Source organism: Hoplias malabaricus, chromosome 1, assembly GCF_029633855.1.
Source record: "Hoplias malabaricus isolate fHopMal1 chromosome 1, fHopMal1.hap1, whole genome shotgun sequence".
In the NCBI taxonomy this organism is placed as follows: Eukaryota; Metazoa; Chordata; class Actinopteri; order Characiformes; family Erythrinidae; genus Hoplias; species Hoplias malabaricus.
Genome location: NC_089800.1, coordinates 88,036,802 through 88,108,182, shown reverse-complemented (window position 1 = coordinate 88,108,182; position 71,381 = coordinate 88,036,802). Strand labels below are relative to the sequence as shown.

The 71,381-nt window shown below is 45.0% G+C and overlaps 3 protein-coding genes across 7 annotated transcripts; all 3 read right to left on the bottom strand.

Moving 5' to 3' along the window:
- Positions 1-29,613: 29,613 nt before the first annotated feature.
- pnn (pinin, desmosome associated protein) lies at positions 29,614-40,944 on the bottom strand. Its single transcript, XM_066675954.1, has 9 exons — positions 40,808-40,944; positions 38,693-38,767; positions 37,094-37,162; positions 36,035-36,110; positions 34,283-34,377; positions 33,826-33,901; positions 32,879-33,034; positions 32,635-32,773; positions 29,614-31,459 (listed from the first exon to the last, which is right to left on the bottom strand). The coding sequence occupies exons 1-9, from the start codon at positions 40,918-40,920 to the stop codon at positions 30,225-30,227; spliced, it is 2,034 nt and encodes a 677-aa protein (XP_066532051.1). The 5' UTR covers positions 40,921-40,944; the 3' UTR covers positions 29,614-30,224.
- A 3,150-nt stretch (positions 40,945-44,094) lies between these two features.
- gemin2 (gem (nuclear organelle) associated protein 2) lies at positions 44,095-52,426 on the bottom strand. Of its 2 annotated transcripts, none has more exons than XR_010804610.1 (10): positions 52,201-52,426; positions 51,108-51,192; positions 50,503-50,592; positions 48,010-48,069; positions 47,812-47,925; positions 46,359-46,403; positions 44,975-45,043; positions 44,636-44,741; positions 44,467-44,525; positions 44,095-44,373 (listed from the first exon to the last, which is right to left on the bottom strand). XR_010804610.1 is itself a non-coding variant. In XM_066685796.1 (10 exons), exons 1-10 carry the CDS (start codon positions 52,326-52,328, stop codon positions 44,337-44,339), a joined length of 798 nt encoding a protein of 265 aa, XP_066541893.1. In that variant the 5' UTR covers positions 52,329-52,424; the 3' UTR covers positions 44,095-44,336. The 2 variants fall into 2 exon arrangements, 1 of the variants encoding a protein (XP_066541893.1); XM_066685796.1 differs by having other exon boundaries at positions 44,636-44,746; positions 52,201-52,424.
- Positions 52,427-54,267: 1,841 nt separating this feature from the next.
- ptp4a2a (protein tyrosine phosphatase 4A2a) lies at positions 54,268-66,424 on the bottom strand. Of its 4 annotated transcripts, none has more exons than XM_066675949.1 (7): positions 66,288-66,424; positions 64,678-64,753; positions 61,713-62,271; positions 60,504-60,596; positions 59,082-59,212; positions 57,471-57,545; positions 54,268-56,103 (listed from the first exon to the last, which is right to left on the bottom strand). In XM_066675949.1, the coding sequence occupies exons 3-7, from the start codon at positions 61,806-61,808 to the stop codon at positions 55,992-55,994; spliced, it is 507 nt and encodes a 168-aa protein (XP_066532046.1). In that variant the 5' UTR covers positions 61,809-62,271; positions 64,678-64,753; positions 66,288-66,424; the 3' UTR covers positions 54,268-55,991. The 4 variants fall into 4 exon arrangements, with proteins under 4 accessions (XP_066532046.1, XP_066532049.1, XP_066532048.1 ...); XM_066675952.1 differs by lacking the exon at positions 66,288-66,424 and adding an exon at positions 66,235-66,253; XM_066675951.1 differs by lacking the exon at positions 66,288-66,424 and adding an exon at positions 65,572-65,673.
- Between the last annotated feature and the right edge of the window lie 4,957 nt (positions 66,425-71,381).

Below are 71,381 nucleotides of genomic sequence, written 5' to 3'. Positions count from 1 at the left end.
CTTCCTTCATTATTCTCACTCTTTTATTCTCACTCTTTTATTCTCTTTCCTTCTGGATGACCATCTCTTTCTCTCAGCCAGGTTCAGAGAGACAGGGAAGGGCTCAAAATCAGAGAGAGCAGGAGAAAGAAATAAGAAAGAAAAACTAGTAAAAAAGAGAAACAGACAAAGGAAGAGAGGGTACTTATTTCTCAGAACAACGAAGAGACAACACTGTTTTGAGAGTGAAATTTCACTGAGAAATTATGGAGACTATCTCTCATTACAGACACATCAGGACAGGCGACAGGAGTGAAGCTTAATCATGCGTCTTAATTAACGAGTCCAACGTGTGTTTTTGGAGCATGGGAGGAAACCCACGGAGACACAGAGAGAGCACACCACACTCCTCACAGACAGTCACCCGGAGGAAACCCACGGAGACATAGAGAGAGCACACCACACTCCTCACAGACAGTCACCCGGAGGAAACCCACGGAGACATAGAGAGAGCACACCACACTCCTCACAGACAGTCACCCGGAGGAAACCCGCGGAGACACAGAGAGAGCACACCACACTCCGCACAGTCACCCGGAGGAAACCCACGCAGACACAGAGAGAACACACCACACTCCTCACAGACAGTCACTCAGGGCGGGACTCTTCATTTGGGAGATTTAATTCGAGTTTCAGGGAGAGAGTTAAAATCAATCACAAAGTAGCTTAGACACAAACTTCAATCAAGAAAACTGCAGCATGCAGCTCACAGCTCAGACACTAACACTCCTCCGTATTCAGCTCCAACAGCTTTAGAAGAGAAGTGTTCTAAAATGGATTAAGACAGGCATGAGGAGGGGGGGGGGACATGCCAAAATCTTTAGAAAGAAAGAAGAAGGTCTGAAAGTCCAGCCTACAGCCAGAAGTCTTTATATTCTGTTACAGTTCCATTACTTAAGGTGGAACTGACTCTAAATCCGGGAGAGCGCTAACTGCATGAAAGTAAACACAGACTGATAGTGCTATAAAACTAAACAGTCCTTAAATACCACGTCCACAATAGAACTAGGAAAGGATGTCCGTGATCTCTTCTCTACTCTGCGGTCACGGAGCCGAGACCTGTACGATCTGTCAGTCTGAGTTAGCGTGACACATGGGTACATTTACACTCTTCTCCTCCATACCAGCGAGAGAAGTGGGAGGACTCTATTTCCTCCATCCATCTCTGAAAATATCAGCCAGTCTCTGGTGTTCCCACCACTCTATTTTCTCCCTGTCCTCACAGCCATCCCTCACTCCTCCACCCGGAGCTGTATACAAGCCCAGGATTACCTTTACTCTGACATTTACAGTCAGAACTCAGCGGAGTTCCCAGCTAAAGCTCGACAGCCGCATCAGCAGCTGCTTCTATTGTTTCTGGAGCCGTGGCCTTCTGGACGCTGGAGAAGTGAAGGTCAGGACACAAAGGGAATTAGTTTTTTGGAACTAGAAGAGACAAGCTTTGGAATAAAACAGGACAATAATTTGTACGTCGTTGCTGTTGGCCTCTTGTCGCCAAAAAGTAACAACGAGAAATAGCTTTCCGAAACTTCCCTAACTTTCAGTGAATATTTCAGTGTATATTCCCGATCATTTCAGGTCGTGTTTTCTGAGCCCTGCATCGTGAAGTTTTCACAGTGTAAAAGGCAGGGGGTTGTTTTAAATGATGTCAAAATAAAAATAACAAAACTGAGATACAAGTTTCACTTATGCTTCACGTTAAATAGAATAAAGGACATGCACTCAGCCTTCTGTCTGTACTCTGCATTCATTTGGTTTTCTTAAAGTTTACAAATACAAACAAAACACAGCAGTACCACTGGGAACCATGGAGGGGCAGTGTAGAGGCACATTACTGTCACTAAACGTACAGAGAGTGTAGTGTATCTTTAAAGGTACAGCAGTGGTGTTAAAGTCCAGTTGTGTTCCCTAAGGATTCATTACATTCTCTTCTCCAGAAGGAGAGGGGGATCTCTGTAATCTTTCATTATACAACTGTGGAGAATAAAAGAACACAATAAAAGTCCTGGAGATGAAACGGAGTAAATGAATTCAACACAGCTTTAAAATCTAGAGCTAATATAGAATACAGTACCTAATCTAAGGTATGAATGTGTTCCCTTTAGGGTACCACCACATAGACAATGTATTCTGTGCTGCTTTGCACAAACACACACACACACACACACACACACACACACACAAAGCACACAAAACTATCCAAGCCTTTTTAGTTCTTCATTCATTTAGCATGCTAACTTGATTATTTAATTATAATCATACACAGGAAAAGAGGTAAAATATCCTCTGCCAATCCATTAGAGCTTCGCATAGGGCCCACCACACTCTTCCTACCGGCAGCCACACAATTTTTGCTGTGGCCGTTTATGATCCCACCCACTGTATAACTAGCTCTTCACAGCGGTCATCAGGAAGGCACCTCCTCTCCTTGGCGTTTCGCTGAATTAAGCCCAGGACACCTCCAGAACGCTCAACAGTGAAGTCTGGCGTCCCAGACCCACCCCCCTCCAAGTTTTACAGTCCTACCTCACCCTTAACCATCAACAACCGTAAATCCACACTGGCCTCCCTGGTAAATAGTGCTGTACCTAGCCCCACTGGCACCGTTAATGCATGCTCAGAGCCACCAGTTCCATGTGAACTACATTACCACAACCAGTTTTATTGAAGCACGATTTAAGGTGGAACGGATCAACAGACTAAGAACCTGGGGAATAAGGAGCTTATTCAGATTCGTTAACGGTTTGCTGCAACTTTGTCCTGATGAAGCGGACTCCATCGCCAGCAGAGTGCTGGGAAACTGTGGAATGTGTGGCTGTGGAACTACGCTCTGACAGAGTTTATAGCTCTTTTACTGCAATAGCTGCTAAATGTTGTCTAAAAGAGCTCACTGTAAAGGACTTTGCCACTAAAGTCAATGTTTTACACTGAATATTGTGTATAAGGTGTTCAGTGACAGTTCTTATTGTCAACACTGAGGAAGCTCCTTAGCCTTCGTTGCTAGGCTGTCAGTTGTTAGACCACGCCCCTCTCCGCTCATGTCCCGCCTCCCGGGTGAGAAAAGGGTCAGAAGTCTGAAAAAATGATTTGAAACTGAAAAAAAAAGGATCTGAATGTGAAAAAAAGGTCTGTGACAGAAAAAAAATATATGAAACTAAAAAAATTAAGATTTGAATCTGAAAACATAAAATTTGCAATTGAAAAATATAAACTTCAAATATAAAAATATTTAGGAAAGAGAAAATTGAAACTAAATTATTTATTTAAAAAATAAAATAATTGAATCAAAATTCTACTTAAACTGAAAAATCATCCTCCTCTCATTTTATTTTGAAAACATTGTTGTATTTTTCAAAGTTCATTCTCAAGATTTGAACTTTCAGTTTCAGAATTTTTTTTTCCAAATGAACAAAACCTTTGACCCTAATATAGCTCCAAAACCCTCCACATTAAGAAGACTTAAAGGCCAAAACTGTTCTATACTCACAGCATCTTCCTCTTTAGGGATAAGAATATGCCTTTAGAGATAAGAAATGCCTTTCTTCCAAACTATGACCATCAACCTCCACAAAAACCTCAAGACCTCAGGTGCATACGTGTACACCAAATTACAAGAACCACCAAATTACGAGAAAACATGCACTTCCTGCTCCTGATTTAGCAATGAAAAAAGTAACTGTAACCAGGCCAATGTGGCTACAACAGAATGGAACAGCCTTAAAAGCGACGTTTGCATTTTTAAATCAAAAAGCAGATTTCATTAAGAAGCGACTGTATCTTTTAAGGTGGAGCAGTGTGTGTGAGTAAGAAGTGACTGTATCTTTTAAGGTGGAGTGGTGTGTGTGAGTAAGAAGCGACTGTATCTTTTAAGGTGGAGCGGTGTGTGTGAGTAAGAAGTGACTGTATCTTTTAAGGTGGAGCGGTGTGTGTGAGTAAGAAGCGACTGTATCTTTTAATGTGGAGCGGTGTGTGTGAGTAAGAAGCGACTGTATCTTTTAAGATGGAGCGGTGTGTGTGAGTAAGAAGCGACTGTATCTTTTAAGATGGAGCGGTGTGTGTGAGTAAGAAGCGACTGTATCTTTTAAGATGGAGCGGTGTGTGTGAGTAAGAAGTGACTGTATCTTTTAAGGTGGAGCGGTGTGTGTGAGTAAGAAGCGACTGTATCTTTTAAGGTGGAGCGGTGTGTGTGAGTAAGAAGCGACTGTATCTTTTAAGGTGGAGCGGTGTGTTTGAGTAAGAAGCGACTGTATCTTTTAAGGTGGAGCGGTGTGTGTGAGTAAGAAGCGACTGTATTTTTTAGGGTGGAGCGGTGTGTGTGAGTAAGAAGCGACTGTATTTTTTAGGGTGGAGCGGTGTGTGTGAGTAAGAAGCGACTGTATCTTTTAAGGTGGAGCGGTGTGTTTGAGTAAGAAGCGACTGTATCTTTTAAGGTGGAGCGGTGTGTGTGAGTAAGAAGCGACTGTATCTTTTAAGGTGGAGCGGTGTGTTTGAGTAAGAAGCGACTGTATCTTTTAAGGTGGAGCGGTGTGTGTGAGTAAGAAGCGACTGTATTTTTTAGGGTGGAGCGGTGTGTGTGAGTAAGAAGCGACTGTATCTTTTAATGTGGAGCGGTGTGTTTGAGTAAGAAGCGACTGTATCTTTTAATGTGGAGCGGTGTGTTTGAGTAAGAAGCGACTGTATCTTTTAAGGTGGAGCGGTGTGTGTGAGTAAGAAGCGACTGTATCTTTTAAGGTGGAGCGGTGTGTGTGAGTAAGAAGCGACTGTATATTTTAAGGTGGAGCGGTGTGTGTGAGTAAGAAGCGACTGTATCTTGTTGGTGTCTGAAGTGTAAATTGTCTGTAAGTGTTTATTCACTGTTTGAATTCCCACAGAAACTCATGTGTAACTCGAACTGTTTAGTTTTGTAGCACTTTCGCTCTGTGTTTACTTTCATGCAGTTAGCGCTCTCCTGAATTTAGAGTCAGTTCCACCTTAAGTAATGTAAGTTTGGAGTCTCTCCATTATCTAAAGTCCTACAGATGGCGTTCCTCTGCTGTAGGCAGAGAGAGAGAAAGCCTTATAGTGGAACGAGACAATTTGTATTTTTACACATTTTTTTAATTAAAAACTTGAACTTCGCCTTAAGGAGGCACTAAAGAAAGATGTCAAAGAGGTTTTTGGTAGGATTCGTAGCTGTTCTCTGGCTGATTGTTCTACATGCCCATGGACAACTTCTGAAACGGAGCTGGAGACATAAGAGGTGAACTGTGCGGAGGCTGATGCGGAGCTCTGGGTGGCTTTGCCGTGGGAGCAGAAGCCAGACCCCCATCACTCACCAGAAGACAGCAGTCATGGCAGAGTGGGAGGTAACGGGCTGTAGATACGAAGTAATTGTCACAGGAAGCTGACAGAAGAATGGCCGGTTTACAGCTCCTGGGATGTGTAGGAGGAGCGGTGTTATTTCATTATTTTACCATTATTTCACATCCTCTCTCCTGTTCACGCAGCTGTTCGCTCTTTCCTTACATCTGTAACCCTCCGCCGCATCAGTGTTAACTGCCTGAAAGTAAAACACTTCTTTTTGGGAGTAAATGGGTCGCTGTGTTCTCAGGGATGACGTTTAATTCTCCACCGTTGTTTTCACAAATTGTCAATAAACTGGTAGCAAGGAAAAGGTCACATGACAGAAATAGACAAATATGTATAAAATAAAGGCACTTTACTGTCTGAGAGTAACAAGTAGAGGCACATTTTTGTCACTAATGGTGCAAACCGTGTAAAAAAACTTTTCAAAAAGTACAGCAGTGGTGTTAAAGTGCAGCTGAAGAAGAGGGAAAATATAAGAAAAGTCCTGGAAATGAAGTGGGGTGTATGAAATTAAAACAAATTTAAAACCTATTATTATTATAGTTCCCTAACTAAAAGGTACTGAACATTCCCTAGAAGGAACCACCACGGTGACAATTTTTCTTTTCTAAGAGTGCGCATATGTAATATACACAAGTCAGAGAGAGAGAGAGATAGGGTCTCAGCCCCTGTATTCCCCCAATCCATATATATATATATATATATATATATACATACACAAAGTGAGAGAGAGAGAGAAGATTGAAACTCATTAATTAAACCAAGAAACTTAGTGTTTGTGTGTGTAGGTGTTTTTCTCACTATATATTTGCAGTTTATTTTGGTCTCTTTCACCCATATGACTTGTTTGTGTGTATATATATATATATATATATATATATATATATATATGTACACACACACACACACACACATATATATATATATACACACATTGTTTGTGTCTTATATAAAATCCCTTAAAGAAGCAATATGTAGTATTTATTTGACCATTCCAGCATCAAAATCATTGTGATAATTCTGTAACAGGGAAAACAGAGCCTCCTTATTACTACTGCAGGCTTGGCACTGCAGAAACTGCACTATGTAATTTTGGGAAGAAGGTAGGAAACCAACCCCCTCCTTCTCCCCATTGATTTCAGTACATTCATTCATTCATTATCTGTAACCTTTATCCAGTTCAGGGCGGCGGTGGGTCCAGAGCCTACATGGAATCATTGGGTGCATGGTGGGAATACACCCTGGAGGGGGCGCCAGTCCTTCAAAGGGCAACACACACATTCACTCACACATTAAGACACTTTTGAGTCGCCAATCCACCTACCAACGTGTGTTTTTGGACTGTGGGAGGAAACCGGAGCACCCGGAGGAAACCCACGCAGACACAGGGAGAACACACCACACTCCTCACAGACAGTCACCCGGAGGAAACCCACACAGACACAGGGAGAACACACCACACTCCTCACAGACAGTCACCCGGAGGAAACCCACGCAGACACAGAGAGAACACACCACACTCCTCACAGACAGTCACCCGGAGGAAACCCACGCAGACACAGAGAGAACACACCACACTCCTCACAGACAGTCACCCGGAGGAAACCCACGCAGACACAGGGAGAACACACCACACTCCTCACAGACAGTCACCCGGAGGAAACCCATGCAGACACAGGGAGAACACACCACACTCCTCACAGACAGTCACCCGGAGCGGGAATCGAACCGACAACCTCCAGGTCCCTGGAATGTCCCAGGAATTGAACCGGTGACCCTCCGACCTCAAGCTCACTTCTTTAACCACAAGGAAACGGCTGCCAAAAAAAAAGGGGCAATGTTTACAAAGTTACAATGCGCAGTTTCTGCAGTGCCAAGCCCAGAGTAGCAACGAGAGAGGCTCTATTCCCCTATCACAGGTCTGTGGAGCATCACTGTGATCTCGAAGCAGTAAATTAAAGGTAAAATACTACATAGTGTTCTTTTGATGAAGGAATCAATCATTTTCTCTAACGATTCCTCTTCAAGTTACAAAACCACCATTACAATGCCACCTTGTGGCTTGGATGTTTCAGGGAAATCATAAACATAGCCGTTCCTCTTGGTGGGACCAATCCTATGGAGTATTACCTGACGACAGATCAGTTTGACTCTTCATCTTGAGCGCAGCAGTTTGCAGAAAAGTTCTACAAGTTTTGTTTTGTTTGTAAAAATGACAGATTGTTCCTTTAATAAACGGTTTCCCTCTCCCGGCTCTGGATGACGGATTTTTTTGAACACGTGTCGAAAATGTCCCAGCTCAGATCTGCAGCAAATGAGGATTTCTTCTGTTCTGAAACCCATCACGATTCCCTCTCCACACTGGGCACACGATCCGATTCCGCATTCTTAATTTGTCCAGATTTGGATGATACGTTGGAAAGCTGAGCGACTGCCTAATTATCAACAGCGTCCATGTTGGAATCAGGATGAAAATGAAGCGCACTGATGCCAACTCGCAATTATATCTCCCTCTCCAGCTTTAATGAGCTTGTTTTCATGCCTCTTTATTTGGACAAGACACAGAACACGATCTGACACTTCTGTATCCACTGTGTACATGTTTTACTTCACACCATTCCAAAGTGGGAGCTGCCCTCAACTCAAACGGAGCATGGCGAGATGGAGCAGGATCTCATTAAAACAACAAACACTTCCTGCACTTCCTGAAGAAAACACAGAACAGTGGCCAGATAAACAGGTTCCCAGGCGTTGCTAAGGCAATTCAGGCTGTTGCTAGGCTGTTTCTACATGGTCACTGTAGTGAAACTTTTGCTAAGCAGTTGCTAAGGTATGTCAGTGGTTGCTATGGTGTTGCTAAGTGGTTGCTATGCAGGTGCTAAAATGTTTATATGTTGTTGCAATGTTATTTCAAGTGGTCGCTAAGGTGTTTCAGGTGGTCATTCTGGTGGTTGTGATGGTATTTCAGGTATTTCCAAAAAGGTGTTTCAGGTGGTTGCTATGGTTTTTCAAGTGGTTGGGGAGTGTCCTGTGGACAGCGTCCTGTGTCCATTGATGAAGGATTAGAGGACGAGCAACACACACATTTAACATGTTGATTTTTTTTAAATGCTAATTATTAATTTTGCCAAATTTAGTCAAAACTTCCTCCTGTAATTCACTCTTTTTATAGAGTGTAGTGACAACGGTTTTATTAGTCGATGTAAACACAGCGTCACTCCTGCTAAAGTCAGAATGTGGATTACATTATGTTTATGCTGATATATGCATTAAATCTCATAACTCTCTCTCTCACACACACACACACACACACACACACATCTTTCTTTTCTCATGTCGTTTTTCTAAAGCTGTTGGAGCTGAATACAGAGGTGTGTTAGTGTCTGAGCTGTGAGCTGCACGCTGCAGTTTTCTCGATTAAAGTTTGTGTCCGAGTTTCATTGTTTGATGTTAATTCTCTCCCTTGAAAGTTTTACTCTGCAAACTAAGAGATTCTATTCTGTGGTGTGTTCTCCCTGTGTCTGCGTGGGTTTCCTCTGGGTGACTGTCTATGAGGAGTGTAGTGTGTTCTCTCTGTGTCTGCGTGGGTTTCCTCCGGGTGACTGTCTGTGAGGAGTGTGGTGTGTTCTCTCTGTGTCTGCGTGGGTTTCCTCCGGGTGACTGTCTGTGAGGAGTGTGGCGTGTTCTCCCTGTGTCTGCGTGGGTTTCCTCCGGGTGACTGTCTGTGAGGAGTGTGGTGTGTGTTCTCTCTGTGTCTGCGTGGGTTTCCTCCCACAGTCCAAAAACACACGTTGGTAGGTGGATTGGTGACTCAAAAGTGTCCGTAGGTGTGTGTGTGTGTGTTGCCCTGTGAAGGACTGGCGCCCCCTCCAGGGTGTATTCCTGCCTTGCGCCCAATGATTCCAGGTAGGCTCTGGACCCACCGCGACCCTGAACAGGATAAGGGTTACAGATAATGAATGAATGAATAAAAACTGTCCTGACATGTTATGATAAATTAAAAAGGATGGTTTCCTCTCTACGGTTTGTCATTTATAGCATTCTACACATTTATTTTATATCCCTTCCAAGGAACAAGGAAAATACTGGCATGTTAACTTGTGAATGACCTTGTGATTAATGCATATACATTTTGTAAATTATTTACAGCATGTATGTATATTTTTCTGGCCCCTGTCCAAACAGCAACCCACAGCTTGGTCGTGTTAGCCACTGTAGATCATGTAGAGCTGTTTTTTCTGAAGAATCTGAACAGGGTTTATCTCCACCCCCCATCAACTGGCATCAGCTCCCTCTTTTCTTAAAAAAAAGACATGTTTCTTTAGGTGTGTTTTTCTCAGCCTGTCTGTCACCACCAATAAAAGGACAGGATTTGTGTTGGAAGTTGTTGAAAACACACTGTGGCTCAGATAAACATCCAGTGGATTGTATCCAGGCCTTAAATCTTCAATCAGCTTCTGGATTTGTGGCTATTCCCTGGAACACCTGTGGTTTTCTGGGGTTTTGAGTTCAATCGATGGCTCAGAGGAGCATTTAAACACCTGTAAAACACTAGAGAGAGGCGGAGGAGATAGAGAGTCAGGGTTATGCCCGGGAGGGTCATCCAGAGGAGGAGATTTATTTATTTATCTCACTCTCTTTATCTGCTGGGCCGGTTCACGTGACCCCAGGACACAGAGAGCACAGGGTAATCAATACTCTCTTGCCTGAGGAGAAATAACATGCCTTTATTCTTCCATTCTCTCTCTTCAGTGTCTGAGCCAGTTTACGCTCCATGGAGTGGGTCTCCTATATGGGGGTGGCCTTGTTAAAAGCAGTCTCTGACATATCCAAGCCACTAGGTGTCAGTATAAAAGCTATTAAGCAAAAACAATCAGTACAGAAAACGACTGCTCTTTGAAATCTTTCCCGTATACGCAACTGTGCCCTGTTTACTATAAAGTGCACCACTTTGGGGTTCTGCCATTTTGCAGTGTGTCTGAAAGCAGGGCACTTAAACAATCCCACAATGCACTGCAATAAGTAGTGTACAACCATAGTACCCTAGTGAATAGTGATTAGGGAGCTGTTTGAACACAGCTGCAGTCTCATCTGTAAATGTTTCTTCGATCAGATGAATCATTAACTGAATCACTGAATGATTCATGACTCGATTCTGATTCATTTGTAACTGACTCACAGGCATAGACTCTGCTCTCTGTGTGATTCTTAGATCAGATTCATTCAACGCCACACAGACACAGATTTGTCTTTAACTGTGTGTGTGTGTGTGTGTGTGTGTTCTCCCGCTGATGCAGAGCTAAGATGTGTCAGTGGGGCCTGTTCGTCCTTTCGACAAACGCAGGTGGGAGGATTAAAGAGCTGCTGTTGTGTCCTAAACACACCTCCCACAGCTGTCTGGAAATTAACGTTTCACTCTGTCACTAACTCTCGCTTTTAAAAGGTAATATTCATGATTTTAATCCATACATAATTAAAACAATTTAAAAAACGTTTCCTCACCCTTTGCTGCTCTCCGCTCTCCGTTCTGTTTGTGCTGGAAAAAGTTCCGGTCTTTATACGTAGCCCTAGCTCGGTAAATGGGAAACAAACTTTTGTGGCTCACTCCAACTGCCTCTCTCTATTTATTTCTTTGCCGCGGCATGAACAGAGATGAGGATGTTGCTCTATTCCTGCTCCATAGAGGGATAACACTGATTTATTTTTGCTTTTACAGTTACATTACTTAAGGTGGAACTGACTCTAAATTCAGGAAAGCGCTAACTGCATGAAAGTGCTACAAAACTAAACAGCTCGAGTTACACATGAGTTTCTGTGGGAATTCAAACAGTGAATAAACACTTACAGACAATTTACACTTCAGACACCAACAAGATACAGTCGCTTCTTACTCACACACACCGCTCCACCTTAAAATATACAGTCGCTTCTTACTCACACACATCGCTCCACCTTAAAAGATAGTCGCTTCTTACCCACACACACCGCTCCACCTTAAAAGATACAGTCGCTTCTTACTCCACATTAAAAGATGCAGAGCTTCTGAACATAAACATAAAGTTGCTTTAACTGATTCTCGACCCAACACATACTTTACTATATTAATAAACTATAATAAAATGAATTATATATAGTGAGTAGGGTAGGGAACAGTGAGAACGGAGCCATTTCAAACACGGCTCAATTCCAGATGAGTGTCGCCATTAAGCTTTGATTAGCCTTTATGCTAATGCCGTGCTAATCACCATGGGCTTAATTACAGAGGAGTATGTCTGTGATTTAATTAATCATAAGCTGATTAAAAAAACTCTTCTCTCTGGTGAGGTTAATTCACTCTTATATGCAAATATATATTATCACCTCCGAGACACTGGATTCATCACTGCAGTAAATCAATTACTCTTTGATCTGTGCGTTTTACTTATTTATTTTATTATTTCCTATCACTATAAGCATAGAAAGCTGCTAGCAACATTTAAACATATATATAATTTTATAAATATTATTATTATTATTATATTTGTATTTGGTCTTCACGTTCCATTCGATAGAGGAGCTTACAGCAGTCACAGGTGGAACCAAGACTCAAAAGGAGAACCTCCCACGGCGCAAGAGGAAAAGAGCCACTCAAAATAAATAATAACCAAACTCAAGAAAAGAACCTCTATCAGAACGCAAGACTCTTACTGTAGAGTAGAACCACCACCAACCAACACAAGAAGCACTGAGAGATGACTAGACGTCCAGGACCCTGTCTCCGCTCACCGCTCGTCCTTCCTCTGAACACTTTGGGTCAGTCCTGAGCACTGCACACCGAGAAAACCCCACAGACCAGAGAGAGAACAGTGAGGAGAACAGAGTGAGAACAGAGAGAACAGTGGAGAAAAGTAGGTGATGCTCCTGGAGTGGCGCTGAAGTCAGCCCCAGAAACACACACAGACGGAGCAGGTTCCTGTTTTATTTCCTTTTATTTATTTCTATAACACTCTGTAAATGATCGTCCAGCTCCACTGCACCATAACGCTTTGTTTCAGGCTCTGAGCTCTTTCTGGAGCTTCTTTATCTCCACTCGTTCATGTACACAGTCACGATTCCTGCCGAAGAACACACTGCGCTTTGGCTCCGGCTGGGGACAAATGGTTCAGGAACCTGTTTATGTCAGTGGAACTGAGCAGAATGGGTCCAAATTAGGTTCACGAACAGGAACCGAACCAAAAGGGTTAACTATCTTTTCACCAGACTACATGCACCAGACTGTAACTGTCACACCATTTAAGGTGGACCAGAGACACCAGGGATTCCATCACTGTCTGCAGTCTGAGCCAGGTTTCCAGGGCCCATATGGCTTTCGACTCAGCGACAGAGACCCACCGTTCAGAACAGAACCTTTTACACACACTGGGAACCAAGCTAAAAATATAAATACACAACAATGAGAAAAAACGTAGTGCTGAATTTATTTCAGTCACTTTTTAATTCTGTAAAACATCTCTAATTCAGGTCTAATAACCTTCACTACACTAACAGAGAAAGTAGAAAAAGGCCACAGAGAGAGAGAGAGAGAGAGAGAGAGAGAGAGAAGGGTGATGGGTTAGATTAATATATATAATATACATAATTACACAAGTTCACACACACACACACACACACCACAGGCCGGTTAGTGTAGTGGACAACTAACCAATGTTTTCAATGTGTGTGAGAGAGAATGTGTGAGAGCAAGAGCAGGAGAGAGAGAGACATTGTCTGTATATGTACATGTTTGTGTGTATGTGTGTGTGTGTGGTGTTAAAGATTAATGCTGTTCTATCTTTAAAGCTGCAGTGACGGACAGCTCCAACTCTTTATTCCTTAACCTACTCCATCATTCGCTCCATATCTCTCTTTCTCTCTCTCTCTCACACACACCCCAGGTCTCTTGAGGAGAAAGAAAGATTGTCTGATTATAGTTTAGATCCGACGTCTTTCCCTCTCTCTACACTCTTTCTATGTCTCACCATCTCTCTCTCTCTTTCTGTATCTCTCTCCCTGCTCTATTTTCCTGTCTCTCCACCTCTCCATGTGTAGTTCTGTCCACATGGCAGACTGGGGTTTAATTCTCAGCTCAGGCAAAAACACAAGTCCTTGGAAAGACTCTTAACATTAGCTCCTAAATGTGGAAGAGGTTTAAAATTCATTCATTCATTATCTGTAACCCTTATCCAGTTCAGGGCGGCGGTGGGTCTAGAGCCTACCTGGAATCACTGGGCGCAAGGCAGGAACACACCCTGGAGGGGGCGCCAATCCTTCACAGGGCAACACACACACACCTACAGACACCTTTAAGTCACCAATCCACCTAACAATGTGTGTTATTGGAGCATGGGAGGAAACAGGAGCACCCGGAGGAAACCCATGCAGACACAGGGAGAACACACCACACTCCTCACAGACAGTCACCCGGAGGAAACCCACGCAGACACAGAGAGAACACACCACACTCCTCACAGACAGTCACCCGGAGGAAACCCACGCAGACACAGAGAGAACACACCACACTCCTCACAGACAGTCACCCGGAGGAAACCCACGCAGACACAGAGAGAACACACCACACTCCTCACAGACAGTCACCCGGAGGAAACCCACACAGACACAGAGAGAACACACCACACTCCTCACAGACAGTCACCCGGAGGAAACCCACGCAGACACAGAGAGAACACACCACACTCCTCACAGACAGTCACCCGGAGGAAACCCACACAAACACAGAGAGAACACACCACACTCCTCACAGACAGTCACCTGGAGGAAACCCACACAGACACAGAGAGAACACACCACACTCCTCACAGACAGTCACCCGGAGGAAACCCACACAAACACAGAGAGAACACACCACACTCCTCACAGACAGTCACCCGGAGGAAACCCACGCAGACACAGAGAGAACACACCACACTCCTCACAGACAGTCACCCGGAGGAAACCCACACAGACACAGAGAGAACAATCCACACTCCTCACAGACAGTCACCCGGAGGAAACCCACGCAGACACAGAGAGAACACACCACACTCCTCACTGAAAGTCACCCGGAGGAAACCCACGCAGACACAGAGAGAACACACCACACTCCTCACAGACAGTCACCCGGAGGAAACCCACACAAACACAGAGAGAACACACCACACTCCTCACAGACAGTCACCTGGAGGAAACCCACACAAACACAGAGAGAACACACCACACTCCTCACAGACAGTCACCCGGAGGAAACCCACGCAGACACAGAGAGAACACACCACACTCCTCACAGACAGTCACCCGGAGGAAACCCACACAAACACAGAGAGAACACACCACACTCCTCACAGACAGTCACCCGGAGGAAACCCACGCAGACACAGAGAGAACACACCACACTCCTCACAGACAGTCACCCGGAGGAAACCCACGCAGACACAGAGAGAACACACCACACTCCTCACAGACAGTCACCCGGAGGAAACCCGCACAGACACAGAGAGAACATACCACACTCCTCACAGACAGTCACCCGGAGGAAACCCACACAAACACAGAGAGAACACACCACACTCCTCACAGACAGTCACCCGGAGGAAACCCACGCAGACACAGAGAGAACACACCACACTCCTCACAGACAGTCACCCGGAGGAAACCCACACAAACACAGAGAGAACACACCACACTCCTCACAGACAGTCACCCGGAGGAAACCCACCCAGACACAGAGAGAACACACCACACTCCTCACAGACAGTCACCCGGAGGAAACCCACACAGACACAGAGAGAACATACCACACTCCTCACAGACAGTCACCCGGAGGAAACCCACACAAACACAGAGAGAACACACCACACTCCTCACAGACAGTCACCCGGAGGAAACCCACGCAGACACAGAGAGAACACACCACACTCCTCACAGACAGTCACCCGGAGGAAACCCACACAAACACAGGGAGAACACACCACACTCCTCACAGACAGTCACCCGGAGGAAACCCACGCAGACACAGAGAGAACACACCACACTCCTCACAGACAGTCACCCGGAGGAAACCCACACAGACACAGAGAGAACATACCACACTCCTCACAGACAGTCACCCGGAGGAAACCCACACAAACACAGAGAGAACACACCACACTCCTCACAGACAGTCACCCGGAGGAAACCCACGCAGACACAGAGAGAACACACCACACTCCTCACAGACAGTCACCCGGAGGAAACCCACACAAACACAGAGAGAACACACCACACTCCTCACAGACAGTCACCCGGAGGAAACCCACGCAGACACAGAGAGAACACACCACACTCCTCACAGACAGTCACCCGGAGGAAACCCACGCAGACACAGAGAGAACACACCACACTCCTCACAGACAGTCACCAGGAGGAAACCCACACAAACACAGAGAGAACACACCACACTCCTCACAGACAGTCACCTGGAGGAAACCCACACAGACACAGAGAGAACACACCACACTCCTCACAGACAGTCACCCGGAGGAAACCCACACAAACACAGAGAGAACACACCACACTCCTCACAGACAGTCACCCGGAGGAAACCCACGCAGACACAGAGAGAACACACCACACTCCTCACAGACAGTCACCCGGAGGAAACCCACACAGACACAGAGAGAACAATCCACACTCCTCACAGACAGTCACCCGGAGGAAACCCACGCAGACACAGAGAGAACACACCACACTCCTCACTGAAAGTCACCCGGAGGAAACCCACGCAGACACAGAGAGAACACACCACACTCCTCACAGACAGTCACCCGGAGGAAACCCACACAAACACAGAGAGAACACACCACACTCCTCACAGACAGTCACCTGGAGGAAACCCACACAAACACAGAGAGAACACACCACACTCCTCACAGACAGTCACCCGGAGGAAACCCACGCAGACACAGAGAGAACACACCACACTCCTCACAGACAGTCACCCGGAGGAAACCCACACAAACACAGAGAGAACACACCACACTCCTCACAGACAGTCACCCGGAGGAAACCCACGCAGACACAGAGAGAACACACCACACTCCTCACAGACAGTCACCCGGAGGAAACCCACGCAGACACAGAGAGAACACACCACACTCCTCACAGACAGTCACCCGGAGGAAACCCGCACAGACACAGAGAGAACATACCACACTCCTCACAGACAGTCACCCGGAGGAAACCCACACAAACACAGAGAGAACACACCACACTCCTCACAGACAGTCACCCGGAGGAAACCCACGCAGACACAGAGAGAACACACCACACTCCTCACAGACAGTCACCCGGAGGAAACCCACACAAACACAGAGAGAACACACCACACTCCTCACAGACAGTCACCCGGAGGAAACCCACCCAGACACAGAGAGAACACACCACACTCCTCACAGACAGTCACCCGGAGGAAACCCACACAGACACAGAGAGAACATACCACACTCCTCACAGACAGTCACCCGGAGGAAACCCACACAAACACAGAGAGAACACACCACACTCCTCACAGACAGTCACCCGGAGGAAACCCACGCAGACACAGAGAGAACACACCACACTCCTCACAGACAGTCACCCGGAGGAAACCCACACAAACACAGGGAGAACACACCACACTCCTCACAGACAGTCACCCGGAGGAAACCCACGCAGACACAGAGAGAACACACCACACTCCTCACAGACAGTCACCCGGAGGAAACCCACACAGACACAGAGAGAACATACCACACTCCTCACAGACAGTCACCCGGAGGAAACCCACACAAACACAGAGAGAACACACCACACTCCTCACAGACAGTCACCCGGAGGAAACCCACGCAGACACAGAGAGAACACACCACACTCCTCACAGACAGTCACCCGGAGGAAACCCACACAAACACAGAGAGAACACACCACACTCCTCACAGACAGTCACCCGGAGGAAACCCACGCAGACACAGAGAGAACACACCACACTCCTCACAGACAGTCACCCGGAGGAAACCCACGCAGACACAGAGAGAACACACCACACTCCTCACAGACAGTCACCCGGAGGAAACCCACACAAACACAGAGAGAACACACCACACTCCTCACAGACAGTCACCTGGAGGAAACCCACACAAACACAGAGAGAACACACCACACTCCTCACAGACAGTCACCCGGAGGAAACCCACGCAGACACAGAGAGAACACACCACACTCCTCACAGACAGTCACCCGGAGGAAACCCACACAAACACAGAGAGAACACACCACACTCCTCACAGACAGTCACCCGGAGGAAACCCACGCAGACACAGAGAGAACACACCACACTCCTCACAGACAGTCACCCGGAGGAAACCCACGCAGACACAGAGAGAACACACCACACTCCTCACAGACAGTCACCCGGAGGAAACCCGCACAGACACAGAGAGAACATACCACACTCCTCACAGACAGTCACCCGGAGGAAACCCACACAAACACAGAGAGAACACACCACACTCCTCACAGACAGTCACCCGGAGGAAACCCACGCAGACACAGAGAGAACACACCACACTCCTCACAGACAGTCACCCGGAGGAAACCCACACAAACACAGAGAGAACACACCACACTCCTCACAGACAGTCACCCGGAGGAAACCCACCCAGACACAGAGAGAACACACCACACTCCTCACAGACAGTCACCCGGAGGAAACCCACACAGACACAGAGAGAACATACCACACTCCTCACAGACAGTCACCCGGAGGAAACCCACACAAACACAGAGAGAACACACCACACTCCTCACAGACAGTCACCCGGAGGAAACCCACGCAGACACAGAGAGAACACACCACACTCCTCACAGACAGTCACCCGGAGGAAACCCACACAAACACAGGGAGAACACACCACACTCCTCACAGACAGTCACCCGGAGGAAACCCACGCAGACACAGAGAGAACACACCACACTCCTCACAGACAGTCACCCGGAGGAAACCCACACAGACACAGAGAGAACATACCACACTCCTCACAGACAGTCACCCGGAGGAAACCCACACAAACACAGAGAGAACACACCACACTCCTCACAGACAGTCACCCGGAGGAAACCCACGCAGACACAGAGAGAACACACCACACTCCTCACAGACAGTCACCCGGAGGAAACCCACACAAACACAGAGAGAACACACCACACTCCTCACAGACAGTCACCCGGAGGAAACCCACGCAGACACAGAGAGAACACACCACACTCCTCACAGACAGTCACCCGGAGGAAACCCACACAGACACAGGGAGAACATACCACACTCCTCACAGACAGTCACCTGGAGTGGGACCCACATCGTCCAGGACCCTGGAGCTGTGACAGAGACACGACCTGCTGCACCACGCTTAACCTTAACTACAGCCTTAATAACAGGCTTACATAACAGTGTTAGTGACAGCCTAAATACTGCCTAAACATCCACCTTAAAAACAGCCTTAATATCTTTTTTAAACCCAGCCCTAATAAGAGCCTTAACAACAGCCTTAGCATCCGCCTTAACCCCAGGATTAACATCCGCCTTAACAGCAGTCCTAAGACTTCTAGGCAGACCTTGAACACAAACCTTAGCCGCAGCCTTAACTTGTGCGCGTGTGTGATTTATAACCATAGCAGGGATGGTGTTGCCATGGTAACCAGCGTTATCTCTTTGATAGGAACTGGTTGACTGGAATAAACATCACCTGAGGCTCCATGTGGCGCTTTAAAAATAGAAAAGCGTGGAATTAGCGTTGAAGCAGCAGCCGGCCGAGCTTTATCTGATGTGAGACTCCACCTGAACACACTCTCCGGTGTTTATTGGACAATAACAGACTCTCTCAGCATCGCTGGCCCATCTAGAGAGTAACAACAATTATCAAACATTACCATCAGCATCGCTGCATTCACCATGGAAACAGCACAGAGATCTTACAGGCATTAGCCCCCCGCTCGGGGCAGACTGTCCTCAGCCTGTCCAAAGAAAATGTCCTGGGACTTGGGGAGAATCAGGATAAAGGAGCAAACCACAACTAGGGTTTCAGTACAACACCAGCAGCTCTTTAAACTAACAGTAGGTAATATTTATACCTTAAAATAACAGCTTCAGAATCACTGTGATGCTCCACTCAGCTGTAACAGGAAGAAAAGTCATTCTGTTGTTGCTACTCCAGGCTCAGCACTGCAGAAACTGCCCTATGTAAAATTTGGAGGAAAATCTGCCTCCCATTGATGTCAGGACAGGACAGTTTTGTAAACGTAAATTACACTCTGCAACTGATTAACAGGGCGGGGCAACTCTAAACTCTCAGCAGAATCAGAACAGCTCGTTTTATCCCGTGTTTTCAGACTTAGGCAGCACATAGAAAACTGACAGGGTGGGTCTTGTTTCACAGTGTGTGAGTTGGTGGGCTCCAGATTCACACGTTAACATGAAAAAGCACCGAGGGACAACAAGGGATTTCTTATGTCTTATAAAGGCAGCATGGACAATTCTGGAGATCTACTGTTCTCACAGCAACTCCCCCTCCTGTTTGTGTTCATTCAGAGGTTCTGCATCTTTTAAAGTGAAGCGGTGTGTGTGAGTAAGAAGTGACTGTATCTTTTAAGGTGGAGCGGTGTGTGTGAGTAAAAAGTGACTGTATCTTTTAAGTGGAGCGGTGTGTGTGAGTAAGAAGTGACTGTATCTTTTAAATTGTTGAGCAGAGCTACGTTGGAACGAAAAAAGTTTGTTTCCCATTTACCGAGCTAGGGCTACGTAAAAACACCAGACCTTTTTTCCCCAGCGCAAACAGAACGGAAAGCAGCAAATAATGAGGAATGAGTTTTTTAAATTGTTATAAAAATGTATACATTAAAAGCATGAACATCACCTTCAAACTCTCCACCTTTGATGGTCTCTGGAAAAATCTCTATTGATCTGAGAAGTGGACGTCTCTGCTTTAAATGAGGAGAAAACGCTGACCGCTGACAGGGCCACACAAACACAAACACCTGGAGGAAAAATCACCCACAAAACAGCACAAATCTTTATCTGGAACAGTTAAGATCCACAGTACTCTGCGTAATGAGATTTCAGCTTCAGGTTCAGGCCCAAAGTGAGTCGTATCGGTCTGATACTGGCACGAGTCCGTGTCTATGGAAAAACACAAGCTGAGGGCCGTGTAGAAGCATTTGATGTGGTACTGCACCAAAAAACGGTGGAGATAAAACACATATTACATACAGACTTCCCTCAGGGCACTGGGTCATTTATAAAGTGCATGGAGTCTGTAGTGAAAGTGTGCATGCAAAAAAAAAAAAACCTGGAAATTTATGCACCCAAAACAGCTCAGATTAATAAAACCTTGTTTACACACATTAACACAGCTTCCTCCTCTTAAATCACAATCATCTTAAAACTGTGCACAGGTGAACAAGCCTGTCCATTCAAATCACCTCATGAATATTAAACAGGGGCTGTCCCATTCATCTCATCTGTAATTGTGTGCAAAATGTTTAAAGATATGGCGGCAGGGTGGTGCAGCAGGTAGTGTCTCTGTCACAGCTCCAGGGACCTGGGTTTGTGGGTTCAAGTCCCTGTTCTCCCTGTGTCTGCGTGGGTTTCCTCCGGGTGACTGTCTGTGAGGAGTGTGGTGTGTTCTCTCTGTGTCTGCGTGGATTTCCTCCGGGTGACTGTCTGTGAGGAGTGTGGTGTGTTCTCCGTGTCTGCGTGGTTTTCCTCCGGGTGACTGTCTGTGAGGAGTGTGGTGTGTTCTCCCTGTGGCTGCGTGGGTTTCCTCCGGGTGACTGTCTGTGAGGAGTGTGGTGTGTTCTCCCTGTGTCTGCGTGGGTTTCCTCCGGGTGACTGTCTGTGAGGAGTGTGGTGTGTTCTCTCTGTGTCTGCGTGGATTTCCTCCGGGTGACTGTCTGTGAGGAGTGTGGTGTGTTCTCCGTGTCTGCGTGGTTTTCCTCCGGGTGACTGTCTGTGAGGAGTGTGGTGTGTTCTCCCTGTGGCTGCGTGGGTTTCCTCCGGGTGACTGTCTGTGAGGAGTGTGGTGTGTTCTCCCTGTGTCTGCGTGGGTTTCCTCTGGGTGACTGTGAGGAGTGTGGTGTGTTCGCTCTGTGTCTGCGTGGGTTTCCTCCGGGTGCTCCGGTTTCCTCCCACGCAGAGCAGAGCAGCAGAAAAGAAGAAAAGACATGCCTCGACTGAAGCTGAACACAGTCACAGAAACCACACAGAGACAGAGTACTTTCCTGTTTTTATTTCCTTGTGATTTTCTTTTGTTTACGAATCAGAAAGCAGAGAACGGTACACTGCACCATAACTTTTACTCTGTTCAAAACAAGGTGCGTGAAAGAAACAGAACCGGTTCCATGTTGGTTGAAAAATCCCAGGCGCCCCCCACTTGTAAGCGCTGGTGTCGTTGTTAGGTTACGTGTGTTTCGCGGAGTAATACCAGAAGAGCTTAGGTCAGATCTCTTGGAGTCGACTCGGTCTAAACCTCACTTTGAACTTAAAATGTTAATGTTAAATTAATACAAAATGTATTTGAAGAAGAAAATATTCCTTCCATAATTTACGATGTATACGTGTTTCCGAATGTAACATAACGTTTGAACTATTGTTTCTGAAAGTTAGCAATAAATTTGAAACCTCTAAAATTAAAAATTCTGAAAGTAAACATTCGAGGATAAAATTAGATTTTTTAGTCAAATTTTTGTCAAAAACTTAAACTAAAAGTTAATCAGCTTCCAAAATGAACACTGGACATGCTCCGGTTTATTCAGCTTTTATTCAGCGCCAATAAATAAATAAATAATGCAGGATACAGCTGATCTGAGGGGAGGACATCCTACATGAGCATATATGGATTTCACGTTCAGAACATGGGAGTGCAGAAAACACACACACAGACACACACACACGGCAATGCCTGTATGAAAAACAAACACAAGTTGTATGAATAATTAATGACCACGTCTATAAGCCTATATTTACCCCCTCAAGCTCATATTAAAGTTTAAACCTTACACTCAGAAAAAAACTAAACTCATGTGTTCATCTCCAGGAGGCTGAACTCCCGCAGTGGTCTCTTTACTGTTCCTCCCAAGTCCACAGTTACACAGCTGCATCTTATTCAACGTGAGCGCTGAGCAGAGCAAAGAGAACCCATTAAACACAGGATTGATTTTAAAGTGCTATCCGTTGTTTATAAATCATTAAACTGCCTCAGACCAAAGAATACTGCTGACCTGCTTCAAGTGCGTGACCCCTGTAGCCCCTCAGATCTCCCAGGACTGGTCAGCCCACAGTGCTCCAGGTCAGAACCAGACAGGCGGAGGAAGACTTTCGTCTCTATGCTGCCCCCTACTGGAACAAACTCCTGGAGAACGTCAGACTGGCCCCAGACTAAAGATGTTCCTGTTCTCCTGCTGCTTCACAGAGCACCACAAAATTACTGCTGGTAAAAAATTATTTTAAGATCAGCTTCTTAACTGTTCGTTAACTTTTAGCAAGCAGTAAATTAACTAACAAGCGATTAAATGTTACTTATTTAATAGTAACGGTAAGTAGCTGTAAGCACAGATAAATGTGTAAAATAGAATGTATTTATATAATGTATGTGAGCACTGTCAGGCTGTGAGAGTGTGGGTTGAGGGAAGGGTTTTTGGCGCTGTGCAGTTCAGCTGACAGTGCACACCAACACAGGCTGACGATAAACACCTGTTACTGAGAGAGCACAGATTTCAGTGCTGGAGGAACATTCATTCATTCATTATCTGTAACCCTTATCCAGTTCAGGGTCGCGGTGGATCCAGAGTCTACCTGGAATCATTGGGCGCAAGGCAGGAATACATCCTGGAGGCGGCGCCAGTCCTTCACAGGGCAACACACTCAAACACACACACACACACCTATGGACACTTTTGAGTCGCCAATCCACCTACCAACGTGTGTTTTTGGACTGTGGGAGGAAACCCACGCAGACACAGGGAGAACACACCACACTCCTCACAGACAGTCACCCGGAGGATACCCACGCAGACACAGGGAAAACACACCACTCTCCTCACGGTCACCTGACAGTTCTACACTGTTTAGAAGCACAGCAGGTGCTAACAGACACTTGTGGTTTAGCACATCACCACAGCAGATGGTTTTCCAGCGAAATTGAGGCTTACGTCACACACATTTACAGATAAAGCCTCATAGCAGCGAGCACAAAGTCAAGTGAAGGATTTTGCCTGTTTACAGATGCATTCCTCTCTCCTTCCCCTACACCCAAGTGTCACATCAGCAGTCAGTGAGTTCTCACAGCGCCCCCTCTCTGTGACTCTCTTAAATGCACATGAATGAATTCTGGCCTTGTACTTACACACACAGAACAGAAATTTGACATCACATATACGTTGTAACTTTGAGATACTATCTACTTTTTAAATACAGCAGCATACAATATTACCGTTATACCACCTGACCCTACTGTGGGTCCCATTTTAAACCCTTGCTTGTCAGTATTACAGACTGATTTTTTAAGTTTGTGTCACTGATCAGTAAAAATGAACTGGTCGACTGTCTACTGCTGACCTTTATGTGTTCGCTTCACAAGACACTGCTGTTTTTAAAAGCAGTTTCCTCACGCTGGATTATTCCCTTCATGTGGGAGAACCATCAGTCGCCAGCAGGAGGGTCACCCAAAAAACAGAACCGACCCACTTCAGACAGATGAGCTCCCGAACATTAATCAGACCACAGCAGACAAACACAGCTCTCTCTCTCTCTGTCTCTCGTCCTCTGAGGGCTGTAACCCAGTCCTGTTTATCCAGCACTTTTCCTCCAGAGAGGATCAATAGTGGAGCTTCATCATCCGCCTCATCAGAGACACACAGCTCTAATGAGGCAGAGAACAGCTGACTGCTCACTTTCCCCTGGACGCCCGGACCACCGGGGGCAAACACAAACAGCACACACAAACACACACATCTGTCTAATGTTTGGGGACACTTTGGTTTTCAAATGAAAGAATAAGCAGTGTATCGTTTACTTGGACTTTGAAAAGTAGATGAACTAGTGTTGATTCACCACCACAACTCACTCTCTCTCTCTGACACACACACGCTGTCCAGACTCTATTCATGACTCTTTAACAATTGCGCATTTGGATGTACAGCATTTAGCAGATGCTCCTACCCTCAGCGACTTACAAAAGTGCTACAAAATTGCTCCAAGTTTTCAACATTATTTCCCTCGTCTCCACAGTGGAACACAGTTCTTTTTCTCAATGAAACGTCTGTGACCTGCTTTGGTCCAAACCCCACGAGCCCCACAGCAGTGTTCTCCCCCTGTGTAAACAGCCCCTGTTCAGAACGCCCGCTTTCAGCACCTGTTCCTTTAAATGATAATGAGCCGCTCGCTGTTCACCCCGACCCCGAGCGCACAGCAGTGAGGAGCGAGGAGCAGAAGCTCTGGTTTTTAGCCGTTTTCACTCTGTTCTCTTTCTTCTCCGCTTTTGCTCAGTGCTCTTATTTCTCCGCGCTCGTTGCGTCTGTTTTGCTGTCCACGTATTTGTGCACTCACATAAACGCAGGTAGAGTGCTGTGATTGGACAGACTCAGACGAGGGGGCGGGGCTGTTCACAAGTCTCTGCACTTGATGTCAGAAGCGGAGCAGAATCAGAACAGCTCGTTTTATCCAGCACATAAAGTGGACTGGGGGGGTGGAGGGGGGTCTCGTTTCAAAGTGTGTGGTTAAATAAATCAACTTTTATTGAATACATTGAGGGTGACCCTTATTTGGAATGTAGCCAACACAGAAATGAAGGACTGAAAAATTACTCAAAGAAATTGAATGGAAATGGACATGTTTTGGTTCCATAAAAAGACCAACTATTGCCTTAGTTTACCTGTAAGTTTGTTAATGTCAGAAAACCATGACAAGCTACCACTTCAATTTAAGAGCCCTTCAAGGTTGTGATTTTAGACCAGTTTAATTTTTTTTTTTAAATAACACAAAATAAATAAATAAACACAGGCAATTGTACTTTGCAATCAACAACAGAAATGGAATTACCATTAAGATGGATATTAAGTCAGGCCCAATGACTGAACCCTGAGGTACTCACTTATTATCCAGTAGTAGCTCAGGGCCACACTTACTCTCAGAGAGAGATTATCTGATCTAGTCTGAAGATCTCTGCTCAAAACCAATATGTTGTAGACTTTTAAAAGCAGGGGAAGATCGACTGTATCAAGAGTCAATGGAAGTGACTGCAGTGTTTTTCTATCGGTGGCAGAGGAAAGATTATCCAAGACGAATGCAGCTGCAGAAATTATTCTGTGTTTTCTCAAAATCCAGAGAGCAACTCAAAGCGGTGGCCTCCAATTTTCTCTGCAGCACCTTTTTTGTTGAGAATATGAGCCCCTCACTACACACACATGTAGAAAAATCTCATAAATCAATAGCATAACACGTGTGTCCATGGGTGTGAATGTGAGAGTGGCTGTGTGGCGCCCTGTGATGGACTAGCGCCTCCTCCAGTGTGTGTTCAGAGTAGACCTGGATGCACCAAGACCCGGAACTGGATGAGCGGTTACGGACAATGAATGGTTAATTTCATGTACTGCAGGATTCATACGTGTTATAGGAGGTCAAGGGCACTTCAGCCATGGATGTTCCCACCGGTCTTGGGGATTGAACCAGCAACCTTCTGGTACCAAGCCCTGTCAGGACGGAATACAAACCCAAACGTGCAGAGCACAATCATCGCCTGAACCACTCGGCCACAAAGTGAGCATCTGTGGAAGGAACAGCAATCCTCGTGAACGCTCATCAGAGAACGTCCACCCTCAGTCTTACAGACGCACCTCAGAGACCATCCTGACCTCTCCCACTCTCCAAATCCATGACACAGCAAGTTAAAGACAAAGAGGAAGGACAAATGAGCAACCCCTATCCGGACAATCGACACAGACCACAAGGACAGCGCCTCCTCTTGGACCCTCCAACACCACCCAAGCTTTCCTACGAGGAGGAGGTCTGCTGTCTAAATCCCGGCCCAAACCGACTAGGCTTCAACGGATCTGCAGCTTCTGTCGGGAACTCCTGTTTTAACTGAACCCTTGTGTATTTAGGACACTCCACACATTCAGAGAGGCATTTCAGTGCAGTTCCATGCTAGAAAAGTATAACACTGCTGGTGGAAGCTGCTCTTAAGAGCTGATATGGCAGCAAGCATTGATACATTACCGTGGCTCTACTGCCATCATGTGGTGAATAAGAGAATTCAGTGCAAACTCTCAGTCAAATGACCCAGGACTCTAGCTCTTCTTACACTTACTGCGCATATTTCCTGCACTTTCACTGTAATCTGACAGCTCGTTCCATACACATTGGTCAGCAGACGATAAAAAAAAGCTATCAGTACGACTATGACTCACTCAGTCATCCATAAACAGCACTGAGGCTGAAACCAAAGCTTAACTGCTGCGTCTATTAAAAGAACAAGAGTGTGATATTTACCAGGCACTCAGCTCCTTCTGAGCCCATACACTGCTGAGGGCAGATACCCTGCATGGCCCTAAAGTCTGTAGACTCCTGTTGGAAGCTGCGGGCCTTGTTTAGGCCAGATGTTGGGAAATGCATAACTTTAATGACTGTGATTAAAGCGACATACTCCACCTCGTCTCCACAGTGGAACACAGTTCTGTTTCTTAATGAAACGTCTGTGACCCGCTTTGGTCCAAACCCCATGAGCCCCACAGCAGTGTTCTCCCCCTGTGTAAACAGCCCCTGTTCAGAACGCCCGCTTTCAGCACCTGTTCCTTTAAATGATAACGAGCCGCTCGCTGTTCACCCCGACCCCAAGCGCACAGCAGTGAGGAGCGAGGAGCAGAAGCTCTGGTTTTTAGCCGTTTTCACTCTGTTCTCTTTCTTCTCCGTTTTTACTCAGTGCTCTTATTTCTCTGCGCTCTGTGTTTTGCATTTAACCTCTTCTTTTTGGCTCTCACGTAAACGCGGGTCCAGCGCTGTGATTGGACAAACTCAGACGAGGGGGCGGGGCCATTCTAAAGTCTCTGCACTTGACGTCAGAAGCAGAGCAGAATCAAAACGACTCATTTTATCCCGTTTCTGACCAGGCAGCGCACAGAAAACCACTGGGTGGTCTTGTTTCACAGTGTGTGGGTTGGTGGGCCCCAGATCCATACATTAATGCGATAATTCATCAAAGTGTAGAGGGCTGATGTCTTAAATGACTTCTCTCACGTGCCCAAGGTTTGTGGACATCGGGTCGTCCGGCGTCGCTCCTGAAATGAAGGGCTTTAATCAGGAGTGTTCCTTTAGTAGGAATAGACTTCTATTGTGTGGCCAGACGCTGCAAACACAGCACTGAACACCTGCCTCCAGAGGGTGAACCTCACAGGATTCACTCAGTTAAAGGGTGGCCTACAATCCTTTGTTTATCCGTTTTCCTTACCTCAGTTTGTCTTATCTCAGGCTGAAAGGCAGGGACAGACCATGGTCTTATGAACCCCGCCCATCTCCCGAAAAATAAATAAATAAAATAAGTTTTATCCCTGCTACAGTTTTTGAACAAAAGTACTGTCAACTCACATGAAAATATTTCCTTTTTTCAGGATCCCGAGGTCCTGTGTTGGACCCTCTCCTCGGGTCACTGTCTGTGAGGTGTGTTCTCTCTGCATCGGTGTGGGTTTCCTCTGGGTGCCCTGTTTTCCAACAACAGTCCTAACACACACACACACACGCTGGAAGGTAAAATGACTGGGGGTGTGGGAAAATGTCCACAGGTGAGTGAGTGGATCTGGGTGTGTGTGTGTGTGTGTGAGAGAGAGACTCTTTCCAGGGTGTACTCCTACCTTGCACAAATGCACTGAAACTCAGAGCAGTTTGAATGAATCGCTTACAGAGGCAGACATTTCAGACATGGTTCAGATCTCTCTCAGATTCTTCCAGTTCTTGAAGATAAATTTTCAGCTTCTGTTAGACCTTGAAACTGCATGTTTCAAAATGTGAATGCATGATGTTAGGCATTTAAGGTGGAAATGCTTAATCAATAACAAATCAAGTCTCAGCTAAATCCTCTTTTCAACAACAACAACAACAACAACGCTCAGTGCTGTGGCCGTCGGATCACTTTAGCGGAGAGTAAACGGGTTAGGACCCATGTAAAACATTTACTTTTTTAGAGTTTGACTAAGGAAGGGAATAGGGGTTTTTAAGGTAACACCAGGCGAACTGAGCTATATTTAAGTGGATCTTGAATATGGTTGTGACTTAGGGATTGTCCACAAACCCACATTAAATAACAGTGAATTCAGCCAAACTGAGCCTTAGCTCTTGTCTACGGCAAAAGTTGTTTTAACTGTCAGTCAGTGCGTGAAATCGTCTCTCAAAATCATCCTGTACCTCCATTTGTCCTAGAACTAAAACTAAAGACCACAGACTCAAAAGATGAATAATTTAATACCTAAAGTATGTTCAATGGTAGGCTTCAATTACAGACAAAGACTTAAAGGTGATGTACACAAATGCAATTTAAAAAGAAATGTACACATTTCAGAGTGTGTCTCCTCTCCATGTGCTGCTCTGCAGTCAGTTTTCTCTGGAAACCGCTCTAATGTGTTTACGAAGCCCCAGTGTCTGTAAATGGGTAAAAAAAAAAAAAAAAAAAAAAAAAAAAAAAAAAAAAAAAAAAGTGTCTGGGTCCGGTGCTAGGCTTTCTCTCTCTGCTCACGCCATCTGGAGGTTTTTAGACAACGGAGAGACTCCAAACGCTGAAAAGCACCAACCGAGATGAGGACGTTGCTCTATTCCTGCTCCATAGGGGGGTAACACTGACTTATTTTAGCTGTTTCAGATCACTTAAGGTGGAACTATCTCCAAACTCAGGAGACAGCTAACTGCATTAGCGACGGTGCTACAAAACCAAACACCTCGAGTTACACACGAGTTTCTGTGGGAGTTCAAACTTAGAGACACGTTACACTTCAGCCGCATACAGTCATTATTCCCCTCAAACACACCATTCCACCTTAAAAAGACAGTTCGGAATGTAAACAATCAGCAAGAACTTTGTAGAAAAGCAAGAAAAAAAAGGCTCATTCATAAACAAACCACAACAGAATTTTTTTTTTTTACTAAATTTTTATTGAATTGTCCCCAACATGTGATTAACGTTTATGTTCAGTTTAATACAAAAAGTCAGCAGCTCTCTCCAAAAACTGGGCTGCTCCATTTCATCTGCTGGACAGACGCCTGGCATTTACAGAAAAAAAACCGTACATCCGCACTCCACAACTACGAGAAAAAGAAACGTAGGGAAAGAAGAGGACTACTCTACAGACAGCGACAGAAATAAAAAGCAGAGATGTCCAATATTGGAGACGCCACATTTCTTTGTATGTTTCCATCAATATCCGAGCATCCGGAGGGTGATGAATATTATTTTTTAAGCGAGGTGCAGTATTTAAAAATCAAGGTTTAGAAAATCTTTAAAAAAAAATAAAAATATTTTTGATTAGAGACCAGAAGCAAGAAAAAATAAAAATTAAAAAAATTAAACACAACAGAAAGAATAAAGAAGGCCCTAATTTAAAAACAACGGCACTGGGAAGAGAAGCTGGTTTATGGCTGTTTCACCCTCCGATAAACACCAGCCCCTTCTCCATCCATCCGTACGAACATCCATCTGCAAAAACCCAGCAGCTCTGTGCTGACAGAACTGATAACTGGCTTGAAAACAAGATAACTCTTTTGCCCCCTCCCTCCTGAGCTAGCGCCTCTTTTCCTTTCTATCCGATTTGCGATCTCGTTCGCTGCGCGACGACCGTTTTCCCGGACGGCTCCCCTCCGAGCTCACCCTCTTTCTGTCCGATTTGGAGCTTTTATCTTTAGACGATTTCCCCTCTCGTCCTCCGCTGCTCTTAGAGGGTTTGTGCCTCCCCTCGCCGCTGCTCTTCTTGCGCTCGCGGTCCGAGTTCCGCCGCCGCCGGCCGTTCCTGTCTCGGCTGCGGCTGCGAGAGCTGGAGGACGACGAGCTTGACGCCGAGGAGCTGCTGTGGCTGCTGGAGCCGCTGGACGACGAGCTCGAGCCGCTGGAGCTCGAGGAGGATGAGGAGCTGCTGGAGGAGCTGGAGCTGCTACGGCTCCTCTTGGGCCCGATTTTGCTTCGCCCGCGTGATTCTTCACCTTCCTCCGCTTCCTCTGCCTCTTTAGGAGCTGCTTTAGAGGCGGTTTTAGGCTCCTCGGGCTGGGCAGGAGGCTCAGGGGCCTCCTCCTGATCATCTGTGTCCAACTTCTGCTGGAGCACAGGAGCTCCATCTGTTTCTGCAGTGCTTTGCTCCATTGCAGGAACGTCTTCCGACTCAGGCTGGGGGTTTTGGGGGGTTTCCTGGGCCTCGGCAGCACGATCCTGAGGAGTTCCCTCCCTTGCTTCTTCCTCTGTCTCCCTGACTTCATTACCTACCTCTTCTACAACTGCTTCTGGACTTTTCTCCTGCTGCTGACTCTCCTCTGCCTTCTCCTCAGACTCCATCTCTCCTGTCATCTCCATCTTCTCCTCTCTCTCTTTATGCTCCATCTCCTCCACTGCTTCTCCTCCCTGTTCCTCCACCTCCTCCTCTCCCTTGGCCTTGACTTCTACCTGCACCTCATCCTCTTCCTGCTCTTCCTTCATGTCATCCTCCTCTTTCTGCTGAGCCCCCTCTGTCTCCATCTCTCTAACCTCCTCCCTCTCCTCCTTCTTCTCCTCCTCCCTCTCTTCTTTCTCCTCCTCCTCTCCTGCCTCATCCTCATCCTCCTCTTCCTCCATCTCTACATCATGTCGGTTACCTGTCACCTTTACCCTCTGCTTACCCTCCTCCTCCTTTCCATCTTCCTTCTTCTTTTCTTCAGCTCTGCTGGTGTCCTCCATCCCTCTTTCTGAAGCCCGCTGCTGCTGACGCCTCGGGCGAGCTTCCATCTTGTTCAAATGCTCAGCAAAAGCTTGGCGCCTCTCTTCAAACATGGCTGTGAAATGAGAAACAGGTGTCAATGCAATAAATCAAACACAGCAAGAAGATGGAGCTGCAGAAAATAAAAACAAATACTCCGCAGAACCTTGGTCCTCTCATCTAACGAGCCTTCTCCAGAACTGTTCCACATTAGAGATGGACGGTATCCTCATTATTTAAACCATCAAAAACCATTACCACTGTATACAGTGTTACCGTGGGGTGGTGGAGGTGTGAACTGTTGGGCTGTGCAAGTCTCGTATCTGAGAGTGGGGGTCGTGTGAAGGGTTTTCGGCGCTGTGCAGTTCAGCTCAGCACAGCTCAACAGTACACACCTACACTGTTGATGATAAAACCCATCTTCAGAGAGAGCAAAGTTAAAACACACCACAGCAGATGTTTTTCCAGCAAACTGAGGCTTAAAGTCACACGCATTTAGAGATGAAGCCTCATAGCTGTGAGCACAAAGTCGAAGGGTCTTCTGAGGTTTTTGTCCGTTTTCAACTTCATTCCTCTCTCTTTTAACACAAACTGCGGTGGGCTACTGGGCATGTGTTTGTGCTTTACTTCTATTAATAAAGAGCTACACTTAAAGCAAAGCTCTGTAACAAAAATCATCAACATTTTTGTGATATTTTGGGATGCACACATTGTGATATTCAAAGTCTGCAAAAATTTGGTGGATGGAAAACCCACTACAGCTGTTAACCGTTAACTGAACGAGAAACACCAGATGAAGGGACGGGGCAATTCTAAAATCTCTAAAAGCACTTGACGTCTGAATCAGAACGGATCGATTTATCCCATGTTTTCCGACTTGGGCACCACACAAAAAACTGACTGGGAGGGTCTTGTTTCATAGCGTGTGGGCGGGTGGACTCCAGAGCCACACATTAACGTGAACATGCATATGTCCCCTTAAACGGTAGAGCTGAGGACTATTCAACCAGAACATCTCTCAGCTCTTTTCCTGAGCACATCTGCTTAAACTGACACATTCTGTTGATTGAAAACAACTTTGTCAAATCAGAGCACGAGGCTGAGACTCCTCTCGGGTGTTTGTGACTGACCCAGAGCATCCAGTCAGGCAGCAGACCAGCGGTTTCACTGGTTCATTTTGTGTGTGTCCTGAATTTACGACGGCTTTATTCTGAATTAACAGAATGAAAACTCCTGAAAGACAAAGCTTACCATTCATTTTTTTCTGAGACTCGTCCAGAAGCTTCTGTGTTGCTGAGCACATGCGTCCAGGCAGATAGAGGATCGGTGGCTTGGTCTTAGTGCGAATAAACTTTATGATCTTGGTATTGTGTGCGTTCCACTCCTCTTGCTGAAACACAGACACAAACCACACTTTAAAACCCAGAGAGTTAACAGACATAAGGACTGAAGTCTACAAGGTTGGAGACATCATTTCGATGCTGGAGAGGTTTACCAGCTGAGCAAGCTCCACTTTTTGCTCCAGAAGCTTCAGCTCCGTCTGTTTGGCTCGCCTCTCCTCAAACAGCTCACGCCTCTCGCTCTCCACTTTCTTCCGCTCTTGTTCTGCCTGGACTTCCAGTTTCTGCTCAATTTCTTGTCGCCTTTTCAGCTGAAACGTGAAAGAAAAAAACACTCCGGGATCAGACAAGGGTCAGCAGGACTCCAGCAGCTCTAACACTCAGACGTCTCAACACAGATTTTTAAAAATAAGGAGTGTCTGACCTCACGCTGAAGGATGGCATGTGAAAATTAAAGGAGCAGTCAGTAATTTTCTCTAAAACCCTCTCCACATTAAACTGACACCTAGTGGTGTCGCCTTGTTGATTTTTCATCTTCGTGTGAAACTGCTGCAGTGTAATACATTTAATAATAACAACAAAAATTACTTTCACAAAACAGTTAGCTAATGTGGAAAATTACTTACTGCACCTTTAATGTGTTACATATTAAAACTAAAAAGTTACAGGATGTGATGTCATTTTTTGATGAATACGTTACTATTGGTTTATTGGTATGTTCCCTGGTTCAAAGCAGTGGACCCATGCTTTTAATTTTATTCCTACTTTAAAAATAATAAATAAATGGTCAAATAATCCTTTTCATTTTCTGCCAAACGGTCTGGCAACAAAATATCCCCCCAAATTGTTTTATAATATATATCAATGATTTTATCATGATTGTGTGCATAAAATAAGCCCTGCCCACTTTGCTCAGATTGTTTTTTTACACTCATTTATTTTCATTATTGTATATTCAGTGTGAAAAAGTTCTATAAAATAAGTCTGAAGCTTAGTTTTGATCATTCATCTGTAGATTTGAAGAGAGCAGGGCTCTGTAAACGTGCAATAGACTCCAATACAGTTATTGGACTCTGATAAAAATAGGAATGTCCTGATTTACCCTCTCTGTGGACACTGTGGACTCCTGCTTAAACTTCTGCAGCGTTCCCATCAACAGGCCAAACATGCGCCGATTTCTGAGTAAAGCAGGGGAAGAAAGAGAAGCCCTTAATGTCAGATCTGCTGAAAGATCTCAACAGCTGCTGCAATAAAAACAAGTCTGAAACTTAGAATTAGAATCACTTCATCAGCCACTGTGCACACAGAGGAATTCAGTCCACACACAAACACACACACACACACATTCCTGGAGCGCCCAAGGAGTAGTTGGGGGTTAGGAGACTTGCTCAAGGGCACATCAGTCATGACCTGCCGGCTCCGGGGATCGAACCGGCAAATTTCCAGTTACACGCCCAGTTTTCTAATCACCAGGCCACGGCTGCCCCAAAAACCTTCAGACATTTCTAAAAGTAAACACAACAAACGACAGAAAAGGCACAGAGAGAATGAACAGCTACCTTTGCTTCCCTCTCTCGTCCATGGTCTGATCCTGGATCAGATCCCGGCGCGTTCGCTCTTTGGAGGTAGCTACAACGGAGGACTGCAACGCTGGCTGTAAACAACAAAAACGTGTGGTTAATAACATTCTTTTACACACTCTGAATAATCACTGTTCCACCACCCAGTCAGTTTCCTGTGCACTGCCCAAGTCAGAAAACATGAAATATGCTTCTGACATAGAGTGCAGAGTCTTTAGAATGGCCCCGCCCCCCGTCTGAGTCTGTCCAATCACAGCGCTGGATCCGTGTTTATGTGAGAGCGCAAAGACGAGATTAAACCAAGCATAACAGACAAGTGCTGAGAAAAAAAAGAGCACCGAGAAAAAAACAGAAAATGAGAACGGAGAAGAGAACAGAGTGAAAACGGCTAAAAACCAGCGCTTCTATGATTCTGCTCTGCTTCTGACATCAAGTGCAGAGACTTGTGAACAGCCCCGCCCCCTCGTCTGAGTCTGTCCAATCACAGCACTCTACCTGCGTTTATGTGAGTGCACAAATACGAGGACAGCAAAACAGACGCAACGAGCGCGGAGAAATAAGAGCACTGAGCAAAAGCGGAGAAGAAAGAGAACAGAGTGAAAACGGCTAAAAACCAGAGCTTCTGCTCCTCGCTCCTCACTGCTGTGCGCTCGGGGTCGGGGTGAACAGCGAGCGGCTCATTATCATTTAAAGGAACAGGTGCTGAAACTGCATTCTCTGAATAAGGCTAAAGACTGGAATCATAAGTTTGGTTATAAAATAAAACCGGGCTGTGGGGCGTAATTTAGGACCCAAGAATTATGCCTTGGTTTCTGACCAAATATTTGTCTTATTCAACACTTCTGTTTTACACACACAAATAAACAAAACCCCTCTGCAGCAGCACTGCTGAACACCCTTCTGACTGATAATAAACTGACTGTTAACCACTCAGCCCTGAATGAAGCTGAATAAACAGGCCTAAAGATAAACTAAACAATCCACAGGTGAGAGTGAGAGAGCAATTCCTTCTATTAATAGACAACAGCTGACAGTAATGAGACATTGCTAAACGATGCGAAGAGTCTGAATGAGCGACAACTTACTCCTAACACAGGGATTTAAAATGATTTCCCTGAGTGAAATCAAGAGACCGTGAGTTCATTGATGCTTCAGCCATTTAAAAAGTCAGGAAAGCTACAGAGTCCAAAGGATTGCCCTCACTCTCCCTCTTCTCTACCCTCAGGGCCAGCCAGCGTGGGAGTATATCTGTGGATGTGACAGATCTGTGCACCGTGTTCTCCTCCAGAGCTTTGAGCTGCTCAGTGCTGCGTTAATGCAATTATAAAAAAAAGAATCCATGGGTGGTATCACTTGTCTCAGAGGAAGCATGAGTTATCCCTCACCCTCCCACGGCTGGGGGCACTGTGGGTGATCGGGGGAAGACTCGCTAATGAGGGGGGGGGGACTGACTGGAGCTGACAATACTTGGGGAGATAATATAAATAATGCTATACTCCTGCAATAATCCTTCATGTTAAGAAACCATTATTATAGTGACACCTACTGGTCTGCATCTATCAAAGATTCTGCACCAGTGTTAAATACAGCCTCCTCGTGGGGGCAACCCGCTCTATGAAGCATAAACTGGGTCATTCAGGACGTACCGAGCCGTTTGGTTGTTTCAGCTCATACAGCTTTTATAGCCACAGATGTGACTCACAGCTCCTTTAACTAAAGGGTGTTGCTTACTTTTTTGACATCGTCATCATCCTCAGCGTCGCTGTCATGTCGTGAATCTCTCCTGGCTCGCTGATCCCCCGCCAGCCTGAAAAACGAAATTCAAACAAAATAAGTGGTTGCTTCATCTTCATCATCTGAATAGTTTCATTAAAATATACACGATAGTGCCAAAAGTAATCGCTTGGCTGCCTTCGCACGCATATGAACTTGTGTGACATCCTACTCCTAATCCACAGGGTTTAACATGATGTCTGCCCACCCTTTGCAGCTACAACAGCTTCAGCTCTTAAGGGAAGGCTTTCCACAGGGTTTCGGAGTGTGTTTATGGGAACTGCTGGTCCATTCTTCCAGAAGCGAATGTGTGAGATCAGACGAATGTGTGTGTTGGACAAGGCCTGGTTTGCAGACTCTGCTCTAGTTCACCCCAAAGGTGTTCCACTGGGTTAAGGTGAGGACTCAAGAGTAAGGTGCAGGGCCAGTCAAGTTCTTCCAAACCAAACTCGCTCTTCCTTGTCTTTAGGAACCTTGCTTTGTGCACTGGTGCAGTCATGTTGGAACAGAAAGGCGCCATCACCAAACTGTTCCCTCAAAGGCGAGCATAAAATTGTCCAAAATCCCTCGGTGTGCTGACGCATGAAGAGTTTCACTGGAACTAAGGGGCCGAGCCCAACTTCTGAAAAACAAACCCATGCCATAACCCCCCTCTTTCTCCTGGCAACCAGCAAACCCAGACTCGTCCATCAGATTGCCAGAAATGTGATTGGTCCAAAAAACACATCTCCAATCCACTCTTTGTGATGTAAAGCTTGGATGCAGACGCTGAGCCATGGCAACCCATTCCATGAAGCTCTCTATGCACTTTTCTTTGGCTGATCTGAAGGCCCCACTGAACTTGCGTATCCCATGAATACGTTTGGCAAGATACTGTACATTTTACACCACACTAATTCTAAAACAAGCTGGTCAACCTTGTTTCTCTGGCATAATCACACTCTGGAGAATCTTACTCACTTCAAGGTGGAAGACGGTAAGGAAATATAAGAGATGGCCAAGACCAACTTGTTTTACCTCAACAGTGCCCCTTCGATGTCCCTCTGTTTGGCTGGGGGTCCTCCACTGCCATCGGAGAGTCCACGCCTTTAAAACAAGAACAGGACTTAAACTTTATAGAAGTAGTCTAATAATATATTGCCTACAAACTCTGCTCATTTCCAACTGATCTTAGGTGCAATGTACATATCACACCATTAACCTGTACATTGGCGACGCACGATATAGCCTCGACAAACATTAGCCGACACGTGGACTATTCTTAGTTACTGTTATTGGTCTGATATTGAACATTTAGCTGATATTACAACCGATAACTTGGCATCTTTTTGTGCATATCCAGTGATGCCTGTAACTACACAACTACCATTACAGTTTGGATGTTCTTCATGGTTTCTGCAGAGAACAGGCTCTGGAACTGAAGCTCTCCTTCGCTACGAAGGAGAGCGTACAATGTACGTTTACACACACACACACACACACCAGGTTAAGCAACTTCTTATATAAAAGGACAAACACTGATATTGAAGTGTACAGAATTTATCACTGAAACACGATGAATACTGAGTGAATAAGAAGTCAGAAACATGGATTCTATCACCCAGGGTTTCATATCTTACACACCTAAGGAACCAATCCCATCAAACGGCAGAGCTTTTGAGGAAAGCTAGCCGAGGGGTGGGAGGAGATCATCTTCATATTCATAGGTCTGTGTGTACTGAATGAAAGCAAATGAAGGTGCAAAGTTTCATCGGAGCCACTTTGTTGTAAATAACTTGTACATCTCTAACTCTGAACAGAGAGGTGTTTTGAAGCGTTAACTGATGACCACGGCGGCTCTGTGCGGTATATGACGCAAGCAGCTATCTTCAGAACATGCCACCAGAGAGTTTCATTGCTGCTGCAGCCAATTTCAACCACAAATCTGAGGAACATTCCTCCTAAAAAGATTTGTTTGTGCATCAAACAAAAAGATATGGAGCTAAATCTGATTGATACAAACTTCTGATTATAAAACTGTGTAATGGGTTTTAGATAAATATGATTCAAATATTCATTGAAAATTGTCACTGATTTAGCTCCATAAAGGTGGTCCTTTCCACCACATGGGTCGGGCTCTACAAGACACGGATCGACAGGCTCGCTCTTCCACCGACAGACCTCCCCACGAAACGGGGCCGGTGACGTCGCAAAACCCCGTCTCTAACGGGAATAGTGTGCTTTGAATTTCACAACAGCAGCGGTGGTAAAGTAAACTTTACCAAGGAGCATATAAACCTCTTCAAAACACCTGGAGGTAAAGTTACAAGCTGCCGTTGTGAGTCTGATAAAAAATATAAATGTGAAAGCTGTTGTAACGTAAGACATTTTACAAGCAGAGACCAGGTACTAGATCTGTCCAGTGGAAAAGCAAGAGCCGAGGCGAGTAGAGTAGGTTCCATGCAGTGGAAAAGCGACATTATTTTCCATGATACTCTAACTGTTCTGTATATATAACATTTCACATGCAACACTCACCACCACAAATTCCTTGTGTATATAATATGCTCTGTAAAGCTGAATTTGAACATGTTACCATAAACCAAAAGAACACATCTGATTTAAAAAAAGATCTACCTCAGTATGTTGATGCCTCTGCCTCTACCTCCTCCTCCTGGGCCTGTGAGGGACAAACGCCGAGCTTGACCGAGTCTGAAACGCAAGCAAAGAATAGGTTTTAAAAACACACACACACACACACACATCTCAATACACTCTGAAAAAAGCTCAATCATTTTTCCCTGTTTTTTTTTTTTTTTGCTTGTACACTTCCAAAATATTTTTTAAATTTTTAATTTTAATTATTAAAATATTTTAATATTTTAATTTCACACCAGAAAAGCAAACACCAACGGATTAAAGTGTAAATAAAACGGTGCCCAGCTGCCTTTAAACTCATTAATATAAACAGTCTGTGTTTAAAGCCCTTGGTGGAGAGCAACGGAAATTTAATTTCTGTTCCATCTTAAATACTACAGCAGTTAATGGACCATTTAAGGTGGAACGAATAATTCCAAACGTAGCTTCCGCCTCATCCGAGTACTCGGCTACTTAAATTAGTCAAATTAAATTTCACTACACGGAATAAAAATAAAATTAACGTTTGCTTAATTTAAGTAAAAACGTAACAATTGTAATAAATTACAAATAAATACCATAAATTAAACTTAAATTTAAAAATATCAATGATAAACTAAATAATAATGTTTCAAATGCTTTAAAAATCCGTTACCAAGAGGCGGTTTGTTTAAAATAGTGAGAAGAAACTGAAAATTATTCCCCCCCCCAAACCACGTTGAAATTTCTGAAATTCTCCGTTCCGCCTTAAATCCTACGGAGGTCAATAGAGTACTTAAGGTGGACACAGGAACATTACTAGCTATAGCGATAGAATACAAGCCGTTTCATTTTTCGTCTATAAGGTAGTGTTTCAACTACTTATATTAGACACATAAGATGCTATTAGATTACGTTAAGCACGCTATATTTCACTGCACTCGTGTAACCCGTTTTCAATGTAGATGTGGAGCTAACTTTAACCATGCTATAGCCATGACTTAAATTAAAGACTTTAGCACGTAAGGCTGGGACAATGGCGAGCTTGTTTACATCCAGGTATGATATTAAAAGTTTAGATGCAAAAAGCAAGCAACACTTGGCTTTTAAATTGTTCTAAAACAAGATTTCCCCTCAACTTCGTGCACAATTAGCTTAGCACAACGCTGCTCCAACGCTACTTGTGGCCATTCCGGAGCTTTTCAATGAGTCGGCTCAGATGACTCGGCTCCAAACGGTTGATTATCAGCCACAACATATCAAGACCTCTTGTTCATCAGCTCCACTGACCACAGGAGCAGAACTCGTGCTCTGCATACTTTTTCAGTCCCCTTAGGACCCCCACAGAGCAGGTGTGATGTGGTGGTGGATCATTCTCAGCGCTGCAGTGACACTGACGTGGTGGTGGTGTGTTAGTGTGTGTTGTGCTGGTGTAGAGTGGATCAGACACAGCAGTGCTGCTGGAGTTTTTAAACCCTGTGTCCACTCTCTGTCCACTCTGTGAGACACTCCTCCCTCGTTGGTCCACCTTGTAGATGTAGAGTCAGAGACAGTAGCTCATCTGTCGCTGCACAGTGTGTGTCGCTCGTCCTCTAGTCCTTCATCAGTGACACAGGACGCTGTCGGCTGGATGTTTTTGGTCGGTGGACTGTTCTCAGTCCAGACACTGAGGGGTTTAAAAACTCCAGCAGCACTGCTGTGTCTGATCCACTCTACACCAGCACAACACACACTAACACACCACCACCACGTCAGTGTCACTGCAGCGCTGAGAATGATCCACCACCACATCACACCTGCTCTGTGGGGGTCCTGAGCGCTGAGGAACAGGGGGGAAGTGGTTAAAGTATGCAGAGCAACAGATGAACTACAGTCTGTAAGTCCAGTCTCTACACAGAGCTCCTGTGTGGTCAGTGGAGCTGAGAGAAGAGATAGTGACTCTAGAAACATGCAAACAAATGCTGCGAGGTATCGACTTTCTAAGGAGTCGACTCCCAGTATTTACCTAGGAGTCGATTCAAAGAGGAGCGACACCTCACTACAGCTAAAGCTAAGCTAACCGCGCGGGAGCAGCCCCGAGCTACACATTCAGACCATATGCACATTCAATTCCGCCCGCACACACAGCCCCCGCACCGCAGCTCGTTAGGGTCCCTCCCGGTGAGTTTGCGGATGTTCTCGTCCACATTTTTCAGGCTTTCCTTGGCCTTCTCCAGCTGGTCCTGCAAGGTCCTCACAGCCACCGCCATCGCGCTTCAGGCTTGAGCTTCAGACGGCGCATGTCATGTACACGGGAAGGACGGGTACGTCACCCACATAGCCCCGCCCATTTCCGCAAAGCAATATGGGAACTGTATTAAAGTAACACTAGGTGGTATTTTTACTTTAAACTTCAGCTTCAAATTCCTTGTGATGCTCCACTGAAGTGTAATAGGGAGAACAGAGCCTCTCTCAGGGCTAAATCTGAAAAGAAATTGGGTGTAAATCTTCATTGTTTCAATGTTTTAATTTGGTATATTAAAGGCGACGATCCCAATTTTAATCCAATAAACGTTTTAAAATAAAATTAAAAGAATGTTTCCTCGCAACATTTCTCGAGAATGTTCTATTCCTGCTCCATAGGGGGGTAACACTGACTTATTTTTGCTGTTACAGTTACATTACTTAAGGTGGAACTGAGAGAGCGCTAACTGCATGAAAGTAAACACAGAGTGAAAGTGCTACAAAACTAAACAGCAGGAGTTACACATGAGTTTCTTTGGGAATCCAAACAGTGAATAAACACTTACAATTTACACTTCAGTTTGTTTTCCCTCAAACACACCGTTCCACCTTAAAAGACACTTACCTTATAGCTGCTTTTCCTCACAGTCACTGTTGTTACATTTAAGGCCCAATACAAAAGTTTTTTTTAGTCTGATGTATAATGCACTTTTTGACTGAACAAACGTATTAGCTCTATTAGTGCATGAGATCAAACACACTCAGCCCCGAGGGTCCTCTCCTCGGATCACTGTGTGAGGAGTGTGGTGTGTTCTCCCTGTGTCTGCGTGGGTTATCTCCGGGTGACTGTCTGAGGAGTGTGGTGTGTTCTCTCTGTGTCTGCGTGGGTTTCTTCCGGGTGACTGTCTGTGAGGAGTGTGGTGTGTTCTCCCTGTGTCTGCGTGGGTTTCCTCCAGGTGACTGTCTGTGAGGAGTGTGGTGTGTTCTCCCTGTGTCTGTGTGGGTTTCCTCCGGGTGACTGTCTGTGAGGAGTGTGGTGTGTTCTCCCTGTGTCTGCGTGGGTTTCCTCCAGGTGACTGTCTGTGAGGAGTGTGGTGTGTTCTCTCTGTGTCTGCGTGGGTTTCCTCCGGGTGACTGTCTGAGAGGAGTGTGGTGTGTTCTCTCTGTGTCTGTGTGGGTTTCCTCCGGGTGAATGTTTGTGAGGAGTGTGGTATGTTCTCTCTGTGTGGGTTTCCTCCGGGTGACTGTCTGTGAGGAGTGTGGTGTGTTCTCCCTGTCTGCTTGGGTTTCCTCCGGGTGACTGTCTGTGAGGAGTGTGGTGTGTTCTCTCTGTGTCTGCGTGGGTTTCCTCTAGGTGACTGTCTGTGAGGAGTGTGGTGTGTTCTCCCTGTGTCTGCGTGGGTTTCCTCCGGGTGACTGTCTGTGAGGAGTTTGGTGTGTTCTCCCTGTGTCTGCGTGGGTTTCCTCCGGGTGACTGTCTGTGAGGAGTGTGGTGTGTTCTCTCTGTGTCTGCGTGGGTTTCTTCCGGGTGACTGTCTGTGAGGAGTGTGGTGTGTTCTCCCTGTGTCTGCGTGGGTTTCCTCCGGGTGACTGTCTGTGAGGAGTGTGGTGTGTTCTCCCTGTCTGCGTGGGTTTCCTCCGGGTGACTGTCTGTGAGGAGTGTGGTGTGTTCTCTCTGTGTCTGCGTGGGTTTCCTCTAGGTGACTGTCTGTGAGGAGTGTGGTGTGTTCTCCCTTTGTCTGCGTGGGTTTCCTCCGGGTGACTGTCTGTGAGGAGTTTGGTGTGTTCTCCCTGTGTCTGCGTGGGTTTCCTCTGGGTGACTGTCTGTGAGGAGTGTGGTGTGTTCTCCCTGTGTCTGTGTGGGTTTCCTCCGGGTGACTGTCTGTGAGGAGTGTGGTGTGTTCTCCCTGTGTCTGCGTGGGTTTCCTCCGGGTGACTGTCTGTGAGGAGTGTGGTGTGTTCTCCCTGTGTCTGCGTGGGTTTCCTCCGGGTGACTGTCTGTGAGGAGTGTGGTGTGTTCTCCCTGTGTCTGCGTGGGTTTCCTCCGGGTGACTGTCTGTGAGGAGTGTGGTGTGTTCTCCCTGTGTCTGCGTGGGTTTCCTCCGGGTGACTGTCTGTGAGGAGTGTGGTGTGTTCTCCCTGTGTCTGCGTGGGTTTCCTCCGGGTGACTGTCTGTGAGGAGTTTGGTGTGTTCTCTCTGTGTCTGCGTGGGTTTCCTCTGGGTGACTGTCTGTGAGGAGTGTGGTGTGTTCTCCCTGTGTCTGTGTGGGTTTCCTCCGGGTGACTGTCTGTGAGGAGTGTGGTGTGTTCTCCCTGTGTCTGCGTGGGTTTCCTCCGGGTGACTGTCTGTGAGGAGTGTGGTGTGTTCTCCCTGTGTCTGCGTGGGTTTCCTCCGGGTGACTGTCTGTGAGGAGTGTGGTGTGTTCTCCCTGTGTCTGCGTGGGTTTCCTCCGGGTGACTGTCTGTGAGGAGTGTGGTGTGTTCTCCCTGTGTCTGTGTGGGTTTCCTCTGGGTGACTGTCTGTGAGGAGTGTGGTGTGTTCTCCCTGTGTCTGCGTGGGTTTCCTCCGGGTGACTGTCTGTGAGGAGTGTGGTGTGTTCTCTCTGTGTCTGCGTGGGTTTCCTCCGGGTGACTGTCTGTGAGGAGTTTGGTGTGTTCTCTCTGTGTCTGCGTGGGTTTCCTCCGGGTGACTGTCTGTGAGGAGTGTGGTGTGTTCTCTCTGTGTCTGTGTGGGTTTCCTCCGGGTGACTGTCTGTGAGGAGTGTGGTGTGTTCTCTCTGTGTCTGTGTGGGTTTCCCCACGAGAGAGAGAGAGAAACAGGTGTAAATGCCTGGGTGAGTGTGAATGGGTAAATGACTGAGGATGAGGAGCCACAAATTAGATTGAAGGGCTGAATGCGCAGCGCCATTCACAGTAAGTTGACCTGCCCTGTGCATTAACTCTTTCAGCAGTGCGTGTCCTGGCCCGGTTCTATCAGGGTGGCGTTAACTCTTTCAGCATCATGTGAGGCAGTAGCTCTGTGGTATGAGACCAGACGGACCCCATTTTACTCCCTCCTCCCTCAGTGAGACTTGGGCCCAGGACCCTGTTTCCTTTGATGATCTCTGAAACCCAGTCACTGGAGGGAGATGCCCATTCACTGTCGCACTGTAAAAGTATTTTCTAAACAGATTAAACCATGGTGACTGAAGAAGTGAGGATCTGTAAATTACACAGGTTTTATTTGAGGACAGATGAACATTCACACTGTAACTTCATGAACATTGCTGTTTTGATGGTGTTTGATGGCAATGTTGAAGTTCTTCTGTTGAAACTGTACAAAGCTTGGTTTCTTAATGTCAAAAAAAGTAAAATCCTGAGATTCAAGTCGACAAAGTTTTATAAACAAAATCACACAGGAAAACGTAGTTTACAAAAGCACTCCCTCCTCTTCTTCAGCGCTTCACTCTTGATCGGCCAAATCGTTCTGCTCAAAATACCTTCAACACACACAGAGGGATTGTCTGCTTTAATACACACACCACGTTCACAACACACAGTGTCACACCAGATCTGTGAGCATGTGCGGTTACCTTGCAACTATACAGATCATTAAATTCAGCGCAGAGAGCCTCTCGTCTTCTTTACTCTCCTGAGAATAAACAAATAACTGATGATTATTATCAATAAGAGAAAAAGAAAGGAAAAGAACGAGAGAGAGAGAGTGTCTGTGTGTGTGTGTGTGTGTGTGTGTGCGTTTACCAGCTGGGCTCGTACTGTGGAGGCTCTCCGAGCGAGCTGTCTGATGAGAGAGTGAGCTTCAGGGAGAAGGGGTTTCTCTAAACAGGCGAGTAATGCATACAGCCACCTGCCCTGAGGAGACACACCTGGCCATCAGTATTAAAGGTGCAGTCTGTCATTTACAGCTACACCCACATAAAAAAAGTGCAGTCTTTGACACCAGCTTCTCTGGCATTAAAGTGGCAGTCAGTCATTCCCATCAGTTACACCTGCAACAAAGGGCTCGTCTTGTTTACCACAGGGCAAAGAGGGACACACTGTCCTTTATATCTGATTATAAATGAGTTATAAACAACTCACCAGCTGTGGAACAAAATCTCCATCCTCAAACCAGGTGATCAGGTACTCGAGCACCGCCAGCACCGTCGACTGAGAGAGAGAGACAGAGAGAGTCATATTTCCATCTCCTAACTCTGCTGTGATTTGAAACAGAATTCAGATTCTTATTCCACAGCTTTTTATTTAAAACATCCATTTCCACCTGTCGCACTTCTCTACAGTGTGTGCAGTGAATGTAATTGCTGTACAATTTAAGGTGGAACTGGAACTTCACAGCAAACTACTGAGATAACAGCTGCTACTGATGGAGAGCCATGAACCAATGGACAGAGAAGAGGGCTTAGGCCTGAAGGGTTGTTGGTTCGATTCCCACAATCTGTAGGATAATTGGGGGCGGTGGAAGTGAAGGAACAGCATTGTCCTCCTCCCTCAACTGCTCCCTGGGCACCGGGGATGGCTGCCTGCCACTCTGGCAGTGCATTAGTGTGTGTGTGTGTGTGTGTGTGTTCACTACCACAGAGGGGTTAAATGCGAACACACATTTCATTGTATGTTGTACAACGAACATTATTATTAGTGCTGTTTTCTGTTTGTTCTGAAGTAAAGGGAATGGGAAAGGTTGGTGATATTAACTTCCTGTTTGTGGCACATTAGTATATGGGAGGGGGAAAACCATTGCACCATTGTTTTTCTTGTGAAATTCCCAATAAGTTTGATATGTCACATGACCCTCTTCCTATTGAAAAAACAAAAGCTGGATCCAAAATGGCCGACTTCAAAATGGCCGCCATGGTCACCACCCATCTTGAAAAGTTTCCCCCCTCCCATATACTAATGTGCTACAAACAGGAAGTTAATATCACCAACCATTCCCATTTTATTAAGGGGTATCCATATAAATGGTCCACCCTGTACATACACAGGTGATCATAGAGTTTAAAAGGAGAAAATACTGACGTCTGTGTGAGTGCAAGGCAAGCATTCATTTGCCTTGATGCACCTGCCCCACACTTTGGGAACCACTGCTATAAATCAGTGCATTTATGGAAGACTTATAACCAAACTTTACAGCTGTCTCTCTGGTCTCCGTCTCCCTGCATTCACTTCCACAAACTATCGAAAGCCGACATGAATCACATGACCGTCAGACATTTTGATGTGACCCTCTCTCTACATAGATCTGACATTAAGGAATTCACTCCTGGTTTAGAGAGTAATTTCCTATTCTCACTGACGTCAAAGCTTCTCCTGATGATACAATGAAAGCGTATCACACCAGAAGAAATAGAGCAGAGTAATTCAAGTCCAAATTATAAACAGTAGCTCCCAGAAGGCGAGTTATTTAACCAGTCTGAGATGGAGTTCTCCTGCTCTGTGGGGAGTGTTTTTGATCTTAAACACTCACCTGGCTCAGTTTGCTGACGATGCTGAGGAATGGAGGAAAACCCATCTGAGGAAACAAACAAATAAAATGGTCTCAGTGGTGAAACGCTCACAGAGCTCATGAATTCATAAAGACATTTACTTAGAAATGAAAGACTATTAAACTTAAAGCAGCAGTCAGTCGTTTCCTCTAGTGCCTTTCCTTCTCTTTATGAAACAGCCGCTACACTGACCCCTAGTAGCTGCGGTGTGTCAGAGATTTTATGGCTGGGTCTGAAAAACACTCAGGCAGCGCTTTGAGGGATGAAGGCACTGAGTTGGGTCTAAATTGTAGATGTATCCTTCACTTCTGTACATTTACCATAATCCTGAGTGTCAGCAAAAAAGCAGCACTTTTCAACAGAGAACAATCGTAACGGCAATGGTACATTTGTTTACAGACACAGCCTTTAATAAAACTGTTTAAACATGGCCACCCGCATTTGGGGAACCCACTCTCTGGAGCATAAACTGGTTAATTTAGTGGAAATGCGCTATGTGAAATATACAGTGGCAAAAGTATTCATACCACTTAAAGTTGTTCACATTTTGTCACCTTACAACCACAAACTTAAACGTATTTTATTGAGATTTGAAATGTTTTTTTTTTCAGATTTTTATTTTATTAAAATTTTGGAAATCATGTTTAATTTTCATTCCACTTCACAATTATGTGCTACTCTGTGTTGGTCTATCACCTCAGATCTCAATAAAATACATTTAAGTTTGTAGTTGTAAGGTGACAAAATGTGAAAAAGCTCAAGGGCTATGAATACTTTGGCAAGCTACTGTGTATAGTTATAATGTAAATATAACTAACAACAGACAGTGTTATAGCGCCACCTTAAGTTCTGAAATATGGCTGAACTAACAGCAGAAAGTGGAATAAAGTTCCCACTCGCTCATGTGCATTTCAAGATTAGGAGTTAGTCACTCACACAGTCAGTCACACAGTCGCTCACTCACACAGTCAGTCAGTCAGTGAAAATACCTCTTCTAGGTTAAAACTATAATATATTTTATAAACATAGGTTAAAATGATTGACTACACCTTTAAATTGGCAGTAGACTGAGTTATTGCCCGTATCTGTGGAAAACTACTGACATTTCGGAAGTCATGCTTTCATACTCTTTCAGATCAAAACCAAAACCTCAAAAATAAAAAGGTAATAAAAAACTTGTCATTTTGTAGCATCTTTATTCCTCCGTTCATCGTGAAGCCTTCCCCAAAGTAAAATGATGTCAAAAGATATCATTTAAAATGACCCAGAGCAATGAGGTTTTCCTCTGACCGCAGAGGTGTGTAATAGAGGTGTTTACTGGCAATGCAGCAACACAAAAACATTTACTGGATTCCTATATATTTGCCATAAAATGAAGTGTCTCACAACCAAAAGAAAGAACGGAAATAACAGAGCGAGGGAGCTTAGTTTTACCTTTGTGTAATCCAGCCCCGGACTCTCAGACGCTCCTTCACAGGGAGAGACATTCAGACACAGGTTTTCACCGAGACAGAACCTCCTCCAGCCCTCCTCGTCGTCCGCTCTGGGCTGTCAGCACACAGGGGGTTAACGACCGTCTGGTATTGCATTTTTTAAAAAAATGTAAACATTTAGTTTAGACACTTTGCTCACCATGACCACATTATCGTCCAGGAACTGACCTCTCCAGTGCTGCCGATGCTTGGTGACGCTCTGAAACACAAGGCAGGGTTTCTAAGGTTTTAAAGGAGTCACATTATGATAAAGACCCTCCCCTTGGTCTCCTGCAAGTGTGTTGAGCTGGTGTAACAGATCTGGGGGTTAGTGTTCTCCTGCAAGTGTGTTGAGCTGGTGTAACAGATCTGGGGGTTAGTGTTCTCCTGCAAGTGTGTTGAGCTGGTGTAACAGATCTGGGGGTTAGTGTTCTCCTGCAAGTGTGTTGAGCTGGTGTAACAGATCTGGGGGTTAGTGTTCTCCTGCAAGTGTGTTGAGCTGGTGTAACAGATCTGGGGGTTAGTGTTCTCCTGCAAGTGTGCTGAGCTGGTTTAACAGATCTGGGGGTTAGTGTTCTCCTGCAAGTGTGTTGAGCTGGTGTAACAGATCTGGGGGTTAGTGTTCTCCTGCAAGTGTGTTGAGCTGGTGTAACAGATCTGGGGGTTAGTGTTCTCCTGCAAGTGTGTTGAGCTGGTGTAACAGATCTGGGGGTTAGTGTTCTCCTGCAAGTGTGTTGAGCTGGTGTAACAGATCTGGGGGTTAGTGTTCTCCTGCAAGTGTGTTGAGCTGGTGTAACAGATCTGGGGGTTAGTGTTCTCCTGCAAGTGTGTTGAGCTGGTGTAACAGATCTGGGGGTTAGTGTTCTCCTGCAAGTGTGTTGAGCTGGTGTAACAGATCTGGGGGTTAGTGTTCTCCTGCAAGTGTGTTGAGCTGGTGTAACAGATCTGGGGGTTAGTGTTCTCCTGCAAGTGTGTTGAGCTGGTGTAACAGATCTGGGGGTTAGTGTTCTCCTGCAAGTGTGTTGAGCTGGTGTAACAGATCTGGGGGTTAGTGTTCTCCTGCAAGTGTGTTGAGCTGGTGTAACAGATCTGGGGGTTAGTGTTCTCCTGCAAGTGTGTTGAGCTGGTGTAACAGATCTAGGGGTTAGTGTTCTCCTGCAAGTGTGTTGAGCTGGTGTAACAGATCTGGGGGTTAGTGTTCTCCTGCAAGTGTGTTGAGCTGGTGTAACAGATCTGGGGGTTAGTGTTCTCCTGCAAGTGTGTTGAGCTGGTGTAACAGATCTGGGGGTTAGTGTTCTCCTGCAAGTGTGTTGAGCTGGTGTAACAGATCTGGGGGTTAGTGTTCTCCTGCAAGTGTGTTGAGCTGGTTTAACAGATCTGGGGGTTAGTGTTCTCCTGCAAGTGTGTTGAGCTGGTTTAACAGATCTGGGGGTTAGTGTTCTCCTGCAAGTGTGTTGAGCTGGTGTAACAGATCTGGGGGTTAGTGTTCTCCTGCAAGTGTGTTGAGCTGGTGTAACAGATCTGGGGGTTAGTGTTCTCCTGCAAGTGTGTTGAGCTGGTGTAACAGATCTGGGGGTTAGTGTTCTCCTGCAAGTGTGTTGAGCTGGTGTAACAGATCTGGGGGTTAGTGTTCTCCTGCAAGTGTGTTGAGCTGGTGTAACAGATCTGGGGGTTAGTGTTCTCCTGCAAGTGTGTTGAGCTGGTGTAACTGATCTGGGGGTTAGTGTTCTCCTGCAAGTGTGTTGAGCTGGTTTAACAGATCTGGGGGTTAGTGTTCTCCTGCAAGTGTGTTGAGCTGGTGTAACAGATCTGGGGGTTAGTGTTCTCCTGCAAGTGTGTTGAGCTGGTGTAACAGATCTGGGGGTTAGTGTTCTCCTGCAAGTGTGTTGAGCTGGTGTAACAGATCTGGGGGTTAGTGTTCTCCTGCAAGTGTGTTGAGCTGGTGTAACAGATCTGGGGGTTAGTGTTCTCCTGCAAGTGTGTTGAGCTGGTGTAACAGATCTGGGGATTAGTGTTCTCCTGCAAGTGTGTTGAGCTGGTGTAACAGATCTGGGGGTTAGTGTTCTCCTGCAAGTGTGTTGAGCTGGTGTAACAGATCTGGGGGTTAGTGTTCTCCTGCAAGTGTGTTGAGCTGGTGTAACAGATCTGGGGGTTAGTGTTCTCCTGCAAGTGTGTTGAGCTGGTGTAACAGATCTGGGGGTTAGTGTTCTCCTGCAAGTGTGTTGAGCTGGTGTAACAGATCTGGGGGTTAGTGTTCTCCTGCAAGTGTGTTGAGCTGGTGTAACAGATCTGGGGGTTAGTGTTCTCCTGCAAGTGTGTTGAGCTGGTGTAACAGATCTGGGGGTTAGTGTTCTCCTGCAAGTGTGTTGAGCTGGTGTAACAGATCTGGGGGTTAGTGTTTTCCTGCAAGTGTGTTGAGCTGGTGTAACAGATTTCGGGGTTAGTGTTCTCCTGCAAACGTATTAAGCTCCAGTTGTTTTGTGCTAGCTTCAGTCTGTAAACATGGTTCATCACATGTCTCAGAGAAAGTCTGGTATCGTGGTGTGATGGGGGAGTCCTAGCCAACAGGGGAAGAAGGATTTGACTAAACTGAGGGTGCAAAAGAAAACTGCAAAGAATAAAGTAAAAATGAGCCCAGCTCACTCGTGCGTACCTGTCTGACTTGAGAGAAGCTGCTGACTTGCTGTTGTTGCCATTTTAGATTCGGAGAAAATCCCTGAGGAGCAGCTCGGCACCCGGACAACTGCAACAGACAATTCACATCAGAACTGTCAACGAATATGAAGGACGTTCAGGACGTTGGTAGGTGGATCGGTGACTCAAAAGTGTCCGTAGGTGTGAGTGTGTGAGTGTGTTTCACCCTGCGCAGGACTGGCGCCCCCTCCAGGGTCCCACCTTGTGCCAGTGATTCCAGGTAGACTCACCGTGACCCAGAATCGGATGAACGGTTACAGACAATGAATGAACGAACGAAAAAAGAGTCTTAAAACATTTCTATTACAATCAGCATGTCTCTAGACTCGTTTTTGTCATTTAAACATTGTATTATCTTTGTTTATAATTTACATTTGATCCAATCTTAACTTGCATTTTAACTGTGGTTGGACTCTTTACTCTTTTACATATTTTATATCGTTTTATATTTTTTCTTTAACTCTGTAATTAATGCTGAGCTGCATTTGAAAAGTACAAAATGTGTTATAAAAATACAGATGATCATGATCATTATTATTAGTATCATTTTCATTGTAAACTCACAGAGATGTTCACTGTTTGGTTCTTCTTCAGTTTCTTTGGGTCAATCTGTGCCACAACAACATCAGGACAAAGCGACGCTTCTCGTCTAAAAAAGAGAAACAACACAGCACAAACGTTCTGTAAAATGGTTACTCTACTTATTCTGAAGAACTATTAGAGCATGGTCACATTAACCACCCACTCAGGACCCTCGTTCACAGGAGAGCACAAAGACGAGGTTAAATGCAGCAAAACAGACACAGTGAGTGCGGAGAAATAAGAGCACAGAGTGAAAATGGAGAAAAGGAATGAAAACGGCTAAAAACCAGAGCTTCTGCTCCTCGCTGCTGTGCGCTCGGGGTCGGGGTGAACAGCGAGCGGCTCATTATCATTTAAAGGAACAGGTGCTGAAAGCGGCCGTTCTGAACAGGGGCTGTTTACACAGGGGGAGAACACTGCGGTGCAGTGTTTATATTGAAAATGCAGTTCAGATTTCTGAGGTTTTAAGTGGGGGAACATTAAGCTTCTATAAAGCAGTTAGACTGAACAGTCAGCCAGACACTGCGCTGTGGACACGACCACCGCAACCACTGCAGCGCTCAGAATTACAGCTGGAGCTTCTGGGTCTTGGTGATGAGCACTGACATTGACATTCATTTATTGAAAATGATCACTGTTTAAATCACAATCGGAGCATGGATCAGAAACATCATGACAGATTAGATATCAAATCACTCCAGGCTGATCAGACAGACAGATATACACACACAGACAGGGCCAGTTAAAAACAAACAGACAGACAGAAACAGGGATATACAGAAAAAGATAGACACACTGCAGAGGGACAGGGAAAAATAAAAGAATGAAGAGACAGGACAACAGAGAGAGAAAGAGAGACATTAATGGAACACAGAAAAAGAGACAGATAGACATTCTTCACCGTAAAAAATGAGTTTTGATTGGGATATAACATATACATCATCCTCCTCCTCACGCCAGACCGCCAGAGCCCTAGGAATGTAGTGCACTATGTAGGGCGCAGGGAGCAGTTTGTTTAAGAGCAGGGAAGCTTCAGAAACCGCGTTACGTATGTTTTTAAATTATAATCTCTTACTGCACGTGCCGGAGATACTCCTGCGGGTTTCTGGGAGGTTCCTTTAACTTATAATCTTCATCACCATCGTCATCGTCACCCTCCACCGGCAACAGCCTCGGCATCAGCTCCTCCACCTCACTCTTCATCTCCAACAACAACCCGCTTCCCTCACAAATTCACTTCATTCGCTCGAGCGCCCTGCTCACAGAAAACAGCGCCGGCGATGACGTCGAAAGCACGCGACGCCCTCCACACGGTTTGAACACACCGCTTTTGGCGCCCCCTGCTGACGTCACCGTGACTCAACACCAACAACAACACAGAGAACAACATTTTAAAGTGTTACATGTTTTCTACCCACTATTTTACACATCTCCAAATTCTCAGACACCGATGATAAATGCGCTTTCTGTAAAACTGAGCCTGAAAGTATTATATATTTGTTTTATGAATGTTCTATTTGTAACACTTTTTGGAATGATTTGGAAACCTTTCGTTTGAGAAAGACGTTATTTTTATATTATTTTTATATCGATTCCCGCTACGGGTGACTGTCTGTGAGGAGTGTAGTGTGTTCTCTCTGTGTCTGCGTGGGTTTCCTCCGGGTGACTGTCTGTGAGGAGTGTAGTGTGTTCTCTCTGTGTCTGCGTGGGTTTCCTCCGGGTGACTGTCTGTGAGGAGTGTGGTGTGTTCTCCCTGTGTCTGCGTGGGTTTCCTCCGGGTGACTGTCTGTGAGGAGTGTGGTGTGTTCTCCCTGTGTCTGCGTGGGTTTCCTCCGGGTGACTGTCTGCGAGGAGTGTGGTGTGTTCTCCCTGTGTCTGCGTGGGTTTCCTCCGGGTGACTGTCTGCGAGGAGTGTGGTGTTCTCCCTGTGTCTGCGTGGGTTTCCTCCGGGTGACTGTCTGTGAGGAGTGTGGTGTGTTCTCTCTGTGTCTGCGAGGGTTTCCTCCGGGTGACTGTCTGTGAGGAGTGTGGTGTGTTCTCCCTGTGTCTACGTGGGTTTCTTCTGGGTGCTCCAGTTTCTTCCCACAATCCATAAACACACGTTGGTAGGTGGATTGGTGACTCAAAAGTGTCCGTAGGTGTGTGTGTGTGTGAGTGAACGTGTCGCCCTGTGAAGGACTGGCGCCCCCTCCAGGGTGTATTCCCGCCTTGCACCCAATGATTCCAGGTAGACTCTGGACCCACAGCAACCCCGAACTGGATAAGGGTTACAGACAATGAATGAGTGAATGATTATTCTTGGGTTAGGTGTGTTTAAAATCTGGAGTTTAATGTTTGTATATTCTGTGGTTAAATTTGTATATATTCATATAAGACTATGGCTTTGTTTAACATTAAAACATTGAAAAACAATTTTTTTATTTTAGAAAATAAATTTTTTTTTTTCTTTTCATCATTTTGCCTTGACCAGTTTAACACTGCGATTAACCAGTCACCTTTTTAGAAACACAGTTAACCAGCCGTACATCAGATGTTTATGTGCAGATACTAGCAGTAAACCTCAACGCATGTGACGGGCTGACAGAAAGCTTGGGGTTAAGTAGAATTTCACACTCTAACCCTCTCACTCACCCACTTGCACCTCGGGACAGTTTCGCAAACTCACCAAAACTTCACCTTGAGCTGGAGACAGGGTCCTGGAGCCCGAGGCTCTCTGATGGCAGAGAAGGCAGGGGTCCGTCTGCTCTGATCCTACAGAAGAGCTACTGCAGCACACACCGCCGAAAGAGTTAATGCTGTGGTAGAACCGGGTCAGAACAGAGGTCAGCACAGATCGCTGTGGAAGGGTGAGTAACCACACTGACCCCTTCACTCCCCTCACGCATCGGGGAGTCTTAGTCACCCCTGACCCTGTATTAACCACTGCACACCGGGAACACCCCACAACACCTGAATTTTGAAAACACGCCCAACAAAACATTATGACCATCATAATGTGGCTCTTCAGAGGTGCCACTTTAACAAAACCAATCTCATTTCCATGGGCAACAGATTCAAAAACACATTGTAAACATGAGATTTATTCATTTAGTGAGTGATTTCACTGGAAAATATGCTTTTAATTTCACAAACCACAACACAACCAGAGCAAACTGATGATGTACATCTTTATTTCAGATTTCTCAGTCATCCGCAAGAGGTGTCTTCAAATGGGACGATACAGAGTTGTATTACAGACCGCTCGACAAATGCAGAACACTTTTCCGAAGGATGATCAGGAGATGTTCCTTCTCTAGAACAAAGGTGGGAACGTACCACTACAGACACAGCTACAGCTGCATGGGATCTGTGCTCGTGTAACCTGGACAGCTGTATGGAAAAGTATCATCCAATCACACGCTCGGATTCGATTTCAAATCCGCCGACGTCAATTTGGTGCTGATTTTCTGGGCCATTTTCTTAGACACAAGATAAGGTCAGTGTTTAAAGTTACAGTAACACACACAGACGAGTGACTGGCTCTGTTTGAAAGACGTGTAAAGACTAGAACTAAATCAAAAACATAAATTAAAAAATAAAACTGCCTTTAGACCAGTGGAAATCATGACTTAATCTAGGATCGGGATTAATCTGAGTCTGAGAAACGGGCTCCGCAGCTGCCTTCATGTCCTCCTTTCCTTAGACGTTTAATAACATCTTCACATCACGAGCACTGACTAAACTTTAAAACTTTGTCATCTGTGTTGATTTTTTTGGACTGTTTTTCCAGATAAACATTAAACGTACAGTTTAAAGTCACTGTAACTGACACAGATGAGATGGTGGCTATTTGGGGAATATGTTTAAGCCTGAAACTGCTTTTGGGCCGGTTCCTTTTTGTATCGTCTAGTCTCTGACTACACTGCAGCACTGAAGGTGAATCTCCATCAGAGATCTTTAGTCTAGGGTTCGTCTTAATCTGGGTTTGGGAAACGGGCGTCTTCCCCCTCACAAGCAGAGACTAAACTGACAACATCCTATCAGTGGTGATTTTTCTTGCGATTTTTTAAAATCGCAAGATGATAATCACTAATCACAGACGAGAGGGTGAATGGTGAATACTCTACTGGATAGAGATTTTAGACCAAAGTTACGTTAAAACTGAGTAAAACTAGTGAATCCAAACTGGTTTTCCATGTGTTTGGAATAAACTGAAGTGCAGATGTAAAATCTCCATTTGGATTAAAGTTTTAATCCTGAGAAACCTTTTAAACTCACGTGGGGAATAGTGACATTTTCTCAAACGTAGTCAGATTACTCTGTAACACAGCAACGAAATAAAGAGGGCCCGGACTAGACGAGGACAGTCGTACAGCATCGGCTCTCATCAGTTCTGTTTGTGAGTGGATAAGAGTAACACTAAAATATAGATTTGTATTTGGCAGCATAAACACACCCTGTTTCTCAGAAAGTCGAGTTTTCCACAAGTGATTATGACTTTCTGTGGCAATAATGCGCAAAAATCACACTAAAAACAAGTCCTCACAATTATGAACGCCAGTATCTGTGTTTCTGCAGAATTTGGAAATTGAGTGCTTTTTGGTTGTGACACAAAACTGGACGACTTCGGTTAAATCAGTGTAACGACAAACTGCAGTCTGGATTTGTGCTGTTCTTCCTCTACACACACCTCACTTTATGGCTGCACGTACATAATTCAATTAAAAAAAGAAAAACCATAACCTCCAAATGCTGGTAACATGGACAGTTATCCTCCTGTGTGTGTGCTTGGCACAGTAATATAGCAAATAAAAAACACTCAGCACAGAGAAAATTGGATTTTCAGGAATAATTGCTTGTTTTCCGTAATGCTTTGGGTGAAATGTCCTACTGGATGCAGCAGTTTTGACCGTTGGCATCTTTGAAGCGCAGACGCATCTTGGGTTTGTACTTTTCAAGGTACATTAGTTGTTTGGAGTTGAAGGCTCCACGCCTCTTTCTGAAATAAAACAGGAAATTACAGGTTAGAGTTTGGACAACGCTTTAAATAAATCAATGAAAAACTTGATGCACTGTAAATTCATTCATTTTCTATAAGCACTTCATCCTTATCAGGGTTGTGGCTGAGCCAATACATCACAGGACATCATCATACACTCACCCAGTCACTCTCACACACACACACACACACACACAGTCACTCATACTCACCCAGTCACACACATTAGTGAGTCTTGGTGTTACATGTAACAATTTTGTGCATGTGTTTGTCGTCCTGTTTTCTTTCCTGGTTCTTTCTTTTTCTCTCTTTCTCTTCTTCACATTGGTCTGTCACTCTTCATGGACCTGGCAACCCTTCCAGCTCCAGCCAATCCCAACCAGCCACAACAGCTTACTGCTGCTAAAAGGGTGGGGCTTAAAGGTTCTAAGCTGCACCAGGAAGTCAGAAAGGCAGCCATCTTGGGGCTCACTTTTTTTTGGTTGGCCATTGTTTGACTCTGTCTGGTTCTGCTTAAAACTAGTTTAATGATGTCTACCTTGTGTTAGTTTTGTTTTGCCTTGGGGTCATTGATGTTGTTGTGTTTGAACCCGTGTCCTAGTCCTGTCAGGTTGTCCGTTTGTTTCTGTCTCCCTAGGAGGGTGAGAACAAGCTAGATGTGCGCGCACTCACACGGTGCACATGTAGTTTCTGTATTGTAAAGATACACCTGAGTAGAGGGCAGCCACCACCCCTTGTATTTTCTTTATTAGAATATAGTTATAGAGGATATTGACATAGCTTAGGTGTTAGTCATGTTTTGTTATTTTCTTTTCTTTGGTACTGTCCCTGTTCCTCCCTCCTGAGGGTTGTCCACCTGTCGTGTGTTTATTGTGGTATGATCTTTTGTATTAAAGTAATGTTTGTAGTCCCTGAACAACTTGGTCTCTAGCTTTTGGCTGGCTTCTCTTTTCCTCTTGCACATATTGTTACGTTACCCTTAATACTACCCCACCCTAGACCCTGAAGCCCAATAGTATAGGCGTAACACTTGGGGTGAACCCCCTAGTCCTCCATTTTGCTTATGGGTTGGGGGCCTCAATTCTTGTTGGGAAAGAGGAGTAGGGTGGTGGGGGGAGAGCTGAGATTTTTCAGGGGGTCAAGACACCCACAAATGTCAGTAAAGTACGAGAAAATACAGTTCCACCTTAACTGCTAAAACAATTATATATTTTAACGCCTGTGACTACCCCAGCATTTAAGGTGGAACTGACAGAGATATTATATGATGGTGGGAAATGTACTAAGTCAAATAACTCAATGCAGTTTAAGAAAACGTTGAGCCATTGTAAAACACAGTATTGATTCACTGTGATTAAAATACTTACTGTCGAATAAACTGAACCGCATCTTCATACATCATCCCACACTCAATTAAGGCTATGGCCACCAAGACAGGAGCTCTAGAGAAAAAATAACAGTTTAAATCAGTTCCTGTTTATATTTTAAATATATCAGAGTATTTAACAAGGTAGAGATTGATATCAGCAAAGACGCAGACCCAGTGTTTCCCCGAGTCCTGCTACTACATGTTCTACAATAATCTTAATCTTATAAACCAGAAAACACTGGCTTATTGGCTCATAATGATTACAGTTTTGTGGGATGACTTTACACGGTACTGTAAACATTACACAAGCAGAAAACAAGTTTAGAGAAACCAACAACAACCCTCAGTTCATTTCTACGTACTGTGAGGTTTCAGATAGAGACCATTACTGTGCCTAGTTCTTCTGCGCTGTGAAATGATATAGGGTGCAGTTAACATAGTTTCTGTTATCTATTTATGTGGCTAAAGCTAACACTCAATACTGCTGTGTGGCACAGACAGACGATCTATCCCCTGGCTGTAATCTGAAATAAAATCAATGCACTAGTCATGAGAGCTGCGTGCTTTGCAACAAAGCTCAATGGCCTGGGGTTTCTATTATATGCATTTCACTGTACAGTTGCATTAAAAAAAAAACCCTGCTTAAATACAAGAGTCTTATTGTTTTACAGTTACAATAAACAACCTTCTGTTCCCACTTAGAAAAGAGAAAATATAAAAGTATGATATAAGGAGGAGTAGAAGGAAGTAAACATAAGGGAAAAACACTGAAATGAGAGAACAGAGTGTGTATAAATGTGCCATCAAGGCACTGAAGAGTGTATCGTTAAATATAAAGTTACCCCTGAAATGTAGTAGTTGACTAAGAGCGGTAAAGCTTTTTTAAATGTTCTTGTGCATAGCATGAATTTTGCACAGGTGTGTGTGTGTGTGTGTGTGTGTGTCTGTTGTAGCTAATCACACAGTTGGACAGACAGTTCTTGTGTGTGTTGGTGGTCGTTCACATGTCTGACAGCCTGTGCATAAATAGATATTCCTTGGTTTTGTTGCTCTTGATCTCACGCTCCTGTACTGTCTCCCTGATGGAGTGAGAGGAGACACTGTTGTGGGAGGGTTCTCTCCTTAAATGACAGGTTAACATCTCACACAGGGTACAATTTTAATATTACACATTGTCGTTGTTCAATTGAAAACATATATCTCTGTGTTTGTGGATGTTTTGTTTACTACATCAATTGAACACAGCAGCTGTCCTTCACACTGTGAACATTTCATGACGAATGGACGAATAGAAACGCTTCAAAATTACTCTGAAAAATATCTTTTTACATTAATTCTTTTTCCTTCCCCTGTAAAGTTGGGAGATATTTTGGGAGATAAATGTTTGTAATTGGACAGTAACTAAATTATAGAGCACAAGTGGTGCTTAAACACTTGAAAATTCAATAAATTGTACTATAAAAAGGTGTGTGTTGTAATGGGTAGAGAACATGTTCCTGTACAGAGACTGGACCTAACACTGGGTTTGTACAGATTCATACAACTCAAAAGCAACCGAGGACTCCCAAACACCCCAAAACCAATAGAAAACTACTTTGGCGTAACTTACCGTCCTAGTCCCGCAACACAATGTACTGCAATGCAACAGCCCGGCTCATCTTTAAATTTACATTTCAGCAGGTTGAGCCAGTCGTCCACTATTTGGTCAGGGGGAGAACAGCCGTCGTCAAAAGGCCAGTCCTGAAAAAAAAAAAAATAGAAAACACATTTCAAAACTTTATTCCAGCATCGTTTGAAGTATGTCACTCTTCTGTGGCACTGTGCCCAAAGTCTAGCTGAAAAACCCAAAAGTACATGAAGGTTCATACATTATTTTAAATGCCTATTAAAATATATATACTTTTTCCCATTCATTCATTGTCTGTAACCCTTATCCAGTTTCTCCGGGCGACATCACTGGGCGCAAGGCAGAAACACACCCTGGAGGGGGCGCTAGTCCTTCACAGCGTGACACAAACACACTCATTCACATTTACGGACACTTTTGAGTCTCTAATCCAACTACCAACGTATGTTTTTGGAGTGTGGGAGGAAACCGGAGCACCCGGAGGAAACCCAGGCAGACACAGGGAGAACACACCACACTCCTCACAGACAGTCACCCGGAGGAAACCCACGCAGACACAGGGAGAACACACCACACTCCTCACAGACAGTCACCCGGAGGAAACCCACGCAGACACAGGGAGAACACACCACACTCCTCACAGACAGTCACCCGGAGGAAACCCACGCAGACACAGGGAGAACACACCATACTCCTCACAGATAGTCACCCGGAGGAAACCCACGCAGACACAGGGAGAACACACCACACTTCTCACTGACAGTCACCCGGAGGAAACCCACGCAGACACAGGGAGAACACACCACACTCCTCACAGACTGTCACCCGGAGGAAACCCACGCAGACACAGAGAGAACACACCACACTCCTCACAGACAGTCACCCGGAGGAAACCCACGCAGACACAGAGAGAACACACCACACTCCTCACAGATAGTCACCCGGAGGAAACCCACGCAGACACAGGGAGAACACACCACACTCCTCACAGACTGTCACCCGGAGGAAACCCACGCAGACACAGAGAGAACACACCACACTCCTCACAGACAGTCACCCGGAGGAAACCCACGCAGACACAGGGAGAACACACCACACTCCTCACAGACAGTCACCCGGAGCGGGACTCGAACCCACAACCTCCAGGTCCCTGGAGCTGTGACAGAGACAATACCTGCTGCACCACCGTGCCCATGTATATATTTACTATGTTTTATTTTCTTTGGTACTTTCACTTTAGGAACTATTAATATTAGTACTTAAAGAAAAATACTGTTTTTTTTTTAAACTATAATTGATTGCATTTAGTCATTTTACTACAACAAAATGCTATCTTTAATGCCCACATATTTCCATGGAGAATAGTTACCTAACAAATAAATATAAAATAAACACATTTCTTACAAGGACTTCAATGCCCTCTTTCTCCACCGGTGCTTTGTCGTATGTTGATTCACAAACCCTGACCAGTGTCTGCACCCCGAAAGCTTTCAGTTCCTAAAAAAAAAAAAGTAATAAAAATTAGCTATGCCTCATCGGAGCAGGTGAACAGGTCTTTGCCAGGAAGATTAGAGGGTGTGGTTTTTCTTGAAATCATGACAACATTCTTCCTGGACATAAAGAACAGCAGGATTACAGAGCTGATAAAGTCAGCACTCTGTAAACAGTGTGAATATAGTATGAAACATATACAGTGTGCTACATCATATACTGTGAACAGCTGGAGTATTAATATTACTGTAAATATTTTACCAGATTTTCAGTCTGCTTAGGAACTCTGGGGAATGTATAAATTAAACCAGGATACATCAGGACATAAGATCTGCTCCCCACTGGAGAATTAAATGGATAAACCTGCACAGGAGGTGGTTTGGTCCTGGGTGGGGGTCACGAGAAATGTTCTACAAAAAACAATACCACACTCTTGAAGCAGTGGCGAATAGAGGTGTTGTTTTATGCTACAAAGCACATTATTATTCTCCTGTGCAGACCCACCGACCCATTATCATTCCTGAGTAAAGCCACTGTCTCCACTCTTTTCACGTGGATCAATCTGTACTGGTTGCATTTTAGAAGCTGCTGGACATTACGGGAGGAGTCATCAGCGGACGGTTCTTAAATCGGGAGCTTGTATCTGATTGGCTGTAGGTGTTTCTCTTTTGCAGATTGACGGCGGGGCTCGTACAGACTGATCTACCGTAGATCTGTCTCCTCTGATTCTCCGGTGCTGTTTCTGCCGCTCAGAATCACTCTGGCTGACCACTGCTGGGGGTATTTAGGAATGATGGTCTTCCTGTGGTGTTCTCAGTGGGTGGTGCAATCTCGATAAAATGCGATGTGGTCAGGTGCTGTACTAAAGTTTATCTTAGTTTACCATAGGAAATATTAGCTTTCCTCTTATAGCCATCATTAAGAGATTAGCCTTTTTTCTGGGATTTGGGAAGTGTTTTTTTTTTTTCAATCCCAAACTGGAATCACACTGTGAAGTATATTAAGAACCCATGGTGGAGATAATCATGTTGTTATCATTCATGTAAATCTGAATCACTGTCCAATCTTAACGTAAACATTTTGTGTGGCACAAATTTAAATTAGGGCTGGTTTATATCTTACCTCAGTAAACTTGGGCAGCTGTGAGTTGGTGGGATTGTGGGTAATGAGGAACCTCATGCACTCGTAGGTGATTTCAACAGGAGCCGGACGATTCATCTTGACACACGAACGAAGGCTAAAGACTTTTGACCAAAACTAATTTTCCAAAACGTGAGATTTATAAAACTATGGAATCTGATTTTGGCCAAATCTCAAATTTTAACTTAAAAAGGAAACCACTCTCAAGACAGACTGATCTATTCTTTTAAGAAAAAATAAAACAAAAGAAAGGGGGACTATCCTTCAGGCTTTCAATTTGGATTTAACCCATTCAGTGATGGTTAGCCGACGCCCGAGAGAGGAAAGAAAAACGGCTCTTAAGCGCCTGAGTCGACTCAGACCAAATCATACACTTGAACTTTGGGCAAATGCAGCCTTTCTCCCGAAGTTCTGGATGTAAGACGGCAACTGTGGAGCGTTATCTTCATGTGGCAGGCCACCTCTCACTTGTCCACGATGACCAGGTGCTGTGCCTGGCAGAAGTCTCCACTCACACTCACAAACGCCATAAATGTGCAGCCTGTGTTTCAAAAAATATAACAAACAGGATATTACAACAGGGTCAGGGTCACAGGGACACAACCAGCAAACACAGATGAAGTCATTGCCCAGCCCCATTAACTCCACATGATATTGGATATATCCTACAGCTAACGTCAGCCCCAGTTCCAGTGTAAGAGATATTGACATCTTTGGTCGATATCCCTTTACCCTGGTCTTATTCAGTTCATACAAGTTTCCTGTTCTATGTCGACTACAATGTCTGGCTTATGATATTTTAACATCACTATATTAGGGGAGATTTATGTTTTGTTCTTTTTAATAATTTCTGCTTAATGAAATGTGTTGAGTGTACGCAAAGTGAGAGTGAGCGTAAGACTGGGGGTAGCTGTTCTAGAGAAACAAATACAGATACACACCATTTGCCATCTGCAGTAAGTTATGATAAAACAGGCTGTAAATGAAATCCAGTTACAGGCATTTTAAGCTGCTATACAAAAGTACAACATCCCTTCATTTAAACAGTAGCTTAGATGGTTTACACTTTCATTAATTTATTCATTGTCTGAGCCTACCCTTAATCACTGAGCGCAAGTTGGAAACATACCCTGTGGGGGGCGCCAGTCCTTAACAATGCGACACACACACACACACCCTACTGACACTTTTGAGTCGCCAATCCACCTACCAACGTGTGTTTTTGGACTGTGGGAGGAAGCCGGAGCACCCAGAAGAAACCCACGCAGACACAGGGAGAACACTCCTCACAGACTGTCACCCGGAGGAAACCCAGGCAGACACAGGGAGAACACACCACACTCCTCACAGACAGTCACCCGGAGGAAACCCAGACACAGGGAGAACACACCACACTCCTCACAGACAGTCACCTGGAGGAAACCCACACAGACATAGGGAGAACACACCACACTCCTCACAGACAGTCACCTGGAGGAAACCCACGCAGACACAGGGAGAACACACCACACTCCTCACAGACAGTCACCCGGAGGAAACCCACGCAGACACAGGGAGAACACACCACACTCCTCACAGACAGTCACCCGGAGGAAACCCACGCAGACACAGGGAGAACACACCACACTCCTCACAGACAGTCACCCGGAGGAAACCCACGCAGACACAGGGAGAACACACCACACACTCAAAGACAGTCACCTAGAGCAGGACTCGAGCCCACAACCTCCAGGTCCTTGGAGCTATGTAACAGCAACACCATGTGTTGCCCCACCATGCTTTGCACATCGCCTTTTATTAATCCATATACAACAATATGGATAAAACAGATTAAAGTACAATATGAAAATGTTTAGTTCGATACAGTACAGTAATATTATAGACCAGACAACACTGTGCTACTTAAGGGATTCCCATCAGCAGCATTATGGCTGTTTATGACTGCTACATTTGGTGATAAAACACATTAGCCATTAGCGCAAACTGACATTGATCGGAAGGATCAGAAGGATAATGTGCCTTAATGCTTATTTATTATTATATTCTTAATATAAAATGACAATTGTTATTTTAATACTATGCAACAGTTACCGTAAAAAGACAAAAGATCAGGAGAATCCATTTTTACTGATTCTCTTTTATTTTTAATACTTTAGACTCTTCACAGTAGCCCCCTGTTGCTTTGATGACAGCTTCACACACTCTCTCCGTTCTCTCAGTCGGCTTCATGAGGTCGTCACCTGGAACGGTTTTCAGTGAACAGCTGTGGTCTTCTGAATGCGTCTGAGATCGTAACGTGGGTTGTGCAGAGGTAGGGGCTGGTACACAGTTCTCTACAGTGAACAGCACTATTCCACAAACGACTAAAGAGATGATGTGTCCAAACTTTTGACTAGTACTGTAACTCAGACATCAGCAATATGTTCAAAATCACAACAGGTTCCGAGGTGGTTTTAGAGGCGTTCTCCTCCGCCGTAAACAAATCTGCCTCACCTAGTTTCCCTAGAACAGAGCACTTCACACCAAACCAACCCCCTCTCTTTATCACTGTTTATATCGCCACCATTTCATTACGCAGACTTAAAAACTGCCTGAACAATTACAGCCAGCTCAGACCAGAGCACGTAAACCAATCTGGGGATTACTGTGAACTCCTAGGACAACACACAGCTCAGTGGGTGGAAGAGCCTCCTCTTACTTCACTCCAAAACGTAGCCTATGTGATAAGCACAAGCTTGTTTTTGAAAATTGTTTGTACAGGAAAACACACTAGAACTGGACCCTGTACTGGGTCTGCTCTTTATATTTGTGTTGTTATTTAATTCAGATCATGTTATATTCCTGTGTAAGTAAATGAAGGTTATTATTAACAGATGAGCCACATCCTGATAAATTGTGAATAAAAGAATGTGAAATACATATTTGTCACAAATAAATCAACACTTACTCTCAGTGTGTGTAAAGAAAAGTTGAGATCTCTGCATTCTCTATCCTCACCATCCGTCTCTGTCTCTACTGGACATCTGAGCAAACAAAGCACAGTGAAATATATATTTAAATAAGGACTCACACAAATACAGTAGTATTTAGTATTCACACTGTAGACCCAAAGATTTGATGCAGAATAAAACAACTCCTCATCCACATTCTTGGGCATTTTTCAACAGTTTTGTTTTTCTTTTTCGTTATCAGTAATCGTCTCTGCTCTTCTTCGTACATTAGATTAGATGCTGGAACATTGCTGTGAGTATCTGATGGCACTATACCTTCTCGCAGCACAGAAATATCAGTGGATTATTGGTTTTAGTTAAAACTAAACACAAATCATCCCAAAATGATGGAACAGAGCTCCAGTTCAAGAACACAGTCCCATAGGGTTTTATACTCCTCCAGCTGACACCTGGCATTGGACATGGTCCTGGTTTAATATCAGCAGCTGTTTATATGAAAACTATACTTGGGAAAACGGGATTAAAAGCATCAACTTGAACAACGAACCAACATTTTGAAACAGTTCAATCTTGTACCACACATCCCTTTGTTTACAACATTTATACACGAACACACACCAGGAATAGATCCAGTTTTAGCGATAAAGGGCTGTGTGCTGTCTGACTACACACTGCTAATGGAAGAGTAAGAGCTGTTAGGGTTAATCTGCTTGTTTTTGCTGATAATGATGAAAGTAAACGAAGCAGACGGTGGTTAAGCTGTGATTAATATAAACGTTCGCGTCTAAACCTTTCAAACACAACAATAGCAGCACTAAGCGACGCGATGCTATGTTAAGCTTTAGTGAGACTCCGTCTAATTCAGTCCGATGCCGTATCGATGTATTTACCGTTACACGATGCCAATCTATCGGTGTTACGTGTTTATATTTTGTTATTTATCGTAGTGTTCATCGCATCGCTGTACTGAGAGAAACGGGAGAATAATCCGTTGATACCTAATAGCTAGCGATTAGCCGTGTTAGCCTAGCTTTAGCATTAGTTGTCTGGCTTAACAAAAAAAAAAATATATATATATATATATAATAATAAAAAATACAAGAAAATTTAAAACGTCTACGATTAAATAAAATAACAAAGCTAAAATATAATATTAAAGGTTTATCAATAAATTAAGAAATAAAAATAATATGAAATTTTTAATATCTATAAAAGAAAACAACGATAGTAATAATATCCTTAATCAGAAGAAATAAAAAAATGCGATTATTTAGTGTCTGATCTTAAAAGAAAAATAAAATAATAAAGTGAATGTAAATGAAAAAAAAATAAAATGAAAGAAAAAAACCTTTACTGTTATAACGTCATAGATATTATATTATTATTATTTTTATTATTATTATTATTATTAATAAAAAAATAATAAATGTCTTCTTTATTGCTTTTTAAAATATATACTTTTTAATTTATGTAAAAACGGGCATTTTCACTCGATCAGATTAAGGTTAAACATGAGTAAGTTAAAGAAAATAATTATTAACCGAAAAGAATACCGTCTATGATAATGTTCGTGGATGTAGTTATAAAGGGCGCTTTGTTGTCTTACTCAGAGCCGGCGGCGCTGCGCTGAAGCCCGGGACAAGAATCCGTCACTGCTGCCTAGCCTAGCCTAGCTTAGCTTAGCTTTAGCCTAGCCTTGCCGTAGCCTCTCGCGCCTCCGCTCCCTCCGTCATCCCGGTTCTGCGAGGCGCTGCACGCGAGTCTCATCGGTTACCGAGGCGCGAGCTTACGTCACAGACCCGGATTAGAGGGGATGTTCCAAACGGCGTATCTGCGTCCTGTGCACTAGTTAGGGCAGGGTGTAGGGAGTAGTGAATAGGTTAAAAGCTTGGCTAATGTGAAAATACTAGGCTTAACCCCAAGCGTGGGCTGGAGGAGTATAAACCCCCAGCAATGAGCTGTGGAGCAGTGTGTTCTCTTGACGATGAGATGGAGCAGTGTTTGTGATCCAGAACTAAACATCCAACCTCAGTACCTGTCTTTAGTGGCTGAATGCCATCAAATCTTCATAGCAATGTTCTGACATCTAATGTAGTCCAAACAGAGAAAGTGTAATAAAAAGCCCTCACAGAGGAGTAGAAGCTGCTTTTGCAGCAAAGTCTCACTTTCAAAAGAAATGCCGTATGAACTGGTCCATCACTCACACACCTCATTATAGAGAACACAATTCCACTGCTCCACAGCCCAAAGCTGGGGGCTTTACACTCCTCTGGCCTGTGCTTGGCACTGATCATGGTGATGTTAGACACATGTGCAGCTGCTCCAGAGCGTCCCATTTGAGGGAAGGGAAGCATGACACAGTCCTCCAACCTGAAGCTGATCCGATGATATGACACTTCACTGTCATTCAGCACTGTATACTAATGACTGATGAGCGTGTGAAACTGTCCACACACGTGTATGTGGCTGAGTGAGTGATATATATGTGAATGTGTGAGGGACTGGATGAATGTGTGAAATGCACATGTGAAATGCACAAGGTTCAATTCCCATTGTCTACAGGTTTGAGTGACTGATTGAATTACTGAAACCGTCCTCAGGTGTGAGTGAGTGTGTACATGACTGGGTGAATGTGTGAATTTGCCCACAGGTGTGTGTGAGTGACTGGGTGAATGTGTGAAACTGTCTGCAGGTGTTTTTGTGTGTGTGAGTGACTGGGTGAATGTGTGAATTTGTCCACAGGTGTGTGTGTGTGAGTGACTGGGTGAATGTGTGAATTTGTCCACAGGTGTTTGTGTGTGTGAGTGACTGGGTGAATGTGTGAATTTGTCCACAGGTGTGTGTGTGTGTGAGTGACTAGGTGAATGTGTGAATTTGTCCACAGGTGTTTGTGTGTGTGAGTGACTGGGTGAATGTGTGAATTTGTCCGCAAGTGTGTGTGTGAGAGTGACTGGGTGAATTTGTTCACATGTGTGTGTCTGTGAGTGACTGGGTGAATGTGTGAATTTGTCCACAGGTGTTTGTGTGTGTGAGTGACTGGGTGAATGTGTGAATTTGTCCACATGTGTGTGTGTGTGAGTGACTGGGTGAATTTGTGAAACTGTCTGCAGGTGTTTTTGTGTGTGTGAGTGACTGGGTGAATGTGTGAATTTGTCCACAGGTGTGTGTGTGTGTGTGTGTGTGAGTGACTGGGTGAATGTGTGAATTTGTCCACAGGTGTTTGTGTGTGTGAGTGACTGGGTGAATGTGTGAATTTGTCCACAGGTGTGTGTCTGTGAGTGACTGGGTGAATGTGTGAATTTGTCCACAGGGGTGTGTGTGTGTGAGTGACTGGGTGAATGTGTGAATTTGTCCACAGGTGTTTGTGTGTGTGAGTGACTGGGTGAATGTGTGAATTTGTCCACAGGTAGTTGTGTGTGTGAGTGACTGGGTGAATGTGTGAATTTGTCCACAGGTGTGTGTGTGTGTGAGTGACTGGGTGAATGTGTGAATTTGTCCACAGGTGTTTGTGTGTGTGAGTGACTGGGTGAATGTGTGAATTTGTCCACAGGTGTTTGTGTGTGTGAGTGACTGGGTGAATGTGTGAATTTGTCCACAGGTGTGTGTCTGTGAGTGACTGGGTGAATGTGTGAATTTGTCCACAGGTGTGTGTGTGTGTGAGTGACTGGGTGAATGTGTGAATTTGTCCACAGGTGTGTGTGTGTGTGAGTGACTGGGTGAATGTGTGAATTTGTCCACAGGTGTGTGTGTGTGTGAGTGACTGGGTGAATGTGTGAATTTGTCCACAGGTGTTTGTGTGTGTGAGTGACTGGGTGAATGTGTGAATTTGTCCACAGGTGTTTGTGTGTGTGAGTGACTGGGTGAATGTGTGAATTTGTCCACAGGTGTGTGTGTGTGAGTGACTGGGTGAATGTGTGAATTTGTCCACAGGTGTGTGTGTGTGAGTGACTGGGTGAATGTGTGAATTTGTCCACAGGTGTTTGTGTGTGTGAGTGACTGGGTGAATGTGTGAATTTGTCCACAGGTGTGTGTCTGTGAGTGACTGGGTGAATGTGTGAATTTGTCCACAGGTGTTTGTGTGTGTGAGTGACTGGGTGAATGTGTGAATTTGCCCACAGGTGTGTGTGAGTGACTGGGTGAATGTGTGAAACTGTCTGCAGGTGTTTTTGTGTGTGTGAGTGACTGGGTGAATGTGTGAATTTGTCCACAGGTGTGTGTGTGTGTGTGTGTGAGTGACTGGGTGAATGTGTGAATTTGTCCACAGGTGTTTGTGTGTGTGAGTGACTGGGTGAATGTGTGAATTTGTCCACAGGTGTGTGTGTGTGTGAGTGACTGGGTGAATGTGTGAATTTGTCCGCAAGTGTGTGTGTGAGAGTGACTGGGTGAATTTGTTCACATGTGTGTGTCTGTGAGTGACTGGGTGAATGTGTGAATTTGTCCACAGGTGTTTGTGTGTGTGAGTGACTGGGTGAATGTGTGAATTTGCCCACAGGTGTGTGTGAGTGACTGGGTGAATGTGTGAAACTGTCTGCAGGTGTTTTTGTGTGTGTGAGTGACTGGGTGAATGTGTGAATTTGTCCACAGGTGTGTGTGTGTGTGTGTGTGTGAGTGACTGGGTGAATGTGTGAATTTGTCCACAGGTGTTTGTGTGTGTGAGTGACTGGGTGAATGTGTGAATTTGTCCACAGGTGTGTGTGAGTGACTGGGTGAATGTGTGAATTTGTCCACAGGTGTTTGTGTGTGTGAGTGACTGGGTGAATGTGTGAATTTGTCCACAGGTGTGTGTTTGTGTGAGTGACTGGGTGAATGTGTGAATTTGTCCACAGGTGTTTGTGTGTGTGAGTGACTGGGTGAATGTGTGAATTTGTCCACAGGTGTTTGTGTGTGTGAGTGACTGGGTGAATGTGTGAATTTGTCCACAGGTGTGTGTCTGTGAGTGACTGGGTGAATGTGTGAATTTGTCCACAGGTGTGTGTGTGTGTGAGTGACTGGGTGAATGTGTGAATTTGTCCACAGGTGTGTGTGTGTGTGAGTGACTGGGTGAATGTGTGAATTTGTCCACAGGTGTGTGTGTGTGTGAGTGACTGGGTGAATGTGTGAATTTGTCCACAGGTGTTTGTGTGTGTGAGTGACTGGGTGAATGTGTCCACAGGTGTTTGTGTGTGTGAGTGACTGGGTGAATGTGTGAATTTGTCCACAGGTGTTTGTGTGTGTGAGTGACTGGGTGAATGTGTGAATTTGTCCACAGGTGTTTGTGTGTGTGAGTGACTGGGTGAATGTGTGAATTTGTCCACAGGTGTTTGTGTGTGTGAGTGACTGGGTGAATGTGTGAATTTGTCCACAGGTGTGTGTCTGTGAGTGACTGGGTGAATGTGTGAATTTGTCCACAGGTGTGTGTGTGTGTGTGTGAGTGACTGGGTGAATGTGTGAAACTGTCTGCAGGTGTTTGTGTGTGTGAGTGACTGGGTGAATGTGTGAATTTGTCCACAGGTTTTTGTGTGTGTGAGTGACTGGGTGAATGTGTGAATTTGTCCACAGGTGTTTGTGTGTGTGAGTGACTGGGTGAATGTGTGAATTTGTCCACAGGTGTGTGTCTGTGAGTGACTGGGTGAATGTGTGAATTTGTCCACAGGTGTGTGTGTGTGTGTGAGTGACTGGGTGAATGTGTGAATTTGTCCACATGTGTGTGTGTGTGTGAGTGACTGGGTGAATGTGTGAAACTGTCTGCAGGTGTTTGTGTGTGTGAGTGACTGGGTGAATGTAACGGTGCAGAAATACTAAATAATAAATGGGACTCACAGGTAAACATCAGACTGTTATTACACTGTGATACTAAGCTGCTGCAGGTGTAGCCCACTCTGCTACAGTGATGTTACAGAAGCAGATGTGGGGGTCTGCAGGTTTATAAAAGGAAACTACTCCCCCGTGGTGGTGGACAGAGGAGATGCAGAGCAGAGGAGTGAAGGTCAGACCCAAAAATACTCTGTTTATCACCGGAAAACTCAACCCTCGGACAATGAGTGTACAGAGAGAGAACTGTCAGTGCCTGCTCTTCACACCCACTGCAAGACTGATGAATTAATGATGGTCATTCATCTATTCACAACACCGGGGATTTTCTCATGGAAAAATACTGAAATGTACCTGAAAGCGAATAAACTCAGAACGCCAGGATGTGGCAGAAGAAAAGCGTAAATGACCTGATTTGAAGAATTACAGCTGTGAGTTTCCAGGCCAATCACAACACATCTAATTTACATACGTACGGAAGTTTGTTGATACCTGCTCTTTGGTAAAGTCACTGTGCCCGAGGCCAGAGGGCTGTACATCACCGGGCACTGTGTTAGCAAGCATCTCCAGATCAGCACAGTCCTGAACCCCTGTAATGCAGTTTTGCCATTGGCTTTGGCGCCACCTTGTGGACACTAGGCTTTATGAGCCTTTATTCACCCTCTGGCCCTGATGTAAACTACAGAAACAGGGAGCATCTTCAGGGAGATGATGATGTTATTCTGGGTGTGGACTGAGGGAGTAATCCAGGGGCCGAGGAAGGAATAGAGCTCCCCCCTGTTATTAATATCAGGGGAAAACACACGCAGTTTGGGATCTTTTCCTGTGGTGAATCATGAGCAGAAACAGTGACTCACACTGGCCCACAGTGTCCATGTTAGTGGTGATATGTGTGTGTGTGTGTGTGTGT

Coding starts and splice junctions, on each gene's coding strand:
- ptp4a2a (XM_066675949.1), bottom strand. CDS start 61,808: ATGAATCGTCCGGCTCCTGTTGAAATCACCTACGAGTGCATGAGGTTC. Junction 59,213..60,503: donor AAGAGGGCATTGAAGTCCTT/GTAAGAAATGTG, acceptor TTTTTTTTTCAG/GACTGGCCTTTTGACGACGG. Junction 56,104..57,470: donor GCGGTTCAGTTTATTCGACA/GTAAGTATTTTA, acceptor GTTTTATTTCAG/AAAGAGGCGTGGAGCCTTCA.
- pnn (XM_066675954.1), bottom strand. CDS start 40,920: ATGGCGGTGGCTGTGAGGACCTTGCAGGACCAGCTGGAGAAGGCCAAG. Junction 36,111..37,093: donor ATCGAAGGGGCACTGTTGAG/GTAAAACAAGTT, acceptor TTCGTTTTTCAG/GCTGGCGGGGGATCAGCGAG. Junction 34,378..36,034: donor ATGATGACGATGTCAAAAAA/GTAAGCAACACC, acceptor TGTTGTTTACAG/CCAGCGTTGCAGTCCTCCGT.
- gemin2 (XM_066685796.1), bottom strand. CDS start 52,328: ATGAAGAGTGAGGTGGAGGAGCTGATGCCGAGGCTGTTGCCGGTGGAG. Junction 46,404..47,811: donor CGGGGCTGGATTACACAAAG/GTAAAACTAAGC, acceptor TTGTTTCCTCAG/ATGGGTTTTCCTCCATTCCT. Junction 44,526..44,635: donor CCACAGTACGAGCCCAGCTG/GTAAACGCACAC, acceptor GTTTATTCTCAG/GAGAGTAAAGAAGACGAGAG.